Raw genomic sequence first — 72,089 nt, forward strand, 5'->3', positions numbered from 1 at the left:
TCGGTCGGGGTGTGAAAAGAAATATCCAGGCCTGACCGACAAAAGTTTTACCGAGCGCCCGTGTGAACAGCGCTATGTCGGCGGGAGACGCTCTCCTGCCGACGAAGCTGCCGCCGCTTGCTCGGGTGGTTTTATTTCGCCGGCAGAAGAGCGGCTGCGCGGGAGACCTTGCTGCGGCACAGCTGTAGCAGCACGGGGCTGTGCCGCTGTGAGGTCCGTAGCGCAGACCCAGCCTCCGTACATTTCCCAGCCATCAAGAGCAGCTCCGTGGACGCTCAGAAGCTTGTCTCTCTTGCCACAGAAGTTGGTCCAATAAAAAATATTACCTCACCCACCTTGACTCTCTCATATCCTGGGACTGACATGGCTTCAACAAACACGGCATCCATCCATCCATCTATCTATGATTTGAGGACTTCAATAGCTCAGACACGGGTGAGAGGTTTTTCGCAGGAGTGGGGGGTGAGATTCTGTGGCCTGCGTTGTGCAGGAGGTCGGACAAGATGATCATAATGGTCCCTTCTGATCTTGGTATCTATGAATCATTTTCATAGAGACCCACTAAAACTGTACTTAGCAGCCAAGATCCTGATTACATTTTTTTCAGGCACAGAACTCTTAGTTCAGGGGGTTGGGTGGGTAACTCCCTTAGGTTCCACTGGAAATTCCAGCTATAAATTATAATTCTTTGTATTATTCCTTAGTATAACAAAATGGTAAGGGGAGAGGAATAACACACCAGCAGCTGACTCCCTGCTCCCTTGTACCATGTGTAGTATTTATACCGATGCAAGGTGAGTGCAAAATGACTCCATATCAGAATGACCCACTTGTACTGGCAGGAGTGTTTCCATACCCAGTCAGCACTCACATTGTTCACATGGAAATGACTACGCAAAGGTACAAAGCAGAGGAGAAAAAGGACCAAGCTAAAGATATGCACCGATGTGCTTGGTTAAAAAGCAATAACGTGTAGAAAAAACATTGACTTTAAAAAATATTTTAATCTAATATCATGTGCTTTAAAACTTGTGAGCAGCGTGTTGAGCAACTCTGAAGAAGCCACACATTGAGGAGTCTGAGTATTTAAGTTCTTTTATGCCTTCATTGAGACAGGTTCCCTGGTGCATTGAATCCTTGCAACGTAAGAGACTCATAGATGAGACAAAGACTCTTTTTTTCTCTCTTTGGGGTGGAGAATATACAGCTTGATAGTCAGGGTCAAAGTTTCCAGGGACAGCTCTTTTGAACAAGGGATGGTGGAAAATTTTCCATCAAAACTTTTTTCACTAAAAAACTGGGTTTCCAATGGAAGACAGAAGTGTCTGCTTTGGAAGACCGGAATCCCCAAACCTTTTTGAAAATGGGACTAAAGTCCTTAAATCACTGATTTGGAACTTATTACCCATGAGGAACCTCATTATTTCGCTCTCTCTGAGGTACTTCTATGGCCTACATTGGAGTAAGTGCCTCACACAATTTCTTTAGCCTCACAGCTCCCCTGTGATGTAGGCAGCGCTGTGATCCCCATATTGCAAACAGGGAGCAGACACACCCAGAGACAGGGGGCAGCTTTTCAAAGGAATTTCAGAGATTAAAGATGCAGAGAGGCCCCATGGGGGATTTTCAAAATCGCCTAAACAGGGAAGGGCCAAAATCCAAAAGGCCCAGATTCACAAAGGAACTTGGGTAACCTAACTACCACTTTAGGCCCCTGAAGATCCCAGAGTCAGGCCCCCTCTGGGATTCACAAAACTGCTGCTGAGCTGCTGTCAAACGCTGTCGGTGCCTAAACTCCCTGGGCTCCTGCTTTTTTGCAGTAAAAGTTCCCAAGGCGCCTCTGGGCATGTGCTCCGCAGCCCAATGCCAACCAGACAGACACCTGAGCCCCAGAGTGATGTACGAGCTGGGAGGAGATAACCAGTCCTCTGCCTCGTTTGTCTGTGGGGCCCAATTTGGTAAACATGGTCAGAGCTCACCTACCAGATTGGGCCCTTTTAGGAGGTCCTATGCAAAGCAAGGATGGCTGGAGTTGGGGGAAGAGAAGGACCTCCCTCATAACTTTTAACCCAGTGGTTAGGCTATGTAGTTGGGGTGTGGGATAACACTGGTTCAAGTCCCCCTTCTGGCTCAGGGAGAGAGAGGATTTGAACAAAGATCTGCCACCTCTCAGGTTTCATAGATTCCAAGGTCAGAAGGGACCATGGGGATCATCTAGTCTGACCTCCTGTATAACACAGGCCGGAGAACTTCCCCCAAAATAATTCCTAGAGCAGAACTTTTAGAAAAATATTGAATCTTGATTTATAAATTGTCAGTGAGGGAGAATCCACCATGACCCTTGGTAAATTGTTCTATGGGTAATCACCCTCACTGTTACAAATGTATGCCTTATTTCCAGTCTGAATTTGTCTAGCTTCAACTTCCAGCCATTGGACCATGTTGTACCTTTCTCTGCCAGATTGAAGAGCCCATTATTAAATATTGGTTCCCCATATAGGTACTCAGACTGTATGGAAGTCACCCCTTCACCTTCTCTTTAAGATAAATCGACTGAGCTCCTTGAGTCTATCACTCTAAGGCAGGTTTTCTAATCCTTTAATCATTCTTGTGGCTCTTCTCTGAACCTCTTCAATTTATCAACTACTTGTCCACAAGGCATAACATGTTCCACTGCTCCATGAAGCTACTGTCTGTTGTAAAGAAATATAAAAGACAAAAATAAAATCATAATTAAAAACATTTCCCAAAGCTCACCAACCACAGCAGCAATCTTGCCCCTAATTCCCCTGCCTTGACCTGTGATCTTGAAGTTCTGTCTAGGACTTTGACTTCTTTTCTGTTTCCCATACACAAAGAGTAAGCATATACTTTCCAGCTGAGCCTTTTAAAGCTGTCTAGGGGATTTGAACACACAGTTCCCACTAGTTTTATTGTGAATTGGATGACTGAATTCCTTAGACAGCTTTGAAAATCTCAGCCTCAATGACTTTTTTTATTTTATATTAAAGGCAAACAGCAACAGAAGGAATAAAAATAAAGTATCCACGACAGAGAGCACAGTGTGTGTATCGCCTCAGTAATTTTGTTTTAGAAGTGAGCACAAAATGGTAGTTGCCCCCAGGAGACTGCTAGCAATTTAGACCCCAATTCCCCACAATACTTGAGCACATGCTTAACTTGCAGGGCAATCTAGGGTGGCGGAGGATGGGGATGGGGATTGGGATTGTAATGTCCCAAACTGTGCATGAAAAGATGGCGGAGAAGAGAGGTTTATACTGGTTTTATTTCATGCCTAGGATTTCAATATTTCTTAGGATTTAGGCTGGAGTGCATGGTTCTATGATTATGATTTTATCTGAAGTAGAATCTAATCCACTTTCCAAAATATCAAATCCAGTTTGAAGCCCTGGTCTGGATTCTCCAGCTAGTCCTTACACTGCTGGCCAAAAGGAGGAGGCAGGTTTTAGAACAAGTCTAGAATTAAGTGGTGCCAATGTATTAACATTTAATTCTGTGTTCTCCTCATTATATGGCAGAGTTTGTTTGGTTCCACTAGATACAAGCCATGGCAGATGCAGAATAGGGAAATCAAATGTCCATCAGAGAATTCATCCTCCTGGGATCCAGGAATACCCAAAAACTGAAGGTTCTTCTCTTCTTGCAGCTTCTAGCGATCTACATTGTGACCACGGCTGGGAACATCCTCGTTGTTGTGCTACTTGTGGGTGATCACACCCCCATGTACTTCTTTCTGCTTCACTTTGCCCATCTTGACCAGAATGCTGGCCAGTCTCCTGACTGGGGACAGACCCGTTTCTGTTAGCAGCTGCATCATGCAATTTATGCTTTTGATTCTCTGGCAGGTGCTGAATTCTATCTCCTAGCTACAATGTCTCATGATCGGTATTTAGTGATATGTAACCCCTTGCATTATGCAGCCCTTATGAATGGCAGATTCTGCCTCCAGCTAGCAGCTGGTCTTGGATGAGCAGATTTCTGGCTACTTCCATATTAATGGGTATGATGTTACAACTGGTTTTCTCTAGACAAATTAAATTATGCTTGGTGATTAAATCCCCATGACAAACCTTTCCTGCAGTGACACCCACACACTGGACCTTATAACTTTCACCATAGCTTTTATATTCACCCTACCCCCATTTCTTCTGACAATGAGGTCCTATGTCTTCTGGGCATGCCCAATGCTCTGAATTCAGAGTCTCTTTCCATGAAACTCTGTGCGAGTTGCTTCAAGTTCACTGTTTTCCAGACACGGCTAGTGGCAAGCCCATTTGCTGGGCCATTCAAAAAAAAAAAAAAAACACAAATGGGAGTGAACTCACAAGAAGGACTTTATCCTGAATCTGCATAACGGGCAGTGCAGACACTGCCCCAGGAGCAGACCAGGAGATGGATTTTGTCCCCGAGAGTCCCTGGCTCTTCCCTTGCCCCAAAGAAGAAGTAACATGAACCAGTTCTAGGCCCCACTGCAATTCACAATCCTCCCCCCTGCTCAGCTGCCGTCGAACCCTGTAGGTTTCACTTGGAGTTGGCACCTAAATTTTGGAAGTGACCGTTCCCTATGTACCGATGTTTGTGTCTTTGAGGGTGTGCCCTGCTGCTCCATTCTAGGTGTCTGGATGCCTAAGCCTGAGCGCAATGCTTGAAGATGTACCACTTTAACTGTGGACTCAGTTATACTGGGATAAATGTGGAGAAGCCAATGACTGAAATTCTTGAAGCTGCCTAAGGAATTTGGAAGCCCAGTTCTGAAAACTGATGGGAATTGAAGCATCCAAATTTTCTAGGGACCTCTGAAAAATCTCAGCCTTCTGGGTACAAAGGATCAGATAATAGAAATTTTTTTGGAATATCATATATGAAACTTTGGAAATACAGAACAATCACCCACTATCAACCTTGCATTCCTCACCATGTCACAACAGGTTTTGACAAACAAATCATCTATCCAGCTGGTCAGAACATGTTTTTGTTTTTTCCCCCAGGGAAAATTTTGACTTTTTTTGGACAAAAAAATAGATACCCCTCCCAAACCCATTATTTTGTTTTCAACAACCAAATTTTGAAAAATTTCCCCTGAAAACTGAACAATTTTTGGCCCCAAACTGCTGAAAACAAACTTTTCAGACAAAACTGCCACCTTCCAAAAGTTTGGGGGATTTTGGCAGCAGGTTCAGTTTTCTGATGAAAAATAAATAATTTGCAAGGGAAGCATATACTTTCCATTTAAAAAAAACATTTAATCACACTCCCAATTCTCTGAAAAAAAGTTGACGACAATTTTTTGACCAGCCCTAATAATCTGGTTTGTCTGACTCAGCAGTGTCTAGAATGTTCTTCATAGTCACACCTTTGTATTACACTAAAGTGTAACAGAGATGGTTGGACAATACTGGTCAAATGAGGTTTGGATTAAAAACAGGGTGGGGTGGAAATCATGAACATTTTAGTGATTTCCCACCCTCATTTTCTGACCAGATCCACAGAATATTAGGGTTGGAAGAGACCTCAAGAGGTCTTCTAGTCCAATCCCCTGCTCAAAGCAGGACCAACATCCACTAAGTCATCCCAGCCAGGGCTTTGTCAAGCCGGGCCTTAAAAACCCCTGAGGATGGAGATTCCACCACCTCCCTAGGTAACCCAGTCCAGTGCTTCACCACCTTCCTAGTGAAAAAGTTTTTCCCAGTATCCAACCTAAACTTTAGGAGGTTCAACACTCTAATTTGTCTAGGTCCCGCTGTATCCTATCTACCACTCCTCCCAGTTTAGTGTCATCTGAAAATTTGCTGAGGGTGCAATCCACACCATCATCCAGGCCATGACCATCTAGCCCATCATTGCCAAGAGGAAAACCTCCATCCCTGCTAGAGCCACCAGGAAGTAGAGCTGCAACATGCAGCCAGTGAAGGAAATTGTGTTGCTCTCTGACAAGAGGTTTTCCAGCATCTTGGGCACTGTAGCAGTGGGGCAGCAAATATCTAACAAGGAGAGGCTGCTGAGGGAGAAGTACATGGGGTTGTGCAGCTTAGCCTCAGTCCCTATGGCTATGAAGATGAGGCCATTGGCAGCAAGGGTTATCAAGTAGACCAACAAAAAGGGATAAGCGAATGGCTGGGCAATTGAAAAGTCCTGTAAGGATGAATTCAGTCACCATCATCCCATTGTCCATTTCTCTGCTTGAAGAGGAGCTCTCCTGCATGGGGTTAAATAAAAGCAATTTTCATTATGTGAAATTCTATGCATGGGAATGATGGATGGTCTTAGTGTTAAGGAAAAGGAGTGGGAGACAGAAGATCTAGGTTCTCCTCCACAGGCATGTGCCTACCTGTTTTCCCTTAATGATGAACATTCTCAGATCGATACATTTTGGTTTTTGTTTTTAACCAAACTGAAACATTTCATTTGGGGTAGGTTAGACGTTAAACTCTCTCCCCCTGAGCTGCTTCAGCCATCCATGGGCGTTGCAGTGTGGGTGCTTCATGGTCCTGTTTTCCTCTCTGAGCTGGACTCCCTGGCTGCATTACATCTCATCTGATGGACTGTAATGGAGGCATAAACAGGGCAATATCGACTAGGCGTAGAGAGGTTATTTTACCTCTACATTTGGAACTGGTGCATCAGCTGCTGGAATCCTGGGTCCAGTTCTGGTGACCACAATTCATGAAGCATGTTGATAAATTGGAGAGGGCTCAGAGAAGAGACACAAGAATGACCAAAGGATTAGAAAACACGTCTTATAGTTATAGACTCAAAGAGCTCAATCTATTTAGCTTAACAACGAAGGTTAATGGGTGACTTGATTACAGTCTATGAGTACCTACATTGGGAACACATATTTGATAATGGACTCTTCAGCCTAGCAGAGAAAGGTATAACGAGATCCAATGGCTGAAAACTGAAGCTGAAGGAATTCAGACTGGAAATAATGCATACATTTTTAACAGTGAGGGTAATTAACCATTGGAACAAGTAATCAAGCATCATGCTGGATTCTCCATCACTGACATTTTTAAATCAAGATTGGTATTTTTATTAAAAGATCTGCTCTAATTCAAATAGGAATTATTTCAGGGAAGTTTTATGGCCTGTGTTATACAAGAGGTCAGACTAGAGGATTAGTGGTCCCTTCTGGCCTTCAAATCTATGAATTTTTGAATGGTTCAAGCAGAAAGGAGTCCTCAGTGCATCAAGGGAGATGTAGTCCAGCCCACAGCTCCCACGAAGTATCATGGCTGCTCAGTTGGGTGCATCCAACTGCCCTGAAATTGAATATTTTGACTGGATTTGACAAGCTGATATTTTCATTTCAAATCATCCTGATCCAGGACAAAATATTTCATTCCAATTTTCCATCAGGAAATGTTTGGCTGAAACCCCTGTGAAAAACTGATTCTGACAAAACTGCATTTTCTGTCAAAAAACATGTTGATGGAAAATTCCCAAGCAGCTGTCTCTATTTGCTCCTCTCCAGTCATATAGTGCAATATAGACTATATATTTTGTTAGCAGCTCAGCCACTTATCAGCTATCTTCACCCTTTCTAACATGTCATTGATTGACTTCTCTCCCTGCCAGCTTTCTCTCCATTTCTAATTTAAATAATACCCCTACAGATTTTTTTTTTTAACCTACTAAACTCGCAATCTGATCCACCTCTGTTTATGGTAGGGGATTAGCCGGAACAGTTTGATCAGAGCTGTTGCTGTGATAGAAGGATAGGTGCAGCTGCACTTTAAGAGATCAAGGACACCGCATTTCAGCACCGAGTCCTGTCGGTGGTGTCAGTGGAAGTGTGCGGACCAGGCTCATGCATGGGGGGAGGGCAGAAAAACCCACAGAGGAGCAAGGTCCCCCAGATCCTGACTGGGGCTGGGGTTGCTGACACCCCCTTCCCGCCTTTGTCTGAGGTGTGTCCCTCTGTCTCCCAGCCATTGCCCTGAACAATGGGGCTGTGAATAAGAGGCAACTCTCCTTCTCCCCCCGCCCCCCCACCACCCAGGCTAGACAGGAGTAGGGGAGGGGAAGGGAAAGGGGTGGTGGCTTCAAACGAGATAGGGGAATATGGAGCTGACAATCCCCACCTCCTTAGCCCCCACTCCCCCTTCCATCCATACCCATGATCCCCTTCCACTGTTTCTCCCCTCCCCCTGGCCTGACACGCCCCCACCCCCCGGAACACACTCCCCACCCTCAATCCTCTCCCCTACCACCCATCCCCATTTATCAGCAATTCATAGAGTTTAAGGACAGAAGAGACCATCAGGTCCTCCAGTCTGACTCCTGCGTAGCCCTTACATTTCACCCGGTTACCTGTGTTTTGAACCCAATCACTCATGTCTGGCTAATACAGCTTTCAGAATGGCAGCCAGGCTGGGTCTGAAGACATCAAGAGATGGAGAATCCCACACTCCTGGGGATTTTGTTCTAATGGGAAATTACCCCCCACTGTTAAAAACATGTGAGCCTTATTTCTACTTTGAACTTCTCTGGCTTCAACTTCCAGCTATTGGTTCTTGGTCTGCCATTCTCGGCAGCCTTCTCTGATATTGACTAGCGTTCTTTTTGGTTTAATCAGAATGTCACTCGGTACTAAATCAAACGCCTTGCACAAGTCTAAGTAGATCACGTCTATGCAGTTACCTTTACCCACCAAACTTGTAATCTCAAGGAATGAAATCAGGTTAGTTTGACAGGATCTGTTTTCCATAAAACCAGGTTGACCGGCATTAATTATATTCCTATCCTTTCATTCTTTAGCAGCTGAACCCCGTAACAACTTTTCTAGTGTTTTGCCCGGGATTGATGTCAGGACAACCGGCCTATAGTTACTCAGTCACCCTGCTTGCCTTTTTAGACTATTGGCATCACATTCTCTCCCTCATTCCCCCTCCCCTTGCCACAGCCCCAAACCCATCTCCTATTCCCCCTCCCACCACATATTCACCCTCATTCTTCGCCCTCCCATACTTCCTAGCTCTGCACCCAAAATAAGGATCTGGAAATGCAAAGAGCAGCTCACCTTAGAGGCAGGGTACGTCAGAAACCCCTTCACCAAATGACCCTGCAACTGGTTTGTCAGTTTACACTTGGTTCCATTGCTCAGCATGGTTGAATTACTAACTGGTTAATAAAGTTATTCAATTTCCATCTGTTTAATCAAGGCTAACATACTTGACAATGCTGCTAAAGTAAAATCAGAGGCTGCATGTGGATTCTAGAGCTCTTTGAAATAATGCTGTAAAACCAGAAATTTTGGTTTCAGGGCAGAACTTCCTGAAGGAACCCTTCAGAATGCAGGGACCTTGCCCAGGGCCCATTCTCCGAGAACTGCCAAGGACAACAGGGCTCAAACTCAGTGTGTAGGTGTAACTTCGGTTCAACGACCATCATGTGTCACCTTCAGCCATCGACTTCCTGGGACAGCAGACTGCTCACAAACATCTGGCTGTCAACAGACCCTTAGTCTTGCTGCCCATGCATATTTCACTCTTGGGCCAGCTTTACTGCTGCACTGACCTGGAGTTCCTAACTTAACCCTCAATAGCAGTGATGCTTCCCGGGGGTACCCAGGGCAGTGCAGCACCCCGTTACCACCTGCCTTGAGTGTAAGGAAGTCTCGTCTGTGTCTACTGGGGGTCAGCTTCCCAACTCCGCCGGCCATGGTTAATATAAGCACTCCTTCTAGGCCTATGCAGGCCCTGCTCTCAATCTACTGGTTAGCGATAGGCACACTCCAACCCTTGAGCCCTCCGAGCATCTCCATGGAGAGTCCAGCACCTGTTCCACTGGGCACTCAGCATTTCACAGGAAACGCCCAGCACCCTGTAGGAGTGGACACTATATGCTTTCTCTGCTTTCTATAATTGAGAAATCAGACTTCAGAGTGCTGGTATTTGGAAATCTGCAAAACAAGGGTACCCCAAGCAATAGGGAATCAAAGCAGCCATTCACACAGGGGTCCCAAGAAACTCCATTGTACAAATGAGGAAACGGATCCAGAGAGGTGAAGTCGGCCAGAAACAAAACAGGGAATAGAAGTCCAGTGTCTCTGTGCCACTATCACAGTACTGACCTTTCTTCTTCACTGTCCCACCTCAGGGCTCCCGTTCTTACAGAGTTATGGGGCCCTGAGACCTGATTCACATCTTACATTACCATTGCACATTGAAGGAGTTAGACTAAAAGAAATATTGAGTATCTGGTGCAATCCACGATAAAGGGGCCTGGTACAAAACACAGCGTGTGCTCATGTAATTACAGACTATCGTAATGGAGACACAGAGACTGGCATGTCTCGGCCTTGGTGCCTCATTGAGGAGGTGTTTTAGAGCAACCCACAACAGCAGTGATAAATATCAGACTAATCAAACCACAAAGACCTGCATCCCTAAGCCAAAACAGCAGAAGTATCTGTCCCAATATTGTGCGCAAGCTATAGCAGCCGCTCCCCTCACCTAAAAAGCCAGATGGCCAGTGAGAGGTGACTCAGACTCATTACAGCAAACCAGCTTATTTCCATTTCACGGGCACTGAACAAACTATGGTAGGACGGTCTGAACCCTTTTGACAGCAGAGAATTTAGTGACAACTTTTCCCAGGATCTCTGACCTCTCTGTTCCTCAGGCTGTATATGAGGGGGTTGACCGTGGGAGTCAGGACTGTGTAGAAAACAGATCACTTTGTTCAGGTCTCTCAGTGTATCATTATGGTCCCATAGAAAATTGACACCACAATAAGGTGAGAGGAGCAGATGGAAAAGGCCTTTTGCCACCTAGTGGTGGAAGGCATTCGCAGGATGGTGGTGAGGATACAGATGTGTGTTGCCAGCCTTCATAGAAATGGCGAGAGAGTGCATATAGCAGCCAGCATGGTAGTGACAAGCTCCATCATACGTGTGTCACTGCAGGAGAGTTTTATTACTGGGATGAAGTCACAGAAGAAATGGTCAATTTCATTAGGGCCGCATAAAGTTCATGTCAGCAGCCAGAGAATGACTTATCCAAGTGTAAACTGCTAGCTGGAGGCAGGACCTGCCATTCATAAGGGCTTCATAATACCGTGGTTTGCATATCGCTAAATACCAATCGTAGGACATCACTGCCAGGAGAGAACACTCTGCAACTGCCAGGAAACCAGAGAAATAATATTGTGTGAGGCAGCCGCTAACAGAAATGGTCCTGTCCCCAGTCAGGAGACTGGCCAGCATCTCAACCCTCCTGCTCAGGATGTAGCAGGTCTCCAAGCAGGACAATTCGCCAGGGAGAAGTACATGGGGGCGTGAAGTTGCTGATCAGCCACACCTAGCGGAACGATGAGGATGTTCCCAGCCACGGTCACAGTGTAGATGAGAAGCAGGAGGAAGAGAAAAAACAATGAGGAGTTCTTGTGGCACCTTGGAGACTAACACATTTATTTGGACATAAACTTTTGTGGGCTAAAACCCCCTTCATCAGATGCATGGAGTGGAAAATACAGTAGGAAGAAATATATAGAGAGTACATAAAAAGATGGGGGTTGCCTTACAAATTCGAATGGGACAATTCAATTAAAGTGGGCTATTATCAGCAGGAGGAAAAATCACTTTTGCAGGGGTAATCAGGGTGGCCAATTTCAAACAGTTGGCAAGAAGGTGTGAGTAACAGTGGCGGGGGGGGGGGGGGGGACAGAAGAACCCCGTCCGTCGCTGTAGTAAGTGTCTACACGACAGCAGCACAGCTACAGCGGAGCAATTCCAGTGTAGACGTGGCCTTAGAACGATTCTGCAGCCTGGTAGTTCAGCATCAACCTCCACTGGATGAAAGCCACTGCCCCAGCTTGTGTTCTCGAGCCAGTGCCTGGGCTGGTAGCCAGAAGGCGATGGGGGCATTTGAATATAAATTCTTTTAAATTCATAGTTATTAAAGTTTAACAAATGCTGTATTCTCATGATCTTGGAGAGTTTGTTTTATCTCCCCCAGATACAGACCATGGCAGACACAGAAGGGGGAAATCAAACATCCACCACAGGATTCATCCTCCTGGGACTCAGGAATCTCCCAGAGCTGCAGATCCTTCTCTTCCTGCTATTTCTAGCAATCTACATAGTGACTGTGGCTGGGAACATCTTCATTGTTGTGCTAGCTGTGGCTGATCAGCATCTTCACACACCCCCATGTACTTCTTCCTGGGGAACTGGTCCTGCTTGGAGACCTGCTACACTTCTGCACTCCTGCCGAGGATGCTGCCCAGTCTCCTGGCTGGGGACAGAACCATTTCTGTCAGAGGCTGTATGACAATTTTATTTTGTTAGTTTCTTTGGGGCTACAGAATCTTCTCTTAGCTGCTATGTCTTATGATCGGTATTTAGCAATATGCAAACCAATGCACTATGCAGCCCGTAAGAACGGCAGTTTATGCCAACAGCTAGCAAGTGGGTCTTGGATAAGTGGGCTTCTGGCTGGCACCACACCAATGTCCTTCACATCACAATTATCTTTGTGGCCCCAATAAAAAATAATATTTTTTTTCTGTGAATCTACAAAAATAATAAATCTCTGCTGCAGTGACACCTACCAGCTAGAGCTTGTAACCACCATCCTGGCTGCTTTACTCACTTTGCCCCCAATTGCATTAACCCTGGCATCCTACGTGTGTATCATCTCCACCATCCTGAGAATCCCTTCCACCACTGGGAGGCAAAAGGCTGCTCTACCTGCTCCACTCACCTCATCGTGAGACCATAATCACTGTATCTGCTACCAAAAACCAACACACTGAGAGACCTGAACAAAGTGTTCTCTGTCTGCTACACAATTCAGACTCCCATGGCCAATCCCTTCATGTACAGCCTGAGAAACAAAGATGAAGGAAACCCTGAGAAAAATTGTCAGTAAGCGTGTAGATCAGTGGTTCTCAACCTTTTTGGGCTCCAGACCCGTTTGTAAATGTTTATGGCCTGTCGCGACCCAGTAAACAGGCTGCGGGGGGAGGCCCTGGGGTGGTTTTGGCTGGGTCCTGCCCCCCAGGGGAGTTGGGGCGAGTACTGGGCAGGGCCCAAAGTGGCAGCTCCTGCGCTGCAGGGCTGGCTGGGCTGGGCTTGGCTCTCCGCTCTGGGTATTGCCACCTCCGGGGTTGCAGCGCCGCTCAGGTTTGGCCCCGCCCCCTGACTGGACCAAATTTGTGTGTGGAGGTGTGACCTGGCTCATGGGGGTGCAGTGCCACTCACTCAGATTTGGCCTACCTGGACTCCCGCCATCATGATGGCTGGGCCAAACCTGAGTGGTGCTGGGACCCCAGAGCAGAGCTGATACTAGGTGTTAGCAGACTAAGCAATCGCTTAGGGCCCCGAGCAGCTCAAGGGGGCCCCCTATTAGTTATTAGTACGTGTGCTGTGGGGGGTCCCCCCAAATATTCCTGCTTAGGGCCCCCAATGGGCTGGCACCACCTCTGCCCCAGAGCTTGCAGTGCCTGGAGCAGGGAGATGAGCCCAGCCAGCCCTGTGGGACAGGAGCTGCCACCCCACCTTTGAAACATCCTGGTGACAATTTTTGGTCTTGGCCCACAGGTTGAGAAACCCTGGTCTAGATTGTCTGAGAATTCAGAAATCTCACTTTAAAAAAAAAAAGACGAAATGGTGACGAGCGCAGCTGCTTTGCTGTTTGATACTCAGATGCTGTGTTGCCCTTACTTCTCGCTCAGTCTTTGGTCGCGTGCGCTTACAACATTTGTGGATGTGCAAAGATTTAAACAGGTAAGAGGAGTCCGTACTGGGATCATTACAGTCAGAATAAACTTGCACTGTAGTTTACCTGCTGAATTTGGATAGATAATGATATTTTGGTGAATTGTAGCCAGAGCTATACTGGTATAAGGAATCTTTGCATTGCTGTAACTGCCAGGTATAAGGGCTTGGGCCAGTATAATTATATTGGTTAAAAAAAAAATCACACCCCTAATAGACAAAGTTATCCTGCTATGAAATCTAGCACAAACTAGAAGAAGGTTGGTGGGCAGAGCTATCCCTGAAAGTCTTCCTACCTCAGACATGGCTTTTACCAGCCAAAAAGTGATTTTGCTTGTAGAGCTTATACAGATGGGTTCCCTGAAAGAAATAAGCTATATTAGTAAGAGCACATTTTTTGGTCGGTACACCCAGGTCTACGCTAGGGATTTTGCTGGGGAAGAAGTGTCATTAAAAAACCTAACCAACATTACTGTACTGGGAAACATTTCTGTTTAGACCTGGCCAGAGATACAATGTATTATACAATGGCTACTGGGCAGCAGCAGAGGGTAATGAAAGGAGAAAGGACCATTTTACTCTGGGAATACCCCTAGATGACAGAAGATAAGGAAGAGGGAACAGGCTGTTATACTGTGTAATGACTGCTAGAGGAGAGTGGAAGATAAGGACAATGGAAAGGGGCAGCTGCACTCTACATTTGCTGCCACTGGGTGGCAGCAGAGAATAAGGACCCCCCCTCCCCCGTGTTGTGTTACTGGCACCCATTGAGAGCCAAGAGAAAAGGACACCTACAGAAAAGCGTTCTCAGCCGTGGTGCTGTGGCTGCTAGATAGCCAGGCAGCACCAACGATAAAGACAATGTACTGTGCACTAGGTGACGGCACAGGGTAAGGGATACATATGGGGGAGTCTATTGTGGAAAATATAGATCGTGAGCGAGACATAAGACGCCATCAGTGAGAGCCGGGAGGATTCTCTAGAGGGTAAAGAGGATTATACTATACTTCAGCTTGGAAGAATTAGATTTTTCTTGGTAAATGTTGATTGCACCCAACACAAACTGATGAAAAAAATTTCCATTGATGACCATTGAAATTTACAGATCTGCAAAGAACAAAAAATGCTGCTTGAGAACTTAGAGTTTGATTTAAGGATATTTACTTGGTATATTTTGACACGGGATGTTAAAAATTTGTGTTTTAACAGTTTAAAGCTTTAACGTTTTGAATCTCAACAACTGCTGTAAATAAATAACTATTGACTGACCCACCCACGGTCTGATCCCCCATAATTTTCTGCAACTGAAAATGTATTTAAGTGGTTTTTATTTTTATGGATTAAATCAATATTATCCATTGAAACAAATAAAAACCGACTTCTGCCAAGCCTAGCGATAGGTTCCCTTTTTTCTTGCATTACTCTCAGCTCTCACCTTGTCCCAGTAGCAGAGATGCCCCACTCCTTTGGGACACTGCTTTGCCATCTAAGGTCCATTAGACGCTGTAGCAGCATAAATAGTACAAAAGTTGCAATGTTGCTACCTAGTGACTGTTACACAATGCAGCCACTTAGCGAAGGGATGTCAATCCGGAGCCCTCTTAGGGGGTCATTATTCAACATATCAACATTTTCATTGCTTTCCCAACACCATCAGCCTGTGCCATGCCATTGAAACCTGGGCCCTGAGCTATATAGCACCTGGGACAAGGAGCACGCAGCATCCTTACCCCTCTGAGCATTCCTCCACCCAGGATCCTCATCTCTCAAGTGGTTCCCAAGTTCACAATCTGGGAGTTCCCACAAATATCCCACTGTGCAGCACTACACTCAGCCTGTATCCAACACAATCTACGAGAGTGGGGAGCAAATGTTCTGTGCATCCCCTCTCCCACAGAGCTCAGGTAGACAATCACCCAGATAGAGTCACTCGTGGCCCACAGATAGAGCATGGAGACATTTCTTCAGTGAATGGTAAATTTGCCAAAAAAAGAAAAATGCATTTTTCAGGGCAGTGAAACTATTCAGGAATTCAGGTTGAATTTGGTGAAGAGTTTTGGGGGGAAAAAATTGGGAATGTCTTGAAATGTTTTAAATTCATATTGAAAAAATTTCATTCAACTTGAATAGAATTTTTTCAGCCGTTCATTTCAGTGAGACTCATTTTGGTTAAAAACAAAAAAACTCACTAATTTGATCAGTTTTGCTGTGACGCTTCCTGTAATACCCAGTGCTGTGAAGCACCTTGCCACCGCCTGCCCTCAGCGTGAGGAAGACTTGTTTGTACCTACCAGGGGGTCAGCTCCCCAACTCCACCAGCCATGGGCGACACAAGCACTCCTCTCTAGGCCTCTGCAGGCCCTGCTGTTACTTTACAGTTCGCATTGGGCACATACCAATGCTCAAGGCCTCAGAGCATCCCCCTGGAGTGACCAGCCCCTGGTCCACTGGACACTTGCCATATTCACAGATCTGCTGCTTCCAAAGAACCAGAAAACCTTAGCTTAACCATTCCATCTCGGATCACTGCTCTGCTTAACACACAGCACTTACATATGTTTCTAGTGAAAACAAATAGAAGTTTATTTAACAAAGCTTAGAGATTCCAGTAGTAGCAAGTACTAGAAACAAATGGTTACCTAGAATAAAAGAAAATCATAACATGTATTCTAGAGCCCAAACTTAGTTAACAAGATACATGTGTCTTGTAGAGTATTGCTCCCCCAAAATCCTTGCTGTGCTTTATAGCCAGGCTAGTGGTTACCCTCCTTTCATAAGACAAACACTGTTAACTTGTCTCCTAGGTGAAGGACTCTCAACACCCCCTGCTGTTTTGTTTTTCTCCGATTTTGCAATCTCTTAACTTGCACCAGGCTCATTCTGTAAAGAGGCCTCCATGGTGAGGCCTACAATATACAAATGGCCAGACAGGGAGAAAAGCATCCTGTTATCTCAGAGGTATAAAACTATAGGGTTAGAAGGGACCACAAGGGTCATCTAGTCTAACCCCCTGCCAAGATGCAGGATTTGTTTTGTCTAAACCATTCAAGACAGCTGGCTATCCAGCCTCCTTTTGAAAACCTCCAGTAAAGGAGCTTCCACAACTGACTGAAGAGAGTGGTCACTTTGGATGGGCGATTATCAGCAGGAGAGTGAGTTTGTGTGTGTGTGTGGGGGGGGCGGAGGGTGAGAAAACCTGGATTTGTGCTGGAAATGGCCCAACTTGATGGTCACTTTAGATAAGCTGTTACCAGCAGGAGAGTGGGGTGGGAGGAGGTATTGTTTCATGGTCTCTGTGTATATAATGTCTTCTGAAGTTTCCACAGTATGCATTCGATGAAGTGAGCTGTAGCTCACGAAAGCTCATGCTCAAATAAATTGGTTAGTCTCTAAGGTGCCACAAGTACTCCTTTTCTTTTTGCGAATACAGACTAACACGGCTGTTACTCTGAAACCTAGTGAAAAAGTTTTCCCTAATATCCAACCTAAACCTCTAAACCCACTGCAACTTGAGACCTTACTCCTTGTTCTGTCTTCTGCTACCACTGAGAACAGTCTAGGTCCATCCTCCTTGGAACCCCCTTTCAGGTAGTTGAAAGCAGCTATAAAATCCCACCTCATTCTTCTCTTCCGTAGACTAAACAATCCCAGTTCCCTCAGCCTCTCCTCATAACTCATGTGTTCCAGTCCCCTAATCATTTTTGTTGCCCTCTGCTGGACTCTTTCCAATTTTTCCACATCCTTCTTGTAGCGTGGGGCCCAAATCTGGACACACTACTCCAGATGAGGCCTCACCAATGTTGAATAGAGGGGAACGATCACGTCCCTCGATCTGCTGGCAATACCCCTACTTATACATTCCAAAATGCCATTGGCCTTCTTGGCAACAAGCGCACACTGTGGACTCATATCCAGCTTCTCGTTCACCGTAACCCCTAGGTCCTTTTCTGCAGAACTGCTGCCGAGCCATTTGGTCCCTAGTCTGTAGCGGTGCATGGGATTCTTCCGTCCTAAGTGCAGGACTCTGCACTTGTCCTTGTTGAACCTCATCAGATTTCTTTTGGCCCAATCCTCCAATTTGTCTAGGTCCCTCTGTATCCTATCCCTACCTGCCACCGTATCTACCACTCCTCCTAGTTTAGTACATCCGCAAATTTGCTGAGAGTGCAATCCACACAATCCTCCAGATCATTTATGAAGATATTGAACAAAAAAGGCCCCAGGACCAACCCTTGGGGCACTCCACTTGATACCGCCTGCCAACTAGACATGGAGCCTTTGATCACTACCCATTGAGCCTGACAATCTAGCCAACTTTCTACCCACCTTATTGTCCATTCATCCAGCCCATACTTCTTTAACTTGCTGGCAAGAATACTGTGGGAGACAGTGTCAAAAACTTTGCTAAAGTCAAGGAACAACACGTCCACTGCTTTCCCCTCATCCACAGAACCAGTTATCTCATCATAGAAGGCAATTAGATTAGTCAGGCATGACTTGCCCTTGGTGAATCCATGCTGACTGTTCCTGATCACTTTCCTCTCCTCTAAGTGCTTCACAATTGATTCCTTGAGGACCTGCTCCATGATTTTTCCAGGGACTGAGGTGAGGCTGACCGGCCTGTAGTTCCCCGGATCCTCCTCCTTCCCTTTTTTAAAGACGGGCACTACATTAGCCTTTTTCCAGTCGTCTGGGACTTCCCCCGATCGCCATGAGTTTTCAAAGATAATGGCCAATGGCTGTGCAATCACATCCGCCAACTCCTTTAGCACTCTCGGATGCAAAGCATCCAGCCCCATGGACTTGTGCACGTCCAGCTTTTCTAAATAGTCCCGAACCACTTCTTTCTCCACAGAGGGCTGGTCACCTCTTCTCCATGCTGTGCTGCCCAGTGCAGTAGTCTGGGAGCTGACCTTGTTCGTGAAGACAGAGGCAAAAAAAGCATTGAGTACATTAGCTTTTTCCACATCCTCTGTCACTAGGTTGCCTCCCTCATTCAGTAAGGGGCCTACACTTTCCTTGACTTTCTTCTTCTTGCTAACATACCTGAAGAAACCCTTCTTGTTACTCTTAACATCTCTTGCTAGCTGCAACTCCAGGTGTCATTTTGCCTTCCTGATTTCACTCCTACATGCCCGAGCAATATTTTTATAATCTTCCCTGGTCATTTGTCCAATCTTCCACTTCTTGTAAGCTTTTTTTGTGCTTAAGATCAGCAAGGATTTCACTGATACATTTTAAAATGTATTTAGATGCCAATAGGACTTTCAGCAGCAACTTGGGGCCTAAACCCATTTTTGGCATGTTCTGCACCTGGATGCTTTTGAAAATCCCACTAGGCACCTCAATAACTTTAAGTACATCTGGCCTCAAGCGACCTTGGCGACACAGGAACACAAATCTCACTGAGAGGCCATGGGCCTAAGAGCATCCGTCACTTCGGAAGTTGGGTTTTCAGAGCTAGGTCCACAAAGGGACTCAGGTGCCTAGGACCAGCATTTAGGCACCACTGAGAGCCTCAAAACCCTGGCTCAGCTGACACCTGATGTCATAGGTGGTTAAATCTCGGCCACTAAAGGCCTGTAGGAGCCAGTCTCTGCCAGTGAACATATGCACAGCCACCTCAGTCTAGGCACTCGTCTCAGACCTCACCCCCACAGGAGCCTCAAGCTAGACGTGGCCCTGCCTGTCTCACCCGCAGGGCTCCATCCGGTAGGCATGCTCCCAGCACTTTGGCTGGGGGGCATGAAGCCTCCATTATGACCCTGATCCCAGTGGCTAGGGCATTCAGCCAGGATGTGGGGGAGACAGGTCCAATTCCCTCCTCCCCCCCCCAAAGAGGAGCCATTTAAACTTGAGTTTCCCTCTTCTCGGGTGAGTTCCCCGTGCACTGGCATGGAGGGCAATCAGGTGTGGGGCTCCCTCAGAGTCTCCTGAGGACATTGTTCCACTGTGTAAAACTAATTAAACATGCATTGGGCCAGAGGAGGACTCTGCCGTCCAGTGGCTAGGACACTCGCCTGGGGTGGGGGAACCCACAGTCATATCCCTGCTCTGTATTAGTCGGGGGGACTGAACCTGGGTCTCCAACAGCCTGGTGAGTTCACCCCTCCCCCCTTGGGGTTCCCAGCTGAAAATCCCAAGCAGAGGCAGTGTCGAACTCCATGGGAGAGATGGGGCTTAGGCAACACTCTAACTGATTTTTCCTCTTGGCTAGGTGAGGCAGCTCCTTGCTCCACATGCTGATCTCTGGGGATCCCTTTCTTAGCTGCCTACTTCTCCCCATGCACCGTATAGGGAGCCTGGCTGCAAACTCAGGGCTGAGGTTCCCACTGGCTGGCATGGCACTAAAACTTACTCGTTGCAACACCAAAGTCCCTTCGTAGATCTAGCCCTAAGTTATTCTAGTGTATGGAATTAATCGAGATATCTACCCACATTCAGCAAGTAAAATACAGCTCAGTTTTATTCCAACCGTCCTGGTATTGATTCCTCTTACACTTTCAAAACTTTGCACATCCTCAAAATGTTATAAGCGCATATCACCAAAAATGGAGTGAGAAATAAGGTCCACATAGCATGAGTATTACACCATTTTGCCTTAAGGGATTAAAGTTTCTGAATTCTCATAAAATCTAGACACTTACTGACAGTTTTTTCAGGGCTTCCTTGACCTCGTGGTTTCTCAGGCTGTATATGAAGGGATTGGCCACAGGAGTCAGAATTGTGTGGCAGACAAAGAACACTTCGTTCAGGTCTCTCAGTGTGTTGGTTTTTGGTAGCAGATACACAGTGATTAGGGTCCCATAGAAAATGGTCACCATGATGAAGTGAGAGGAGCAGGTAGAAAATGCCTTTTGCCTCCCAGTGGTGGAAGGGATTCACAGGGTGGTGGAGATGATGATGCACATGTAGGATGTCAGGGTTAATGCAAAGGGGGGCAGAGTGAATAAAGCTGCCAGGATGGTAACAACAAGCTCCGTCTCGTAGGTGTCATTGCAGCAGGGATTTATTATTTGTGTAGATTCACAGAAAAAGTTATCAATTTCATTGGGACCACAGAAAGTAAATTCTAACACAAGAAATACCATTATGGGAATAGTCAAAAATCCACACATCCAAGAACCAGCTGCTAGCCGGAGGCATAAACTGCCATTCATAAGGGCTGCATAATGCAGTGGTTTGCATATTACTAAATACCGATCATAAGAGAGAACATTCTGTCGCTCCAAAGAAACCAAACAAATAATATTGTGAGGCAACCACTGACAGAAATGGTTCTGTCCCCAGTCAGGAAACGGGCCAGCATCCGGGGCAGGATGGTGGAGGACAGATTCCCCAGGAAAAAGTACATGGGGGTGTGAAGGTGCTGATCAGCCACAACCAGCACAATGAGGAGGATGTTCCCGGCCATGATCAGAAAGTAGATTGCTAGAAACAGCAGGAAGACAAAAACCCGCAGTTTGGGGATATTCCCAAATCCCATGAGGATGAATTCTGTGATGGACGTTTGATTTCCCTGTTCCATGGCTGCCATAGGATGTATCTGGGGGAAGCGATAAACTCTACAGTACAATGAGAATGACGTTTGTTAATCGTCTTTAATCTATTGATTCAAATGCTTCCTCTCCTTGAGGTCACAGCCCAAAGGCTGCGTTGAGGACCCAGGCTGAGGTGGTGGGATTCATACAATGTAGGCTAATGATGAAGTAGGAGGCCGTAGAGTTATTCTCACCCAGTTTCCCTAGTCCCATGAGTATTCATTGTCATCATGACTGACTATGAATCGCCATTATGAACGGCAACAGATAGTCATTGGGCCGGGAATGGAGTATGAACGTGACTCTATAGCCTCCCTAGGATGTGGGAGAGCCATGTTGAAGTCAGACTCCAAGGCCAGAAGGGACAAACAGCTGAACATTGGTTTGTTTTGGACTCGTCCCCAGCAGAAACCAGCCTCCTTGACTGTTTTTTCCAGTCCAAAACTGGAACGCCAAAGCCTTTTTAGGCAGGCATTTGTTCGATTTCATTTGTGCTGTACCATGCAGATCAGTTTTTATGCTGTTATGTGAGCATCATGGTGACACTTTGGGGATCCCGCAGACCAGTCAGGGCTTCTGTCCCTGCCTGCCCTGCAACCTTGGGTGCCTTAATGCTTTGCCAGCTCGGGCAGACCCCTGACCCCAGTAGCCAGCCCATAAGAATAAAGCTCTTGCCCTGGCTACCATCAGCCTTGCGGGGTGAGCCCCCTCAAATGACACCCGCAAACCCAGAGATTAAGGGGCACCTTTCCCCCTTCTTAACAGCTAAGTTTTCCTCAATTCGCACAACAGAGACCCCTGCTGGGGTAAAAATAAACAGGAGATTTATTTAATAGAGAAAGTGTGGATTCATATGTAACCCTTCTGCCCGCCAGAGTTGGCAGCAACAAGGGCCGGGTTCAGTATCTAGGGGATCCATTCCAATAGCACAATGCAAAACCGGCTCGAGCCCCCACCCAGTGACCTGGGACAAATATATACCACCCCCGCTGGGCGCCTCCAAGAGGCAATACTTCCCCTCTCGCAAGCACAGAGTCTGAGTGTAGCAAAAAGCCTTTTAATAAACAGAGAAAAACAATGTGACATTATGTTGGGGAAACACCACCAACAGGATTCATAACACAACCCATGAGCAAAAAACCCACCCCAAGCAAATTGGGGTGTGTCCTTTCCCTTTGGTTCTTGAGTCCAGCAACCCCAAATCACCCAAAGTCCAAAAAGTCCAATGACCCAGAAGTCTCTGTCCCTGGTCAGGGCAGCCCCAGAGTTCGAAAGTTTATCTGCAGAATTTTACCTCCCAACCTGGGTGGAGTTGGGGGGGGTGGGGGGGAAGAGGTAAGGGGCACCTTACATGATCTGAAGCTGACTGCCCCGCAGCTCCATATGGCTTAACTCTGCTCCACTCCACCAGCCGCCCCACGAACTGCTCTACTCCGCTTCCCACAAGCAGCTCCTGCCGTCCCATGAACTGCTCCACAAGCCACTCCAGCCATCCTATAAACTGCTCTACAATGTATCTTCAGGCTCCCCTACTACTTAACACAACACTCCGTGATTTCAGCTCTTAGTCAGTTCAGCTCTTTTATGATTTCAGCCTGTAGTAGGGGAGCCTCAGTGCTGGTGCACCATTAGCCCAAAGTGAATTCAGCTCAGCAGCTTGTAACTAGACTCCTAATGAAATCAACATTAGCTCAGATATTCCACAGTGGAGAAAGAAAGCAGTACAATTAGCATGTAAGGCCCTCACCAGGGGGGGGCCATACTACCAAGTATTAATACCTGTCCCCAGCCTCTTGCTATTCACTGGGTTTTGGAACCCATGACCCTTGCCTAGCGAGTGCTGCTTAGTTGATGGTGAGTCCCCCCATCATGACAAAAGGCCGAGTACAGTTCCACTCTCCTTGATTCCCATAATCAGGGTAATAACAATTTATTCTTCCTGCCCCAATAACAGAGAAACTGGGGATCCCACAGCAGCCAAAGTGACCATTTGGGCAGCTATGGCCTCATTCTAGGAGGGGTGGGTGTCCCTATGCAAAGGAGATCAGCCCCTGAAGTTCTTCTCCACAACTTGCCACATCTCACCACCAGATGTCAGGGTGGAGCTCATCCTGACTCTGCTTACACATAGATGAAATAGCAAGGGAAACAAACCCATACAAGTCATGCAGAAAAAACAGAGATGCAACATTAACCTTTAAAATTTCAAATTAGATAAAAATCCCTTTTCTAATAAAAGCCTTTCCCAGCATATTCCCTAACTGTAGGGGGATTCAGCATGTCACAGACAGCACCCACCAAGTGACTGTCCCTCAGTTACTGGAGAGATTTCACTTGAAACCCCTTCAACAAGATTTTCAGATTGTTCCCCCCACGGCTTGGTCTCAGACTAGGGTGGTTCATGGTTAGTCAGAGCAGGGGAAATGCCCTCTACTTGATCACCAGGATGTCTCAGTGTTTTCCCTTTAAGTGTAAGGGTTCACCATTTGTCTTTTTCTGGGTTGTACAATGCCAGGTGCTTTGAGCTAGTCACATCTGGGGAGGGGCAGGCAGCCCCTCTCTACCAGAATGGCCACTGCTAGGTGGAGCTGAAATTGTAATAACCTGTGCTCAGAACCTATATGCATACTCATAACCACAGTCTGTATACATATCTCAGTGATTAAGTTTAGAGCATTACAAGATTTTATCAACAACCTTACTCAACATATTTTTATGTGCAACACCACAATATGCAATCAGTTGGTGTAACTGCTTGTTTTGAAACTTTCTATTCTCCCCTTGAGGTGTCTGAACCCTGGTTGCTACAATCAGGGATTAACTTTTCAAATTCTCTACCAATAGATATTGTTGATTCAAACTGCTTAGTGAGATTCTGAAACGGCATGATAAAAATATCCATTAAAATCTCCACTAGCAAACTTATACATTTACAAGGGATAGAAGCTTACAGGATTCAGAAAACGTGCCAACTATCATGTCTAAAGTTTGTTCACAATTCCTTGTTCTTCCTCCCATAATTTTGAAAGAGTTACAGAGAGAAAAGGAAAAATGAAAGCCTGTTACTTTGCCACATGATAATTTTTCAAAGTTTGAGGAAGTTTTGGAAAGTGTCATAAATATAAAGGGAAGGGTAAACACCTTTAAAATCCCTCCTGGCCAGAGGAAAAATCCTTTCACCTGTAAAGGGTTAAGAAACTAAAGGTAACCTCGCTGGGCACCTGACCAAAATGACCAATGAGGAGACAAGATGCTTTCAAAAGCTGGGAGGAGGGAGAAACACAAAGGGTCTGTGTCTGTCTGTATGATGTTTTTGCTGGGGACAGAACAGGAATGGAGTCTTAGAACTTAGTAAGTAATCTAGCTAGGTATGTGTTAGATTATGATTTCTTTAAATGGCTGAGAAAATAGCTGTGCTGAATAGAATGGATATTCTTGTCTGTGTGTTTTTTTGTAACTTAAGGTTTTGCCTAGAGGGATTCTCTACGTTTTGAATCTAATTACCCTGTAAGGTATTCACCATCCTGATTTTACAGAGGTGATTCTTTTTATTGTTACTTCTATTAAAATTCTTCTTTTCAAGAACTGAATGCTTTTTTTTCATTGTTCTAAGATCCAAGGGTTTGGGTCTGTGGTCACCTATGCAAATTGGTGAGGATTTTTAGCAAACCTTGCCCAGGAAGTGGGGTGCAAAGGTTGGGAGGCTTTTGGGGGAGAAAGATGTTTGCAAACAATGCTTTCCTAGTAAAATAAACCCAGATAAATGTTTGGTGGTGGAAGTCCAAGGGCAAAGGGTAAAATAGTTTGTACCTTGGGAAAGTCTTAACCTAAGCTGGTAAAAGTAAGCTTAGGACGTTTTCATGCAGGTCCCCACATCTGTACCCTAGAGTTCAGAGTGGGGGAGGAACCTTGACAGCAAGTTACCAAGTGGCAAAAAGAAAAAGGAGTAAAAGATGGAAAAGAGCAAGGGGAAGTGACACTATTTATTTTCTAGCACACCGCAGTTTAAAAACAAAATCACCAAAAGTTTAAAAAATGCTAACTTCTTCCTGATTAATGGAAGTAACTTTCAAATGTCAACATTTTTAATGAAACTGGTTTTCCATTTTCCAATCAATACTAGTGATCATTTAGCAGAGAGAGAGAGAGCAACTTGATTGCTTAGGTAGCTTCTTGCCAATCTGTTGCTGAAGCAACGGGGACTCCTCTCAGCAATCCTTCAGTCTCTCTAGCAGCTAACTTACCTAGTGGCTGAGCAACCCTTTTATCTCTGCGGCTGTTGGGGGGCCACTGATCAGTCCCAGCTGAGCAGGCAGGCAGTACCCCTATTAACTCTTTAGTGGTATCCCCTGACAGACAGGTTCATTCTCGGTGCCTGGCAGCAGCAGCAGGATGAGGGATAGCGCTCACCTGAGACCACAGGATATTCAGCCTCCAGTAGATGAGCTTGGATCTCAGTGTTGATGACCAGGACTCAGGTTCTTCTCTCTCACTTCTCTCCAGAAATTGGGTTCTCTCAGTAAAGAGACCCACATGGCCCTGAAGAGACAAGCAGTTGCTGAGATCTCCCTTGGAGAATGGTCTCCTCTCTCTATTGACAGAGCACACTCGCCTCCTCAGATTTGTATCCTCTGAGGGAGAAGGTTGTGTCTCCCCTGATGCTACTTTTGAGGGGCATTTCCCTCCACTGAGTGCGGGGAGCTGCAGCTGGGTTTGCGACACAGATGGCACAAACACCAGTGCTGGTGAAATCGGCCTGCTTGGCCCAAAGTTCTCTCCTCTCGGGGAGAGTCTTCTAGCCCAAATGGTAATCGCAGCCTGGGCCTCCCAGTGCATTCACTCCCAGGGCCGCCCAGTCATCTAGTCCACCAGTGATTTACTGGGACAAGACCAGGTGCACGGAGCAAGGATCTTCCACCATAAGCTAGCTTCAGCTGGGGATCCTACAGGCTTGTCTACACAGGGAATAATGCCAGTACAAATACACCACTATCGCAATACTGGCAAAACTCCCCATGTGGAAACACTTATTCTGGACTCAGAGCGCCATTTTCTGGTTCAGCTTATTTTGCTTTTAAAATGACGCCAGCTACACTGGGGAAAAGCCAGCTACATCCAGAATAAGGGTGTCCCGATGGGGCGTTACACTGGTGTAACTGTCGCTGTATCAGGATGCTAGTCACATTCCCCATATAGACAAGTCCTACAGCATCAACTTAAGTCGCAAAAGATCTGCGTTTAGGTCAGGCTCAGCTAAATCTGATCACTTTCCCCACCTCCGCCATCAATGCTGAGTGAGACCTGAGCAGGCAGGGTCGGGCTCTCATTAGTCATTGCGAGACGGCCCCTCCCTGAGTGTCTCTCTTCATCTCCATCACTGGGGCATTCCATCACTCTCCTTTCTGCTCCACTTCCACCTAGTGGTCAGTTCAGTAATAGCCTATTTAGAGGCATGAGTCCAGTATCAGAGACTAGCTGTGTGGGTGACTAATCTCACCTCCTCTGGGTGTGTTCAGGATCCCGTTCATGAGACAGCCCTGCCTCTCCCAAAGGTACTTTTCTGGCCCCCTTTGCAATAGTAGCTGGGTGACCCACAGTCTATAAAGTATAGATCCTCACAACACGCCTGTGAGGTACGGAATGCCTGTTTTCTCCATTGTACAGCTGGGGAACTGAAGCACAGAAATGTCCATGGTCAAACGGGATCTCTGGTGGAGCCGGGACTGGAACACAGGTACCCCAAGTAGAACTGAACAAACAGCTGATTTTTGGATTCAGTGGCAGTTCCAAAAAATCAGAAAAGACAATTGCTGCAGGTTGAACCAAATCTGGAATTTTCAACAAACCAAAATGCAACAGAAAATCCACTTTGGGTTAAAAATACCACATCACTCAACTGGAAACAGTTGACTTCCAGGCATTTTTAAAAGGGTCGATTCACAAGGATCTTTAGGGTCCATTCATAAAATGGGCAGTGGAGAATGGGGCCCAGCTTGCCTTCATGACCTTTGGCCCAGTGGTTTGAGTTCTAGCCTGTGATGTGCGAGACCCAGATACTAATCCCAGTCCTGGTGAGTGCCCTAACCCTAGCGACAGGCTGCTCGGGGGGGTGTCTCTCAGACTCTTCTGTTGAAGCTGTCCCACTTTGTATCACTAATGACATGTTCATTGTTGCAGGGACTTGAGTCAAGGTCTTCTATCTCCCAGCTGCATGCTCCGACCACTGGGCTCTACAGTCATTCTCATGCTTGCTCCCTGAGTTAATGACTATTGAGGTATTTTATGCAAAGTGGAACAGCTTCAACAGCGAGGCTGAAAGAGATCCACCACTGAACACTCTATGGCCCAGGGTTTAGGGCACTCCCCTCAGAGACGGGAGGCTTGCATTGAAATTCCTGCTCCAGCACAGGAACTTGAAGCTGGGTCTCCAGCATTGCAGGTGAGCGTTGCAACCATTGTCTAAAACACAGACCTCTGCTGCTTTCTTCTCCTCCAGCCATTTTGTGAATAAGCTCTAAGTCTCTTTGTCAATCCAGCCCCCTCAGTCCCGAAAGTATTAGGCAAATTCATGTCAGATAGTTTCAGTCAACAAAAACTGTATTTTTTTTAGGTGAATAAACTGTTAAAATGAAACATTTTATCCAGTTCTAATCCCAAATGCTAGACTGATGCCCTAACCAGTAGAACATCCTTCATATCTTCCTTCTTCATGGCTTCCACCTCTTTCCCTTCTCTGTGCCCCCAATCCTCTCTCCTCAGCATATCTGCCCTCACTTCTTTTCATTTAGCCAAATCCTTCCTAACTAAACCCCATCCCAAAGCAGTAATCAGAATTAAAAACAAAAAGGTCTGGCTCTTCCGTGACATTGTGAGGCTTTGACTCTCTTCTGTTTCTGTGTTGTCTCTAGGCTTGGTAGAACTGGATAATATTGACGTTTATTTTTAAACATTTTTTATTATTTGTATTGATTTAAATTTTCACAGTTGTAGGAAATTATGAGGAGGGTCAGACAGTTTTTTTTAATGACAGTAGCTGCTGAGATTCAAACTGTTAAAGCTTTGTAACCACGAAAACTCAAAGTCAGCATCACATCACAATGTACAGAGTAAATAGCCCTAAATCAAACTCTAATTAGTTCTCAAACAGCATTTGTCTTACTTAGCCCAACTGTAAATTTTTCACACCCCTGACTGACAAAAGTGCTAGTGTAGACAAGGCCTGAGACTCTCTGACTCTGCGTCTGTACATTGCCCAGCAAAATGGGGCCAGGGCCAGGTTTCTGGATGGTCCTGTTACAGCCTGGCCATAATACAAAGGAATAATGACAATAATTTTGCTTTGTCAATAGTCATAAAAGCTGCAATTTTAGAGAATTACTGCTGCCCCGTAGTGCCCATAGTACAGAATAGCTGCTCCTTTCCCATTCCTCACCCTCTACGGGGGTAGCCATTAAACAGTACAGCATCCCCTTTGTCAGCAGTTGCCTTGTTTGCCATCCAATGGCTCTTACAGTGAATAAATGCCTGTTTCTCAATCCTCACCCTCTGCTTGTGAGGTCAGTAGTTCATAGCCTGTAGAAAGCACAGGAGGTTAACTAATGAGAACGGGGAGGCGTTACCCTCTCTGGTGCCGAAGGATGGTGTAGTGATAGGACCTGGAGCATGATGCGGGACATCTGCATTCAATTCCCTGCTCAACCACAGACTTTCTGTGTGGATTTGGGCATGCCCCGTAATCTACCCTGTGCCTCTGTAATACGGGGATGTGAATTCCCTCCCTTCCGGCAGTGATTGTGAGGGGTCCTGTCATTTTATTTTTGTGATTCATTCTTTTAAAATGTTCATGAAGAAACAAACAAGAACAATTGTTACAGCTCGTACATGTCGCCCGACACTGCACATTTCACAGGCTAGCTAAAAAAAATATGCAATTATGCAACTTTGCAACTTGTCAAAACTATAAGACTAGGCAATAGAAAATCAGACGAACCTTGCCTGCGAGGGAGGGGGGAACAACAATTTTTAAAAAAGACACAAATGGGCAAAAAAAATGAAGTTGGGGAATGGGGGCAGGAAGTGGGAGGGAGAAAGCAGAGAGGTCCGGTGGAATGGAAGTCAGGCATTATTTCAGCATTTTTTATCCAAAAGTATCTGGAAACAGGGCCCAAATTTCTTCAAATTCATATAATTTCTTTCCATATAGACAAGCTCTTCGTTCTCGAGGTGTCCCATTGTTAATGTTGGTGAGGGCCACCTCGCATACCTAGATAGAATGACTTGAACGGATCATTTCCCACCATTGAACACACAACAGGTTATGAAAATTCTATGTGCTCTGAAAAATCTTGGTGTCTCAAGTGGGGGTCCCCAGTAGCTGAGGCACCCAAAATCAATGTATCCTTTCAAGTATTTTGTCATTCAGCCGGGATTGTCAAGGGACCTAATGGAGTTAAGTAACACAACCCCATTGAAGTTTAGATCCCTAACCCCCTTAGGATCCTTTGATAATCCCAGTGTAAATTGTTCTTTTATTTTATATTCTTACTTGGGCTTAGTGTATGGAATTGCCCAACTCGAACCAAGTTTAATACAGTTCAATTTTATTCTGAATGTAAAGATCCTGGTATTGACTGATCTCACATTTCATATATTTGCACATCCTCAAATATTATAGCAGCACATTCCCAAAGGCCTAGCCAGAACTAGGGACCACCCAGAATCTGGTTCTATAAAACAATAAGCCAGCTCTGCATCTCACCATTTTCCCTTAATACAGTAAGAAATAAAAACCTTGTGATTTCTAATTTCTTGTAAAATCTACACATTTACTGACAATTTTTCTCAGGGCCTCTTTCACCTCTTTGTTTCTCAGGCTGTATATGAAGGGATTGGCCATAGGTGTCAGAATTGTGTAGCAAACAGAGAACACTTTGTTTAGGTCTCTTAGTGTGTTGGTTTTTGGGAGCAGATACACAATGATCAGGGTCCCACAGAAAATGGTCACCACAATGAGGTGACAGGAGCAGGTAGAAAATGCCTTTTGCCTCCCGGCGGTGGAAGGGATTCTCAGGATGGTGAAGATGATACACACGTAGGACATCATGGTTAATACAACTGGAGGCAGAGTGAATATAGCAGCCAGGATGGTAATGACAAGCTCTATCTGGTTGGTGCCATTGCAGTAGAGATTTAACATTTCTGTGGATTCACAGTAGAGATGATCCATTTTATTGGGGCCACAGAAAGTTAATTGTAACATAAGAACTATGACTATGATAACAGCCAAAAATCCATTTATCCAAGACCCAGCTGCTAACGGCAGGCAGAACCTGGTATTCATGAGGGCTGCATAATGGAGCGGTTTGCATATCACCGAGTACCGATCATATGACATCACTGCTAGCAGATAGCATTCTGCATCAGCAAAGAAACTAATAAAATAAAATTGTGTCATACAACCACTAACAGAAATGGTATTGTCCCCTGTCAGGAAACTGGCCAGAACCCTGGGCAGGAGGGTGGAGGTATAGCAGGTCTCCAAGCAGGACAAGTTCCCCAGGAAGAAGTACATGGGGATGTGAAAGTGCCGATCAGCCACAACTAGCGCAACAATGAGGATGTTCCTGGCCAAGGTTACAACGTAGATCACTAGAAACAGCAGGAAGAGTAGGGCCAGCAGTTCAGGAAGATCCCTGAATCCCAGGAGGACGAATTCTGTGATGGACGTTTGATTCCTCCCTTCTGTGTTTGCCATGGGGTGTATCTAGGAAGGATAAAAAGTGAGGAAGAGAAAAATACGTCTTGGAGATGATTGGCAAAAACATACTTAAGCTTTAACCCAGCAAAGAAGAAGTTGGGGGGGAAGGAAGCCCCCTGGTTTGATAATGGAGTTGCAGGAACAGAGCTGGCTGGCATGTTGACTCTTTGGATATATTATCGTAAGTTTGATGCAGCAGATTTAACAAAATATCAACATCTCTCGAATCGGACCAGGAACCCAGTTGCTATGTTGAAGGGTCTGAGAGCCCACCATAATGGGCAGCCATTTAGACACACATAGTTTGATTCACATCATCTCATATCTCTTCTCATGACAAAGTTTGTCCAAATGTGGGATACCATTACTGAGAAAGTCTTCATATTTTTGTAGAAGCCAAATCAATCAATCAATCAATAAATCTAGTGTTGGACGTCAGACTAGAGGATCTAATGGTCTTCTGTGGCTTTCCAATCTATAAATCTATGAATGTACCTCTGTGATTCTTTCATACTGTTACACAGTTCCAAAATATCAAAAATTCCCAACAGGTAGAGCCAGATTTACCACCTTTAGCAAATATTAATAAGTGTTGAAAACCCTTTCCATTATATAAGTTGTGAAACCTGTTTTTTAACCTGTTGTTAAATTGTGCTGGGAATTCTCTCCCTGTAACATGAATTCTTGGACTATTAAGGCTGAGACTTTGATAGTACTCTATAGGAGTTAGGCGCCCGCTCCTCTTGACGAGTTCGGCACCTAAATCCATTAAGGCACTTAGAAAATTCCAACCAATATTGGTAGGAAAGTTAAAACTTTTATTTCACTGATTTTTCTATTCTCTCTCTCTCTCCCCTTAAGTATTCAGCTGTATATCCATCTCTCTGTCTCCCATGTATATAGAATGGGTGCTCTGTGTCTGCAGGCTACAGCGTCCCTGTTTCACCATCCGTATTTATCTCCACCAGCTACAACTGGCTTTGTCCCCTGCTATGGAATCCTCTCTGGGACCTTGTGACTAGTGTGAACCTCTAGTGACTCAGGATGGCCTCTTCAAAAACAGGTGGGATCGACTGGTTCACAGAAACATACCTAGCAGAGGGAAACAGGGTTAAAACAACAAAATCCTATGCACATATTGTCTGATTTCATGCACCATTTCAGTCTCTTGCTGAAGTTCTCAAAATCCTCAGCGCAGCCGTCCAGGAGGCTCCAGTCTTCCCTGGAAATGTTTTCCTTCAGGGTTGCCTCGTCAAAAGCTACCGGTTGGTGCCTTCTGTTCGCCATACACAGTGCCTTTTTCTCCACCTTCACAGTGAACGTGAGTCTGGCTCTCAGCAGGCAATGGTCGCTACTGGTGTTGAACGATGGCACTACTGAAATATCCTGCACGATGCGTCGTCTATCGATCAGGAAGTAATCGATTTCATTCTTTGTCTGTGCATTTGGTGCGATCCGGGTCCATCTTCTGTTGGCCTCCTTTCGGAACCAGGTGTTACCAATGAACATTCTCCTCGTCTCTGCCAATATATCTAGTCGTTCTCGCACGTTTCATTCTCCGATACCGATGAACTTTTCGCCCTCACTCCCTCTTCCAACCTTGGCGTTAAAATCTCCCATCGCAATCCTTTATGTGGAACTCTGAGCGAGGGTTTCCTCCAGCTCCTGATAGAATCCTTCCATATCATCATCTTTGCATGCACTTGTGGGAGCGTAGATCTGGACAATTTTGAAGGTACTGTTTCGGTTCAGTAGGAGGTAAAGCACCCCGATACGTGATGACTTCAAATGGCATGAGACGATTTGTCTATCTAAACACTGCCTTTCCTTGCCAGTTTAAGCAGGTTCCACTTAACCCAGGTACCCCCAAAAAACAATGAGGCAGGTTGCCCCCTGCAACCCCGGCCTCTCGGATAGTCTGGCACCCCAATCAGAATCTCTCCCCACTTATTCATAGATTCCAAGGCCAGAAGGGTCCCTAGGATCATCTAGACTGCATCACTGTGAAACACAGGCCTGAATTAATTCCTGTTTGAACTAGAGCAGATCCTTCAGAAAAAACATCCAATCCTGATTTTAAAATTTCCACTGATGGGAAATCCACCATGACTCTTTGTAAATTGTTCCAGTGGTTAATTACCCTCACTGATAAAAACTGTGCCTTATTTTCTCGTATGAATTTGTCTAGCTTCAACTTCCAGCTCTTAACCCTTGTTATACCTTTCTCGGCTAGATTGATGAGCCCACCCTTATCACATTTCTGATCCCCACATGGTTACTTACAGACTGTGATCAGTTTGCCCCTTAACCTGCTCCTTGTTAAACTGAACTGATTGAACTCCTTGAGTCTTCCAATCCTTTAATCGTCCTCATGGCTCTTCGCTGAACCCTTCGTGAATTGTGGGCACCACAACTGGACGCAGGATTCCAGCAGTGGGCGCACCAGTGCCAAATACAGAGGTAAAATAGACTCTCTGCTCCAGATTACCCCGTTTATACATCCAAGCATCACATTAACCCTTTGAGCCACAGGCTGTTTTTTTATCCACTCCGAAGTCCCTTAGTTCAGGGTTCCTGCCCAAAGGTCCCCTGGGGGTTCGAGAAGGGCGTCTGAACCTGACTACACTGGTTCATGCAGTGTCGTAGCTGAAAGCTTGTCTCTCTCACCAACAGAAGTTGGTCCAATAAGAGATATTACCTCACCCACCCTGTATCTCTAATACACTGCTTCATGCATTTCTCCCACGGGGCTTTTCCTTTTGAGCATCAGACCACTGAGGTCTGTCTACAGCTACCATGCGGGAGTGCTTGCAGAATTTAACCCTTATCTACCCATACCACAGCCACCCAAAGTAACTGTGTGTATCAGCAGGACTTGGACCTGGCCCTGTAAGGTTAACGGGTAAGTAATATCCCCATACTGCAAACTGGCAGTCCCTGCAGCTGACTCATTGCCTGTGGCCCATAATCTGCAGTGGTTGTATGCCACGGTAAATTCCATCCTGCATGATTGGACTGAAAGTGCTCTTGGCTCCTTGACCCTTGGCTCCTTGACCCTATATTCGCCCATGGGGCGCACCAAGAAGTGTCCAGGCAACAATGTGGATCCTAGCCAGCTGCCATGACCAGCCTGCTTCTCTGTGTCTGAAGTCCTGGTACTGACCTTGACTCTGACTTGGATTCTGACTCCTGATCGACCCCTGGAAACACAACTGGGATGCTGATACCTGGTTTTGACCCTCGTCCCAATTCCTGATTCTGTCTCTGGCTCTGACCCTCGGCTTGACTCTTGACCCTGATACTGACTCTGACCCCTGTCTTCAGTTCCGGGATCTACAGCTCCTACCACTTGTCCTACCTACCTTTGCCCAGCATCCTGACACAGACGATGTATCGTAAAGATGAATACAGACACTTCCCACATTCTTCACAGAAGGCGAATGTTAAATTGCTCATGCTTAATTGCTGAAGCACTTTAATACCCCGGTTCGGAAGGTGATATATAAATGCAAAGCAGCAGCAGTTTGGAATTGGGTGCTCACCTCTATTCGTAGGACAACTCTCACTGGAGTCGATGAACTCATTTCTCAGGGTTTGAGACCAGATGGGTGAGGTAATACCTTTTATTGGACCAACTTCTGCTGGCGAGAGACATGTTTTTGACACACAGAGCTCTTCAGGGTTTGGCAGACAGGACTCTGGTTCTACTGAGGTTCTTGTCTTTCATCATTCTGCAGAAATGGGACTTTCTCAGTAAAGAGACCTGCAGTTATCTGAAGGGATGAGCTGGTGCCTGTGATCTACCTTTGGAAAATGGGCTTCCCCTTCGATTTAATAAGTGTAAATGCTCTCTCATAGTTGTATTCTTTCTTCATGCTTTCCAATACAGTCCCACTTCAACGTTTCTCCTACTTGGTTCGTTTTGTGTCTCCAAAGCTTTGTAGCTAACAATGCCCACTGTGAGTTGCAATTATACAAGTCCCATTCTACATCATGTTTTAGTCTAATGATCCTTTGTGGAAAATATTTTAGAACACGGACAAACACCAGCTTACATTTTTGGGAGATGCCTGTCCAAGGTGATGGCCAGTTATCATGTACTTGCACCGCCCCGAATTAGTATTCAAGAGATGCTGCCATCTAATGGGCATTTTTGAAAATAGCAGCCCATATCTCACTCTTACAACATGCTGCCACCTAGTGGCCATTTTACAGTATAACTTTCCCATTATTGACAGGTTTCAGAGTAGCAGCCGTGTTAGTCTGTATCCGCAAAAAGAACAGGAGGACTTGCGGCACCTTAGAGACTAACAAATTTATTAGAGCTTAAGCTTTCGTGAGCTACAGCTCACTTCATCGTATGCATAGAATGGAACATATAGTAAGAGTAAGAGAGAGAGAGAGAGAGAGAGAGAGAGAGAGATTAGTTGGAAGTTACCATACAAACTGTGAGAGGCTAATTAGTTAAGATGAGCTATTACCAGCAGGAGAAAAAAACTTTTGTCGTGATAATCAAGATGGCCCATTTAGACAGTTGACAAGAAGGTGTGAGGCTACTTAACATGGGGAAATAGATTCAATATGTGTAATGACCCAGCCACTCCCAGTCTCTTTTCAAACCCAAGTTAATGGTATCTAGTTTGCATATTAATTCAAGCTCAGCAGTCTCTCCTTGGAGTCTGTTTTTGAAGCTTTTCTGTTGCAAAATTGCCACCCTTAGATCTTTTACTGAGTGGCCACAGAGGTTGAAGTGTTCTCCTACTGGTTTCTGAATGTTATGATTCCTGATGTCAGATTTGTGTCCATTTATTCTTTTGCGTAGAGACTGTCCGGTTTGGCCAATGTACAAGGCAGAGGGGCATTGCTGGCACATGATGGCATATATCACATTGGCAGATGTGCAGGTGAACGAGCCCCTGATGCCGTGGCTAATGGGATTAGGTCCTATGATGGTGTCACTTGAATAAATATGTGGACAGAGTTGGCATCGGGCTTTGTTGCAAAGGTTCCTGGGTTAGTGTTTTTGGTTTGTGGTGTGTGGTTGCTGGCTTCAGGTTGGAGGGCTGTCTGTAAGCGGGGACTGGTCTGTCTCCCAAAATCTGTGTGAGAGTGAGGGATCATTTTTCAGGATAGGTTGTAAATCTTTGATGATGCGCTGGAGAGGTTTTAGTTGGGGGCTGAAGGTGATGGCTAGTGGCGTTCTGTTATTTTCTTTGTTGGGCCTGTCCTGTAGTAGGGGACTTCTGGGTACTCTTCTGGCTCTGTCAATCTGTTTTTTTCAATTCAGCAGGTGGGTAATGTAGTTTTAAGAATGCTTGATGGAGATCTTGTAGGTGTTTGTCTCTGTCTGAGGGATTGGAGCAAATGCAGTTGTATCTTAGAGCTTGGCTGTAGATAATGGATCGTGTGGTGAGCCATCAAGGGCTCGTTCACCTGCACATCTACCAATGTGATATATGCCATCATATCAGATTTATTGATTGATTGATTTGGCTGAAGACTTTCTCAGTAATGGTATCCCACATTTGGACAAACTTTGTCATGAGAATTTGTCATGATTCACATCATCTGTGAATCATGATGTGATGATGAGATGATGAGATGATGTGAATCAAACTATGTGTGTCTTTGCAACAAAGCCCGATGCCAACTCTGTCCACATACTTATTTAAGTGACACCATCATAGGACCTAATCCCATCAGCCACGCCATCAGGGGCTCGTTCACCTGCACATCTGCCAATGTGATATATGCCATAATTTGCCAGCAGTGCCCTCTGCCATGTACATTGGTCAAACTGGACAGTCTCTACGCAAAAGAATAAATGGACACAAATCTGACATCAGGAATCATAACATTCAGAAACCAGTAGGAGAACACTTCAACCTCTGTGGCCACTCAGTAAAAGATCTAAGGGTGGCAATTTTGCAACAGAAAAGCTTCAAAAACAAACTCCAAAGAGAGACTGCTGAGCTTGAATTAATATGCAAACTAGATACCATTAACTTGGGTTTGAAAAGAGACTGGGAGTGGCTGGGTCATTACACATATTGAATCTATTTCCCCACGTTAAGTAGCCTCACACCTTCTTGTCAACTGTCTAAATGGGCCATCTTGATTATCACGACAAAAGTTTTTTTCTCCTGCTGGTAATAGCTCATCTTAACTAATTAGCCTCTCACAGTTTCTATGGTAACTTCCAACTTATCTATATGTATATATATCTCTTACTATATGTTCCATTCTATGCATCTGATGAAGTGAGCTGTAGCCCACGAAAGCTTATGCTCTAATAAATTTGTTAGTCTCTAAGGTGCCACAAGTCCTCCTGTTCTTTTCCCCATTATTGTATTGGCTACTGAACTGTGTTGGGCACTAGTCAGTATTTCTGACACTCCCACCCGCCTCATTTCCTCTACTCTGCTGCCATCTAGTGTCGATTTCCCAGCATGACAGCCTGTTGCTCTTCTCTCCTCTAGTGGATTCTTCTCTCTATAGCTGCCTCTTTCCCGTTCTTGACTCTCATGTCACCTGGTGGCCCTTATTTAAAATAACAGCCCATAACTCACTCCATAACATCTGCTACTATCCACCTTCCACTATGCAGCACAGAGGTCCTCGTCTCTTCAGTGCTCTCTACTCAGCACTTACACACCGTTATACAGCTTCACCTCCCTTTCCATTGGTCATTTGGCAACATAACTTCTCCTTTCTTGCCTTCCACTTTGGCTGCTGTTCATTGGGCAGCACAGCTACACCTGTCCTCTCTGCCCTCTTGTGGCCCTAGACAGCATAACTGCACCTCTCCTCATTTCTTACCTACTGCTAGGTGGGTGCTGTTTCAAACTATAGCCACTGGGAACAAAATCGCACAAAAAATGATTGCAACATTAGTGGCTACAAGAGCGCATACAGTGGCAGCAGCTCTCAAAGGCTTAGCAGGGGTTTCCCATCCATCCAGTGCCTTTCTGTTGATGTGGGCTCTGTGTCCAATGGAAATGCATAGATTGAAGCTACCATGACAGAATCCCAGTGGCTCTCCAGGCTGAGATTCTCAGAGGCGTGTAAGGTGATGTGCGTCCATCTCCCATTTCAAAGGGATTTGGGTGACTAACTCTGTTATGTCCCTTGTGAAATCCCTTCCACAGAGTTGGAGCCCTACAATTCTCACTGGTGCCCAGCTCCCCTACCTCTGGCCAAGCCCTGACGTGCTCCCAGTGACTGAGCCAGCACTGCCGTGTTTGGCATCACAGGAGTTCTGCCCGTTGGTAGGTGGTCGCTGCCTCCTCTCACCATCAGTTGCATCACCCCCTGAGGAAAGGGCCCTGTGTGGAGCAGAGCTGCCTGGGGTACCTGGGGCTGACTAGACACTGTGCCCTCAGAACTAGCCCCGTCGGACATTGGGCTTGTTGCAGTTAGTTTTGGGGACGCTCATTGTAACAGGTCCCCTCCCTTTGAACTGCTCTGTGCAGCTGGTGGAAGCAGAGCAGCTGGTGCCCTGCAGGGCCATGAGCAGAGTCCCTCGTCAGTGACCGTTTGACAGACCCGACCCCCGGAAGAGCCTCAGTTCTACGGGTGCCCTGGCAAACCCCCAGCTGGGCCTGGACAGTCCCAGTGGACCTGGCGTGTGAGCCTACCTCTTTGTTTGCCCAACCTCCCTGCCTCCAAGGGCCCGGTGAGCCTGGAGCTGTTGCTTTCCCGGAGCTGGTCACAGCCGGGTGTAGCCCAGATAAGAGCGATAACGCTGTTCCTGGTGAAGTGTCCAGAGGTCACTGCTGGGGCCTGGTTGTTTGCCTCCGGCCTCTGTGAGTTCAGTGAAGATGGTTGGTTTGCAGAGGGTTATGACGGTAATATGCACAATTTCAGGGGTGGCAGATTTCCCAGGCTTATGTTCCCATCTCTGCTGCACAAGGAGTTACTATTTTTATTGTCCAAACATTTATTTTGATCAAGAATGGCTTTTTTAAAGATCTAAACAATTGGTTACAATTTTGTCTCCATTCTGCCTAGTGCCCATAACTCCATGATGGGAACATGGTTATGGCCACCTCCCACCCTGGTCCTTTCACTGAGAAGGACAACACTGAGTGCTGAGATTTTCACTAGGACTTTTCAACTTAATTTTAATGGGGGATGATTGCTGAAATCATCCAGACAGCCTGAGGTTTTCAAAGCTAAGTTATCTCAGAGTCTCTGCACATTTTTGCGAAAGCCACATTTACTGACTGCTTTCCTCAAAGCTTCCTTGACCTCTCTGTTTCTCAGGCTGTAGATGAGGGGGTTTACCAGGGGAGTCAGGACCGTGTAGCAAAGAGAGAGCACTTTGTTTAGGTCTCTCAGTGTATCACGTTTCGGTAGCATGTAGACAATCATTATGGTTCCATAGAAAATTGTCACAACAATGAGGTGAGAGGAGCAGGTGGAAAAGGCCTTTTGCCTCCCGGTGGTGGAAGGGATTCTCAGGATGGTGGCAATGATGCACATGTAGGATGTCAGGGTTAGTAGGAATGGAGGCAGGGTGAATACACAGGCTAGTATGAAATCCATCAATGTGACCTGGTGGGTGTCACTGCAGGAGAGCTCTATCAGTGGAATGGCATCACAATAGAAATGGTCAATTTCATTTGGGCCACAGAATATTAACTGTGATAGGAATAAGACCAAGATGGTAAGAGCCAAAAAACCATTTAACCAGGAGCCAGCAGCCAACTGGAAGGAAAAACTGATATTCATAAGAGTTGAATAGTGCAGGGGTTTACATATCGCTAAATACCTATCATAAGACATCGCTGCTAGGAGACAGCATTCCGTACCTGCCAGAGACCCAAGGAAATACAGTTGTGTGATGCAGCCACTGACTGAGATGGTTTTGTCCTCAGTCAGGAGACTGGCCAGCATCCGGGGCATGATGGCTGAGGTGTAGCAGGTCTCTACGCAGGACAAATTCCCCAGGAAGAAGTACATGGGGCTGTGAAGATGCTGGTCAGCCACAACGAGCACCACAATGAGGGTGTTCCCAACCACGGTTGCCATGTAGATCACTAGGAACATCAGGAAGAGAAGAATTTGCAGGTCAGGGAGATCCCTGAATCCCAGGAGGAAGAATTCAGTGATGGCTGTTTGGTTTCTGCAGTCTGCCATTGGTTGAGTCTAGGAACAATAAATCTGTGCGACTGAATTGGAAGGACACAGAGTTAAAAGTTAATCAAATCTCGTGAATTAATTCCATAAATATTCAGAAACTCCCCTTCCTCTCCTGGTTACAGGCTGAAATTTTAAGGCTAAGTTTAGATTTCAGAGCAAAGTGCCAGGAAACTGAGTCCAAGAACAAAACATTGCTCTGATGGGGCAGAGGGTGTTCGACACGGATATCAGTGATTACTATAACAGCCCATTTGTCTGGTAGCCACATACTGATATGACAGATCAGATCCTTTCTCTGTCTATCTGACATACCAGAGCTTAACAATGATGCTTAAATGCTGTATTTCACTTCTGGGAATGGCCAGAATCATGCCATGTCTTAGGAGTCAAAATCAAACATCAGCTAAAATCTTGGACTGAGATTTGTCAATGTGGTCTAGAGTTCTTAGGCACCGTCCTGCTGTTAGATTTCTTTCCATGAATTCTAACACTATATCCTGGTATATTCAGCATTTCAGTGCCCTGTAGGAGAAGGAATAATTTTCACCCCCTCACAAGAGATCCAGTTCATGCCATAAATTATGAAGTGGAGTAAATTCTCCCTTAGTGCCTGTGGTGGTGATGGGAACGTGGTGAGGGACTGGCAGTGCCTTTTCTGTTTCCCAACAGTAGCTATGTAGCAGTCATAAAATACAGCTCTTTGGAGGGTGGATCTTAGGAAGGTGCAAAACCAGGCTAATGTGCAACCCTAACTGGGGAATGACCCTCCCCACTCCATAATGAGTGTGAGATGATAAGACAGGAAAGGCACTGGGTGAAAAAAAATGCTTTCCCTAAACTCAGAGTCTAGAAACAATCTGGCATGTGTGATCCGGGCTAGTAAGGCTCTATCACCACTCGCCACCCCATTGAAAATGCATGGAATACCGGAGACATTCCAGAAGAGTGGAAAAGGGCAAATATAGTACCCATCTATAAAAAGGGAAATAAGGATAACCCAGGGAATTAAAGACCAGTCAGCTTAACTTCTGTACCTGGAAAGGTAATGGAGCAAATAATTAAGCAATCAGTTTGCAAACACCTAGAAGATAATGAGGTGATAAGTAACAGTTAGCATGGATTTGTCAAGAACAAAGCATGTCAAACCAACCTGATAGCTTTCTTTGACAGGGTAACAAGCCTTGTGGATGGCGGGAAGCGGTAGATGTGGTATATCTTGACTTTAGTAAGGCTTTTGATACTGTCTCTCATGACCTTCTCATAAACAAACTAGGGAAATACAACCTAGATGGAGCTACTATAAGGTGGGTGCATAACTGGTTGGAAAACCATTCCCAGAGAGTAGTTATCAGTGGTTCACAGTCATGCTGGAAGGGCATAATGAGTGGGGTCCCACAGGGATGGGTTTTGGGTCGGGTTCTGTTCAATATCTTCATCAAGGATTTAGATAATGGCATAGAGAGTACACTTATAAAGTCTGCGGACAATACAAAGCTGGGAGGGGTTGTGAGTGTTTTGGAGGATAGGATTAAAATTCAAAATGATCTGGACAAACTGCAGAAATGGTCTGAAGTAAATAGGATGAAATTCAATAAGGACAAATGCAACGTACTCCACTTAGGAAGGAACAATCAGTTGCACACATACAAAATGGGAAATTACTGCAGAAGGAAGAAGTACTGTGGAAAGGGATCTGGGGGTCATTGTGGATCACAAGCTAAATATGAGTCAACAGTGTAACACTGTTGCAAAAAAACCAAATATAATTCTGGGATGTTTTAGCAGGTGTGTTGGGCAAGACACGAGAAGTAATTCTTCCACTCCTGGGCACCACATTTCAGGAAAGATGTGGACAAATTGGAGAAAGTCCAGAGAAGAGTAACAAATACGATTAAAGGTCAAAACCTGGGTTTGACCCACATCCCAATCCTGACTCTGTCTTTGCCTCTGACCTTCGGCTTAACTCTGACTCTGATTTTTGCTTGACCCTCAGCTTGACCCTGACACTGGCTCTGACTCCTGGCTTCAGTTCTGGGATCCCAAGCTCCTGCCACTAGTCCTGCCTACCTTTGCCAAGGATTCTGGAAGTTTTCCTGGACCACCCCTCACACTTGTACAAGGCCAGCCCTGTGGGACATGGAGGCAGTGGGTCACCCCCTACCCAGCATGTTCCAAGGGGCACTAAACACGCCTGAACAGGTTGACAGCCCTCGGGGAGAACTTCCCATGGTGCGAACACAAATGGGCAGCTTTGACCAACACTCCGTGAAGTAGTTGGGTTACATCCTGTCTCCGAGGGCCTCAAAATGGACCCCAGGAAGGTGAACGCTGTTCAGACCTGGGCGGCACCCCTGGAACATCAAGGAGCTGCAGTGCTTCCTTGGGTTTGCTAATTTTTATAGGCACTTCATGCCTGGGTTTTCAGACCAGATAGCCCCATTGACAGTGCTCCTCTGCAAACACGCCTCTTTCACCTACTCTCTGGAGGCTCAACAGGTGTTCGACCAGCTCAAGATGGCCTTCACCAGTGCTCCAGTCTTGAGCCATCCTGACCCAATGCGGGCCTTTGTCAGTGAGACTGATGCATCTAATGTTGCAACTGGGACCATACTTCCCCAAGAATCAGCTCCCCAACAGCGCCTCTTCCCTTGTGCTTATTATTCTCGGAAACTCACATCCAGCAGAAAAAAATTATGAGATTTTAGATATGGAGCTTCTAGCAATCAAAGCCACCTTCGGGAAATGGCACCACCACCTTGAAGGTGCCCAACACCCAATACAGGTATACACAGATCATAAAGTCTTGGACTATCTCTGTAGGGCAAAGGCGCTGAACCAAAGACAGCTTCAGTGGGCCCTGTTGTTCACACACTTTTATTTTACCATCACCTATCACCAGAACAAGGCAGCCAATGCCCTGTCCTGAAAAGGGGAATACCTCCCTGACCATACCCAGCTGATGTGCATCCTCAAGCCCTATATTTTCCTGGATGCTCTATTCCCCAAGACCACTTCCTCCTTTAGTTAGTAAGAAGGCGCCCCTCAGCACCTTCAGACACCCTATCCAGACTCTAGGTGGTTATTACTGTGGATTTGATAGTCAAGCTTCCCTTATCTGCCAAGCATACCATCATCCTCCTAGAAGAGCCTGTCTGGGCAGCACCCCTAGAAGAGATGGTGTAAGGCCTAGTGGGTCTATAGGACTACCAGGCAACAAACATCCCCACATTGCTACCTGTAATTTGATTATTCCTTGCAACACACAATCTGCAGTGGTTTAACACCAGGGGAAGTTCCGCCTCATGTGATCTGACTGACAGTGGTCTTAGCGATCCCTGATTGGCTCCTTGACCCTATATAAAGTGATGGGGTGTAAAAGGAAGTGTCCAGGGTCTGGCTGAAGAAAGGCTGTTTCAGTGGTGACTGTGGGGTGTTGGCTCGGTGGCTGGCTGGGCAGAGTGAGATGGATGAGAGAAATGAAACTGAAACCAGGCTAGACCATGAGTACAGGGAAAGCATTGACGAAGACTGGATGCCAGCAAGGAAAAAGAAAAGGGGAGATTCTCTGCACCCAGAAGAAGGACCAGCAAATAGGAGGGCAGGAAAGGGAAACGGGGGGAAATGACCTAACAGTAAAATCCGTAGATAAGGACATAAAGATAGGGGATATCAACCCCCTGAGAATGGCAGAGGGGATCAAAAAAGTGCTGGAGATAGAGCAAGAGCTAAGATGGTACCTGCTGGAGACTCATTAGTGGAATGTAAAAACAAAGACCAAGTAGGGACACTCCTTAAGACAAAGGTGCTAGGTAAAATAAAAATAAGTTGTCAGCTACCCAAATTCCTCACAGAAACAAGATGGGTAGTATCTGGGTGCCAAATGAAACTTCAGGAAAGAAAGCAAGGAACAGGTGGAGATAAGGTGATAAGTGCTAAGAGGCTAATTAGCAGAAGAGGCAGTGATAGCAAGTGCTTGACAGCTGTGCTGGTCACATTTTAAGGGAGGGATGTGACCAGATAGTCCTCTTTCTGTGAGATGCTACAGCAGGCAGAGGTTTGGTCATGTTGCAAATAATTCCAATGGGAAAATACAGTGCAGTAAGTGTGGAGGTGACCATTCATAGGATGACTGTGAGGAAGGGACAGAACAAAAATGTTGCAACTGTGGAGGAAAACACAACTCAGAATATGCAAGCTGTACTGAGGGGAGCAAGCTAGAGAACTACAAAAAACTCAAGTTGCTAATAACATGTCCTGTGCAGAAGCTGTTAGGAGATACCTAAAAGAGAACCTGATGTGAGGAAAGGCAATAGCCTGCAACAAATTAATGGGAGGGAATGAGTAACGCTGGGATGAAAAGAGATTCATTGCGTTAATGGTTGATGTAATCAATTGTAGTTCTCAAACAGGAAAGAAAACAGAAAATGAGAATTATAATTAAAGCTGCAGGCTAGCAACCTGTCAGTGGAACAACTTCAGACTTTCCTAAGTGAAACTACTATGGACGGTTAGAAACAGGGGTTACTATTTTCAGCTTGAATGCCCACAGCTTACTAGCACATGGGCAGGAATTAAAGACCAATATTTTTGATATGAAAACAAAGCCTGATCTAATATGCATACAAGACTTGGCTAATAGAAAAATGAGACTATAAAATCCCAGGATATGGTCTATATGGACAGGATAGAGAAATGGAAAAGGTGGGGACGCATACCCTTTCACTAAGGAGAACCTGAAGTACCTTGAAGTAGAGATTAGAAAGCTAAATATCAAGGATAATGCTATTGAGATACCAATACAAAACAATTCTGCATCTCTAAGACTTTATCATGTTTATAACCCATGCAAGAAGCTAGAGGCTATGGTACTGAAAGAACTCATTGCAAGTGTCACATGCCCACTCATTGTCTGTGGTGATCTGAATAGTCACAACCGATTGCGGGGAAGAAAGAAAAACATGGAAAATGTTCAGAGCAAATCTTTGAAGAGAATAATTTAGCAATAAATGATGGAGCACCTACCAGGTTCAATACAGCTGATGGAAGCTTCTCATTTCTGGATCTGGGACCATAGGGAGTGAATGCAGCTGTGAAATTGACAGAGGGGTGGGAATGGCTAGTGGCCATGTCCTGACATTAATTACATCTCAAGGAAAAGGATATCCCCGCTTGGAATCTTAAAAAAGCAAACTGGAAAAATCTTTGGAAAGAGAAGTGAGCAATATGTGAATAAGTAATGTATCTGTGAAGATATTGAGGAATTCTGTAGTAATATTAATAAAGGAATCATAAAGACAGCCAGCCTAGCTATTCCTAGGATACCAACACTGCCTGAAGATAGGAGAAGTGTACCATGGTGGAACAGGGAATATGAAATGGTAATTAGGGAAAGGAATAAGGCATATTAGACAGCAAAAAATCCTTAAATAATGGACTTAATGAAATATAAAAAAGTAAGGTAGTTTCACAAAGGGCTATAAAAAGGGCAAAAAGAGAGAGCTGGACACCATAACATGGGAAAGTAAGTAAAAATACCAATACAGCAAAGATTATATATCAACAAACTAGGAAAATGAATGGAATAAAGAGTAAGAATCACGTAACACCAAGTCTTCCAGTTGCGGGGCATGGAGTAATAAGCTCTAACAAAAGAAAAGCAGAAACTCTGGCCACCATGCTTCAAAAAGTTAGTAATGATGAATATCAGAGGATACAAATTAGGGAGAAGAAAAGAACATTAAGGATAATTATGAGATGAAGAGGTGGGATGGGAGAAGGATGTGGATATTTTAAATGTAAACTTTAGTGTGGCTTAGGTAAAACCATGGAAAGTATAGTAAGGGAGAGAACAGTAGCACACCTAGAAAGAAGAAGGTTTATAGATAAAACACAAAGTGGGCTCCAGTAAGGTGGGAGTGTGATTGACCACGTTGTCAGGATAGAGACAGAAGCACAAAAAAGCATGAGAATCATAGAATTAATTATACTAATATTCCTGGGCCTAGAAAAAGCCTACGATGTGTTCTGGAGAGAGGAACTACTTCATAAAGTGGCCTCAATGGGTAACATAGGAAGAATGTACAGATGGATAAGGAACTTCTTAGGCAAAAGAACAAGTCCAATTAGGGAAAGCTTTCTCCAACATATAGTAAATTGCAAGTGAAACTCCACAGAGCAGTGTAGTTATGCCAGCCCTCTTTAACATCATGATAAATGATCGCCCTGAAGAGATGAGTATAGGAATAGGGATCATGTTTGCTGACTGTGCCATATGGATCAAAAGCAGAAACCTTGAAAGTGCCACCAAAAGAATGATGATGCACTTAAGAGAAGTGCAGAATGGGGAAAGAGGTGGGGCTTCAAATTCTCATAGACAAAACTAAGGGAATGATCCTCACAACATGGAAAAGCCAAAAAGATGTAAAGTTATAGCTATATGACCAATAGATAAATATACTGACATTACAAATTCTTCGGTGTGATATTTGATAACAAGCTCACTTGGAGGGACCATATTGAAAATATTAGATAAGTGCAAAAGTCAAATACCTTTGGAACATCCTGGGGAGTGGATATGAAAACGGTGGCAATGCTATACAGAGCACTAATTAGACCAGTTATTGAGTATGGATGCCCGGCCTTTGGGTCAGCAATGAATACAAATCTGAACTAGATTATATCCACACACACGCATTGCATATCAGGTGGTAACTTCATTACTGTATCTCTGTACTACAGATATACGCATTTCCATCAGCTGCTGCTAACTCTTAGAACGAAGCTCCCAGACTTAACCTTTTTGGGCCAAAGTACGAGATAATAGTGACGATAGCACTAAGCTAACCGCTTAGGACAAAAACTCAACATTCCCCATGTATATAGGGTACAGAAGTGGATAGCTGATCTTCATGAAAAGAAGGGATTGAAAGAGACCAAAATGTATAGCTATGGGACAATACTCTATCATTAGAAAATCACCCCCGGTCGGGAAAGACATGGAATTATATAATGAAATCAATAAAAGAATGATAGACAAGATGTCACAATTATATTGATTTGCTATAAGTGGGGACACTATTGACAAATACATACAGAGGGTTCCAAAGAGGAAGAACAGAGTGGGAACAGCTTCCTGTGTGCCCTCACTCGGACTCAAGAAAGCTGTATGGCTAACTTTGTATCCGTCTTTATGGCTGAGATACACAGGGATTATGCTAGCACTAAATCATGCTTTAGATGTGTGGCCAGCTGCTGTGGCCATCCTGTCTGACTCCTTATCAGGGCTGCAGCAGGCAACTCACAGTGGTGAGTGTGACGGCAGAAATGATTTTCTTAATGATATATTACTGCTAACAGCCAGACTGGTGGAACTGGATATAACCAACGTAATCGCATGGATCCTGGTGCAGACAGGGATAGCAGGCAACGAATTGGCTGGCAAAAAGTGTTATTAATCACAAACAAGTTGACCTCGGGATCCCCTTAAGCAAACTGGCATTTAAACACCTAATCAAAAGTGAGCTAAGGAAGGAATGGCAAGAAGTGTAGGCAAATGAAATGAAGGGGAAAAAAATTCCTGATTCTGCCTCCGGCTCTGACCCTCAGCTTGACTCTTGACCCTGAATCTGACTCTGAGCCCTGGCTTCAGTTCCGAGATCTCCAGCTCCTAACACTTGTCCTACCTACCTCCGCCCAGCATCCTGACACAGACTATGTATCGTAAAAATGAATACAGACACTTCCCACATTCTTCACAGAAGGTGAATCTTAAATTGCTCATGCTTAATTACTCAAGCACTTTAATACCCCAGTTTGGAAGGTGATATATAAATGCAAAGCAGCAGCAGTTTGGAATTGGGTGCTCACCTCTATTCATAGGACAGCTCACACTTCAGTCGATGAACTCATTTCTCAGGGTTTGAGACAAGGTGGGTGAGGTAATACCTTTTATTGGACCAACTTCTGCTGGTGAGAGACATGTTTTCGACACACAGAGCTCTTCAGGGTTTGGCAGACAGGACTCCAGTTCCACTGAGGTTCTTGTGTTTCATCATTCTGCAGAAATGGGACTTTCTCAGTAGAGACCTGCAGTTACCTGAAGGGACATAAAATGGGCTTCCCCTTCGATTTAATAAGTGTAAATGCTCTCTCATATTTGTATTCTCTCTTCGTGCTTTTCAAAATGGTCCCACTTCGACCTTTTTCCCACTTGTTTCATTTTGTGTCTCCAAAGCGTTGTAGCTAACAATGCCCACTGTGAGTTGCAATTATACAAGTCCCATTCTACATCATGTTTTAGTCTAATGATCCTTTGTGGAAATGTCCAAGGTGATGGCCAGTTATCATGTACTTGCACTGCCCCTGAATTAGTATTCAAGATATGCTGCCATCTAATGGGCATTTTTGAAAATAGTGGCCCATGTCTCACTCTTACAACATGCTGCCACCTAGCAGCCATTTTACAGTATAACTTTCCCATTATTGTATTGGCTACTGAACTCTATTGGTCACTAGTCAGTAGGCACCTTAGAGACTAACAAATTGTTTCATGTTCTCTGTGTATATAAAATCTCCCCACTATATTGTCCACAGTATGCATCCGATGAAGTGAGGTGTAGCCCACGAAAGCTTATGCTCTAATAAATTTGTTAGTCTCTAAGGTGCCACAAGTACTCCTGTTCTTTTTACCATACAGACTGTAACAAGACTGATCAGGTAAGGTGAGCTATTACCAGCAGGAGAGCCGGGGCGAAGGGAGGGGGGGAACCTATTGTAGTGATAATCAAGGTGCGCCATTTCCAGCACTTTACAAGAACAGTAGGAGGGGAAATAAACATGGGGAAATAGTTTTACTTTGTGTAAGGACGCATCCACTCCCAGTCTTTATTCAAGCCGAAGTTAATTGTATCCAGTTTGCAAATGAATTCCAATTCAGCAGTCTCTCGTTGGAGTCTGTTTATGAAGTTTTTTTGTTGAAGAATTGCCACTTTTAGGTCTGTAATCGAGTGGCCAGGGAGATTGAAGTGTTCTCCAACTGGTTTTTAAATGTTATAATTCTTGATGTCTGATTTGTGTCCATTTATTCTTTTACGTAGAGACTGTCCATTTTGGCCAATGTACATGGCAGAGGGGCATTGCTGGCACATGATGGCATATATCACATTGGTAGATGTGCAGGTGAACGAGCCTCTGATAGTGTGGCTGATTTGATTAGGCCCTATGATGGTGTCCCCTGAATAGATATGTGGGCACAGTTGGCAACAGGCATGTGAAGTAGTTATGGGTGAGGACAAAGTCACAAAGTTCAGCCACCAGGTTTGCCGTGACATTATCAGGGATACTGTTCCTGACGGCTTGTAGTCTATCTTTGTGTGGAATGTTGGTGTAGAGGGCTTCTGCATCCATAGTGGCTAGGATGGTGTTTTCAGGAAGATCACCGATGGATTGTAGTTTCCTCAGGAAGTCAGTGGTGTCTCGAAGATAGCTGGGAGTGCTGGTAGCGTAGGGCCTGAGGAGGGAGTGTTTGGGGACAATGTATACCTTCAAAACAGCGTCACGGCTACGGGTACCCACATGGCCCCACAGTATGCCAACATTTTCATGGCTGACTTAGAACAAAGCTTCCTCAGCTCTCGTCCCCTAACGCCCCTACTCTACTTGCGCTACACTGATGACATCTTCATCATCTGGTCCCATGGAAAAGAAGCCCTTGAGGAAGTCCACCATGATTTCAACAATTTCCATCCCACCATCAACCTCAGCCTGGACCAGTCCACACAAGAGATCCACTTCCTGGACACTACAGTGCTAATAAGCAATGGTCACATAAACACCACCCTATACCAGAAACCTACTGACCACTATGCTTACCTACATGCCTCCAGCTTTCACCCAGACCACACGATCCATTGTCTACAGCCAAGCTCTACGATACAACTGCATTTGCTCCAAGCCCTCAGACAGAGACAAACACCTACAAGATCTCTATCAAGCGTTCTTAGAACTACAATATCCACCTGCTGAAGTGAAGAAACAGATTGACCGAGCCAGAAAAGTACTCAGAAGTCACCTACTACAGGACAGGCCTAACAAAGAAAATAACAGAACACCACTAGCCATCACCTTCAGCCCCAACTAAAACCTCTCCAGCACATCATCAAGGATCTACAACCTACCCTGAAGGACGACCCATCACTGTCACAGATCTTGGGAGACAGGCCAGTCCTTGCCTACAGACAGCCCCCCAACCTGAAGCAAATACTCACCAGCAACCACACACCACACCAAAGAACCACTAACCCAGGAACCTATCCTTGCAACAAAGCCCATTGCCAACTGTGTCCACATATCTATTCAGGGGACACCATCATAGGGCCTAATCACATTAGCCACACTATCAGAGGCTCGTTCACCTGCACATCTACCAATGTGATATATGCCATCATGTGCCAGCAATGCCCCTCTGCCATGTAGCGTGGTTTAGCAGGGGTTTCCCATCCATCCAGTGTCTTTCTATAGGTGTGGGTTCTGTTTCCAATGGAAATGCATAGATTGAAGCTACCATGGCAGAATCCCAGTGGCTCTCCAGGCTGAGATTCTCAGAGACGTTTAAGGGAGATAGGCATCCATCTCCCATTTAAAAGAGATTTGGGTGACTAGCTCCATCAGGTCCCTTGGGAAATCCTTTCCGCAGAGTCGGAGCCCTACAATTCTCACTGGTGCCCAGCTCCCCGACCTCTGGCCAAGCCCTGACGTGCTCCCTGTGACTGAGCCAGCACTGCCGTGTTTGGCATCACAGGAGTTCTGCCCGTTGGTAGGTGGTTGCCGCTTCCTGTCACCATAAGTTGCCTCACCCCCTGAGGAACGGGCCCTGTGTGGAGCAGAGCTGCCTGGGGCACCTGGGGCTGACTAGACACTATGCCCTCAGAACTAGCCCTGTCGGACATTGGGCTTGTTGCAGTTAGTTTTGGGGACGCTCATTGTAACAGGTTCCCTCCCTTTGAACTGCTCTGTGCAGCTGGTGGAAGCAGAGCAGCTGGTGCCCTGCAGGGCCATGAGCAGAGTCCCTCGTCAGTGACCGTTTGACAGACCCGACCCCCGGAACGGCCTCAGTTCTACGGGTGCCCTGGCAAACCCCCAGCTGGGCCTGGACAGTCCCAGGGGACCTGGCGTGTGAGTCTACCTCTTTGTTTGCCCAACCTCCCTGCCTCCAAGGGCCCGGTGAGCCTGGAGCTGTTGCTTTCCCGGAGCTGGTCACAGCCGGGTGTAGCCCAGATAAGACCTATAACGCTGTTCTTGGTGAAGTGTCCAGAGGTCACTGCTGGGGCCTGGTTGTTTGCCTCCGGCCTCTGTGAGTTCAGTGAAGATGGTTGGTTTGCAGAGGGTTATGACGGTAATATGCACAATTTCAGGGGTGGCAGATTTCCCAGCCTTACGTTCCCATCTCTGCTGCACAAGGAGTTACTATTTTTATTGTCCAAACATTTATTTTGATCAAGAATGGCTTTTTTAAAGATCTAAAGAATTGGTTACAATTTTGTCTCCATTCTGCCTAGTGCCCATAATTCCATGATGGGAACATGGTTATGGCCACCTCCCTCCCTGGTCCTTCCACTGAGATGGACAACACTGAGTGCTGAGATTTTCACTAGGACTTTTCAACTTAATTTTAATGGGGAATGATTGCTTAAATCACCCAGACAGCCTGAGGTTTTCAAAGCTAAGTTATTATCTCAGAGTCTCTGCACGTTTTTGCGAAAGCCACATTTACTGAATGCTTTCCTCAAAGCTTCCTTGACCTCTCTGTTTCTCAGGCTGTAGATGGGGGGGTTTACCAGGGGAGTCAGGACCGTGTAGCAAAGAGGGAGCACTTTGTTTAGGTCTCTCAGTGTATCACGTTTCGGTAGCATGTAGACAATCATTATGGTTCCATAGAAAATTGTCACCACAATGAGGTGAGAGGAGCAGGTGGAAAAGGCCTTTTGCCCCCCGGTGGTGGAAGGGATTCTGGATGCTGGCAATGATACACACGTAGGATGTCAGGGTTAGTAGGAATGGAGGCAGGGTGAATACACAGGATACTAACCAGTGTGTGTCACTGCAGGAGAGCTCTATAGGTGGGATGACATCACAATAGAAATGGTCAATGTCATTCGGGCCACAGAATGTTAACTGTGATAGGAATAAAACAAAGATTGTACTAGCCAAACAAGCTTTAACCAGGACCCAGCAGCCAACTGAAGGAAAAACCCGGTATTCATAAGAGTTGAATAGTGCAGGGGTTTACATATCGCTAAATACCGATCATAAGACATCGCAGCTAGGAGACAGCATTCCGTACCTGCCAGAGACCCAAAGAAATACAGTAGTGTGATGCAGCCACTGACTGAGATGGTTCTGTCCCCAGTCAGGAGACTGGACAGCATCCGGGGCAGGATGGTCAAGGTGTAGCAGATCTCCAGGCAGGACAAATTCCCCAGGAAGAAGTACATGGGGCTGTGAAGGTGCTGATCAGCCACAACGAGCACCATGATTGCCCTGTAGATCATTAGGAACATTAGGAAGAGAAGAATTTGCAGGTCAGGGAGATCCCCGAATCCCAGGAGGATGAATTCCATGATAGTCATTAGGTTTCTGCAGTCTGCAATGGGTTGAGTTGAGGAACAATAAATCTGTGAGGAAGAGTTAAAAGTTAAACAAATCTCATGAATTAATTCCATAAATATTCAGAAACTCCCCTTCCTCTCCTGGTTACAGGCTGAAATTTTAACACTAAATTTAGATTTCAGAGCAAAGTGCCAGGAAACTGAGTCTGAGGACAGAACGTTGCTCTGATGGGGAAGAGGGTGTTCGACACGGATACCAGTGACTCCTATAACAGCCCATTTGTCTGGTAGCCACATACTGATATGACAGATCAGATCATTTCTCTGTCTATCTGACATACCAGAGCTTAACAATGATGCTTAAATGCTGAATTTCATTTCTGGCAATGGCCAGAATCATGCCATGTCTTAGGAGTCAAAATCAAACATCAACTAAAATCTTGGACTGAGATTTTTCAATGTGGTCTAGAGTTCTTAGGCACCGTCCTGCTGTTAGATTTCTTTCCATGAATTCTAACAATATATCCTGGTATATTCAGCATTTCAGTGCCCTGTAGGAGAAGGAATAATTTTCACCCCCTCACAAGAGATCAGTTCATGCCATCAATTATGAAGTGGAGTAAATTCTCCCTTAGTGCCTGTGGTGGTGATGGGAACGTGGTGAGGGACTGGCAGTGCCTTTTCTGTTTCCCATCAGTAGCTATGTAGCAGTCATAAAATACAGCTCTTTGGAGGGTGGATCTTAGGAAGGGGTAAAACCAGGCTGTTGTGCAACCCTCACTGGGGAGTGACCCTCCCCACTCCATCATGAGTGTGGGATGATGATACAGGAACAGGAAAGGCACTGGGGCGGGGCGGGGGAGGGGGGAAAAGATGCTGTCCCTAAACTCGGAGTCTAGAAACAATCTGGCATGTGTGATCTGGGTTAGTAAGACTCTATCACCACTCACCACCCATTGGGGCACACACTGAGCCAGATCCTCAGCTGGTGTAAATCAAGGTAGCTCCATTTCTGTCATTGGAACAGTTCCCCAACTGAGGACCTGTCACAAGACATGAATCTCATGCTCCATCTCTGTGAAAAGGTGCTGTGAACACTGACTGGAGCTGCAGTGGGAAGGAGAGGCTAAAACTCTTAATATTCACCTGAGGAAGAGCTCTGTGTAGCTCAAAAGCTTGTCTCGTTCACCAACAGGAGTTGGTCCGATAAAAGATATTACCTCACCCACCTTGTCCCTCTAATATTCACAAAGCACATTCATGCCCTGTGTCAAGGTTCCTTCCCGATTCTGAACTCTAGGGTACAGGTGTGGGGACCTGCATGATAAACCCCCTAAGCTTATTTTTACCAGCTTAGGTTAAAACTTCCCCAAGGTACAAACTATTTTACCTTTTGCCCTTGGACTTTATTGCTGCCACCACCAAGCGTCTAATAAATATATAACAGAGAAAGAGCCTGCTTGGAAACGTCTTTCCCCCCCAAAAATCCTCCCAAACCCTACAGCCCCTTTCCTGGGGAAGCCTTGATAAAAATCCTCACCAATTTGCATAGGTGAACACAGACCCAAACCCTTGGATCTTAAGAACAATGAAAAACCAATCAGGTTCTTAAAAGAAGAATTTTAATGGAAGAAAAAGTAAAAATCACCTCTGTAAAATCAGGATGGTAAATACCTTACAGGGTAATCAGATTCAAAACAGAGAATCCCTCTCAGCAAAACCTTGAGTTACAAAAAGACACAAAAACAGGAATATTGATTGACTGGGGATTGGTCCTGCTTTGAGCAGGGGGTTGGACTAGATGACCTCCTGAGGTCCCTTGCAACACTGATATTCTATGATTCTATGAATATACATTCCATTCAGCACAGCTTATTTTATCAGCCATTTAAACAAAACAGAATCTAATGCATTTCTAGCTAGATTACTTACTAAGTTCTAAGACTCCATTCCTTTTCTGTTCCCGGCAAAAACATCACACAGATGGAGAGAACCTTTGTTTCTCCCCCGCTCCAGCTTTGAAAGTATCTTGTCTCCTATTGGTCATTTTGGTCAGGTGCCAGCGAGGTTACCTTTAGCTTCTTAACCCTTTACAGGTGAAAGGGTTTTTCCTCTGGCCAGGAGGGATTTTAAAGGTGTTTACCCTTCCCTTTATATTTATGACATGCCCCCCAAATCACAGATAGGGTGAAACGCTGGCTGTGATTTCTTCCTGGAGCTCTAGGAAAAAACAGAGTTAATAAGACACATGCACCTCTAAATGTACTACCAAGTATGAAAAGACTAACAATATTTTCCACATCTCAAGGACGATTTTAACCAGTTGATTCTGGGAAACTTTCACGGGAGAGTGCATCAGCCACTTTGTTAGAAGCTCCTGAGATGTGTTGGATGTCGAAATCAAAATCTTGGAGAGCTAAACTCCACCGAATATGTTTTTGTTATTTCCCGTGGTGGTATGAAGCCACTGTAGTGCAGCATGGTCGGTTTGCAGGTGGAAACGCCGTCCCCAAACATATGGGCATAGCTTTTCCAGAACGTAGACAATGGCGTAACATACTTTTTCACTGACTGACCAGTTGCTTTCCCTCTCAGACAGCTTCTTGCTGAGAAACACTACAGGATGGAATTCTTGATCCGGTCCTTCCTGCATTAAAACTGCTCCCACATCACGCTCGGACGCATCTGTGGTTACTAGGAACAGTTTGTCAAAGTCTGGGGCCCTTAGTACAGGGTCAGACATGAGTGTCGCTTTAAGCTGGTTAAAGGCCTTCTGACACTCTTTGGTCCACTGAACGGCATTTGGCTGTTCCTTTTTGGTTAGGTCTGTCAGTGGGGCGGCGATTTGGCTGTATTGTGGTACAAATCGCCTGTAATATCCGGCCAAACCTAAGAAGGATTGGACCTGTTTCTTTGACTTTGGGACAGGCCATTTTTGGATAGCATCCACTTTGGCCTGTAGGGGGTTGATAGTTCCTTGACCCACCTGGTGTCCAAGGTGAGTCACTCTGTTTAGGCCTATTTGACACTTCTTAGCCTTAACAGTTAGTCCTGCCTCCCTTATGTGCTCGAAGACTTTTTGTAGATATTCCAGGTGTTCTGCCCACGAATCCGAAAATATGGCCACATCGTCAAGGTAGGCGACTGCATATTCTCCTAATCCCGCTAGGAGACCATCTACAAGTCTTTGGAAGGTGGCAGATGCATTCTGCAGCCCGAAAGGGAGTACATTAAATTCATACAGCCCGACATGTGTGGTGAAGGCTGACCTTTCCTTGGCAGATTCATCTGGCGGGTACCTGCTAGTACCCCTTGGTTAAGTCCATGGTAGAGATGAACTGGGCCTGTCCCAGTTTCTCTAATAGTTCATCTGTGCGTGGCATTGGATAGTTGTCTGGGCGAGTTACAGCATTTAGCTTACGGTAGTCCATGCAAAAATGTATCTCCCCATCTGGTTTGGGAACTAGAACCACTGGAGATGCCCAGGCACTGCCAGAGGGGCGGATTACCCCCATCTGTAGCATATCCTGGATCTCCCGTTCTATAGCAGTTTTAGCTTGAGGAGACACCCGGTAAGGCTGGACTTTAATTGGGTGAGCATTACCTGTGTCAATGGAGTGGTATGCCCGTTCAGTCAGTCCTGGGGTGGCTGAAAACGTTGACGTGTAGCTAGTGCACAGCTCCTGGATCTGCTGTCGCTGCATATGCCCAAGGGTCATGGAGAGGTTCACCTCTTCCATGCCACCAGCACTTTTCCCTTGGTAGCAGACACCTTCAGGCCACTCAGCATCGTCTCCTCCCTGGGCTGTAAACGGACAAACCTTTAATTCTCTGGAATAAAAGGGCTTTAGAGAATTAATATGGTACACCTTAGGCTTTCAGTTGGAGATGGGGAATTCTATGAAATAATCAACAGCTCCCAGGTGCTCCTGGACCGTGAATGGCCCTTCCCATGACGCTTCCATTTTATGGGCCTGGAGAGCCTTTAAGACCATGACCTGGTCTCCTACTTTGAAGGAACACTCTCTGGCATGTTTATCGTACCAGGCTTTTTGCTCTTTTTGAGCATCCTGTAGGTTTTCTTTAGCAAGGGCTAAAGAGGTTCGGAGGGTGTTTTGTAGGTTGGTTACAAAGTCCTGAATGTTAGTTCCTGGAGAAGGTGTAAACCCCTTCCATTGCTGCTTCACCAGCTGTAATGGCCCCTTAGCCTCACAGCCATATACAAGTTCAAATGGTGAAAACCCTAAACTGGGATGTGATACAGCTCTGTAGGCAAAGAGCAACTGCTGCAACACTAGGTCCCAATCATTGGAGTGCTCATTTACGAATTTACGTGTCATGGCCCCCAAAGTCCCATTAAATTTCTCCACCAGGCCATTTGTTTGATGGTGGTAAGGGGTGGGAACCAAGTGATTCACCCCATGAGCTTCCCAAAGGCTTTCCATAGTTCCTGCCAGGAAATTAATCCCTGCATCTGTGAGGATGTCGGAGGGCCAACCTACCCTGGCAAAAATGTCTGCTCGTGCCTGGCACACACTTTTAGCCCTGGTGTTGCTGAGAGCTACTGCTTCTGGCCATCGGGTGGCAAAATCCATGAAAATCAGTATGTACTGCTTTCCTCTGGGTGTCTTTTAAAGAAAAGGACCCAGAATATCCACAGCTACTCGCTGAAATGGAACTTCAGTGATGGGGAGTGATTGGAGAGGGGCTTTGGCCTGGTCTTGAGGTTTTCCCACTCTTTGGCATACCTCACAAGACTGGACATAGGTAGAAACATTTTTGCCATTCCCTCCCAGTGGAATGACCCCCCCCAAACGGTCTTTGGTCCTGTTCACCCCAGCATGGCCACTAGGATGATCGTGGGCCAAGTTCAAGAGCTTTACCCGGTACTTAGTTGGAACTACCAACTGTCTCTGAGGATGCCAGTCTTCCTGGTGTCCACCAGAAAGTGTTTCCTTGTAGAAAAGTCCTCTTTCTACAACAAACCTGGATCAATTAGAAGAGCTGAGAGGTGGTGGGGGTTGCTCCGTGCCGCCGTCCAAGCTCTCTGGAGGCTTTCTTCTGCTTCCTGTTCGGTCTGGAACTGTTCCCTTGATGCTGGAGACATCAGGTCCTCATTGGATTGTGGACCTAGGCTTGGTCCCTCTGAAAGTGATGTAGGGGATGGGGCTGTTTCCGTTGACTGTGAACCGCTCTCCGCTGGTGCACTATGTTGGGGTTCAGGCTCCGGCTGAGCCTCTGGTGGGTTATCGGCTGCTGCCGGTTCAGGTTTGGTGGGGCCCTCTGGTGTTGGGGTTGCAAGTACTGGATTCAGAGCTGGCAATGGGTCTGGTGCTGGTTGTTCCGCCGGTTCTGGTTCTGGCTCTGTCTGGGTCTGTGGGACTGGATCCACCACTGCTGTTGCAGACATTGGCCTGGGGTCCGGGTCCATCACCTCTGACCGGGTCCTGATAGAAGTTTCCGGAACAGAGCTAGGCATCACGGCTTGTTTAGCCTGGCTGCGGGTGACCATTCCCACCCTCTTGGCTAGCTTCACATGGTTGGCCAAGTCTTCCCCCAACAGCATGGGGATGGGATAATCATCATAGACTGCAAAAGTCCATGTTCCTGACCAGCCCTTGTACTGGACAGGCAACTTGGCCACAGGCAAATTGAAAGAGTTGGACTTGAAGGGTTGAATTGTCACTTGGATCTCTGGGTCGATTAAATTGGGGTCCACTAAGGAAGCATGGATAGCTGACACTTGTGCTCCAGTGTCCCTCCACGCAGTGACCTTCTTCCCACCCACACTCACAGTTTCCCTCCACTCCAAGGGTATCTGGGAGGTATCTGGGCCTGAGGACCTCTGGGGTGATTCCAGTGCAATGAACTGTAATCTCTTGGCCTTCACATGCCCCGGCTCGTTACATTAAAACATTGTCCAGCTGACTGATCACTGGGGCGAGGTGGGTTGCTGGAGAACGGTGTGGCGGGACAATAAGGTGTCTGGAGGGTTCTTTGGGGGGTAGTTGGGGCCTTGGGCTGCCCCCGATAGTAGGGTGTGGTCTGAGGTTGTCCTTTTTGGTCTCCGCTCCAACTGCAACCAGTTTTTTTCTTTTCTGCCACCTCCACCCATTTGGCTCCAATCTCCCCAGCCTTGATTACAGTTTTGGGCTTCCCATCCAGGATGTATCTTTCTATTTCCTCAGGAACACCCTCTGAGAACTTCTCCATTTGCATTAGGAAGGGCAAATCTTCTGGAGATTTAACACTTGCTCCTGATATCCAGGCATCCCAATGTTTCACAATGTGGTAGGCATGTTGGGTAAATGACACGCTGGTTTCCACCTTAGGGCTCTGAACCGCTGATGGGAATGCTTGGCTGTTAGCCGCATTCTGACTCTCGCCTTGGTTTTAAACAGTTCATACTGGTTCATGTGTTCCTTAGGCATTTCAGCCGCCACCTCAGCTAAGGGTCCACTGAGCTGCGGACTCAGCTCTACCATGTATTGGTCTGTAGAGATGCTGTACCCAAGGCAGGCCCTTTCAAAGTTTTCTAAGAAGGCCTCGGTATCATCGCCTGCCTTGTAGATGGGGAACTTCCTGGGATGGGAAGTGGTACCTGGAGAAGGATTGCTATTCTGCTGAGCCTTTGCCTTCTCCATCTCCAGTGTATGCTTCCTCTCTTTTTCCTTTTCCTCCATTTCTTTTTCCCTTGCCTCCATAGCTCTCCTGTGGGCAGCTCCCTTTCCTCCTCAGCATGCTTCCTTTCTTTTTCCTTTGCCTCCATAGCTCTCCTGTGGGCAGCCTCTTTGGCTGTTTGTTTTGGGCTTTGTCATGTTTGCCTCTCTGTTTTTAACTAACTTTACACCCAAGAGTTAGAAATAAAACAAACAAAAAACTTGGCTTGTAAAATTTTGCTGTGCTGTAACCGGATACCTATGTTCTCTGATAGTGATTGTCAGCCTACAGAAAAATCCTTAAAAAAAAAACCCTAACACCTTTGTTTCCAGGCAAAAAGACAGAAAACCCCTCTAGTTGCTCTTAGGTAAAAAAAAAAAAAAACTTCCTCATCAGGTCTGTTAAGACTTGTGAATTTCCCTGCAGGAGGTTAACTACCCTGCCTTTAGGTAGAGAAAACTCCAGCTCACAAAAGACAATTCCCTTTTGTCTCTGCTCTGGCCCCCAAACAGAGACAAAAAATCCTCTAATTGCTTTCAGCTTAAAACCTGCTTTCCAGGAGCCTGAAGGAAAATTTCCTTTTTAAAATCTGTGCTTCTTGTTCAAAAAAATTTCAAATTGATCTCAAAATGCTTTCAAGTTAATTCCACTGCTCTGCCACCATGTAAAGGTTCCTTCCCCACTCTGAACTCTAGGGTACAGATGTGGGGACTTGCACAAAGAAAAACCCTAAGCTTATTTTTACCAGCCTAGGTTAAAACTTCCCCAAGGTACAAACTATTTTACCTTTTGCCCTTGGACTTTATTGCTGCCACCACCAAGCATCTAATAAATATATAACAGGGAAAGAGCCCGCTTGGAAACTTTTTTCCCCCCGCAAAATCCTCCCAAACCCTACTCTCCCTTTCCTGGGGAAGCCTTGATAAAAATCCTCACCAATTTGCATAGGTGAACACAGACCCAATGGTCTCACCCTTACAACATGTTGCCACCTAGACCATTTTTTGTCTTTTTGTAACTTAAGGTTTGCCTAGAGGGATTCTTACAGCAGCCAAAGTGGAAGGGCAAGAAAACTGTTCCTGGTGAAGTGTCCAGAGGTCACTGCTGGGGCCTGGTTGTTTGCATCTGGCCTGTGTGAGCACAGTAAAGGTGGTTGGTTTGCAGAGGGCTATGCTGGCAATAAGCACAATTTCAGAGGTGGCAGATTTCCCAGGTTTATGTCCCCACATATGCTGCACCAGGAGTTAGTATTTTTATTCTCCAAACATTTATTTTGATCAAAATTGTTTTTTTACAGATATAAAAATCGGTTAAAATTTTGTCTCCACTCTGCCTAGTACCCAGTTAAAAACTCCATGATCGAAACATAGTTTTCCCTCCCTGGTCCTTCCACTAAAATGGACAACACTGAGTGCTGAGATTTTAACTGGGACTTTTCAACCTAATTTTAATGGGGGCTGATTGCTGAAATCACCCAGGCAGCTTTGAAAACCTCAGGCTATGTTATTATCTAGGTGTATCTGCACAATTCTGTGAAAGCCACATTTACTGACTGCTTTGCTCAAGGCTTCCTTGACCTCTCTGTTTCTCAGGCTGTAGATGAGGGGGTTTACCAGGGGAGTCAGGACCGTGTAGGAAAGAGAGACCACTTTGTTCAGGTCTCTCAGTGTATCATGTTTCGGTAGCAGGTACACAATCATTAGGGTTCCATAGAAAATTGTCACCACAAGGAGGTGAGAGGAGCAGGTGGAAAAGGCCTTTTGCCTCCCAGTGGTGGAAGGGATTCTCAGGATGGTGGCAATGATGCACATGTAGGATGTCAGGGTTAGTAGGAATGGAGGCAGGGTGAATACACAGGCTAGTATGAAATCCAGCAATATGACCTGGTGGGTGTCACTGCAGGAGAGCTCTATCAGTGGAATGGCATCACAATAGAAATGGTCAATTTCATTTGGGCCACAGAATATTAACTGTGATAGGAATAAGACCAAGATGGTAAGAGCCAAAAAACCATTTAACCAGGAGCCAGCAGCCAAATGGAGGCAAACCCTGGTATTCATCAGAGTTGAATAATGCAGGGGTTTACATATCGCTAAATACTGATCATAAGACATCGCTGCTAGGAGACAGCATTCTGTACCTGCCAGAGACCCAAAGAAATACAGTTGTGTGATGCAGCCACTGACTGAGATGGTTCTGTCCCCAGTCAGGAGACTGGCCAGCATCCAGGGCAGGATGGTTATGGTGTAGCAGGTCTCCAGGCAGGACAAATTCCCCAGGAAGAAGTACATGGGGGTGTGAAGGTGCTGATCAGCCACAATGAGCACCACGATGAGGGTGTTCCCAGTCACGGTTGCCATGTACATCACTAGGAATATCAGGAAGAGAAGAATTTGTAGGTCAGGGAGCTCCCCAAATCCCAGGAGTAAGAATTCTGTGATGGCTGTTTGGTTTCTCCAGTCTGCCATGGGTTGAGTCTAGGAACAATAAATCTGTGTGATTGAATCAGAAGGACATGGAGTTCAAAGTTAATCAAATCTCATGAATTAATTCCATAAATATTCAGAAACTCCCCTTCCTCTCCTGGTTAAAGGCTGAAATCTTAAGACTAAATGTAGATTTCAGAGAAAAGTGCCAGAAGTGGAAACAGGGTGGAAACGGGTTTCAGAGTAGCAGCTGTGTTAGCCTGTATTCACAAAAAGAAAAGGAGTACTTGTGGCACCTTAGAAACTAACAAATTTGTTTGAGCATAAGCTTTCATGAGCTACAGCTCACTTCATCACTATTCCTTTTGCAGGGGGAAGGATAGCTCAGTGGTTTGAGCATTGGCCTGCTAAACCCTGGGCTGTGAGTGCAATCCTTGAGGGGGCCATTTAGAGATCTGGGGCAAAAATTTAAAAAAAAGTAGATGATTTAGTTGGGGATTAGTCCTGCTTTGAGTAGGGGGTTGGCCTAGGTGACCTCCTGAGGTCCCTTCCAACCCCGGTATTCTATGATTCTATGAGTCTCAGTCTGAGGACAGAACTTCGCTCTGTTGGGAAAGAGGGTGGTCTACATGGATACCAATGACTGCTATAACAGCCCGTTTCCATGGTGGCCAATTACTGATAGAGAAATGATCTGTTCTGTCATATCAAATCCCATCTAGTGACATATCAGAGCTTAACAATGATACTTAAATGCTGTATTTCACTTCTGACAATGGCCCAGAATCATGCCATGCCTTAGGAGTCAAAATCAATAAATACATCAACTGAAATCTTGTACTGAGATCTCCAATGCAGTCTAGTGTCCTTAGGCACCAATCTTGTGTTATAATTAATGGAAATAAATCTAACAATATATCCTGGTATATTCAGCCTTTCATTTCCCTGTAGGAAAAGGAACAATTTTCACCCACACACAAGAGATCAGTTTCGCATAATTTATGAAGTGGAGTAAATTCTCCCTTAGTTCCTGTGGTGGTGATGGTGATGTGGTGAGGGACTGGCAGTGCCTTTTCTGTTTCCTGACATTAGCTATGTAGCAGTAAAAAAATACAGCTCTTTGCAGGGTGGATCTTAGGAAGGGGTAAAACCAGGCTGATGTGCAACCCTAACTGGTGGAGTGAACTTCCACATCCATAATGAATGTGGGAAGATAATACAGGAGCAAGAAAGGCACTGGGGTGGTGGGGGTGGGGGAGATGCTGTCCCTGAACTCAGAGTCTAGAAACAATCTGGCATGTGTGTTCTGGGTTAGTAAGACTGTATCACCACTCGCCACCCCATTAAAAGTCATGGAAGACCAGAGACATTCCAGAAGACTGGAAAAGGGAAAATATAGTGCCCATCTTTAAAAAGGGAAATAAGGACAACCTGGGGAATTACAGACCAGTCAGCTTAACTTCTGTACTCGGAAAGGTAATGGAGCAAATAATTAAGCAATCAATTTGCAAACACCTAGAAGATAATGAGGTGATAAGTAACAGTCAGCATGGATTTGTCAAGAACAAATCATGTCAAACCAACCTGATAGCTTTCTTTGACAGGGTAACAAGCCTTGTGGATAGGGGGGAAGCGGTAGCTGTGGTATATCTTGGCTTTAGTAAGGCTTTTGATACTGTCTCTCATGACCTTCTCATAAACAAACTAGGGAAATACAATCTAGATGGAGCTACTATAAGGTGGGTGCATAACTGGTTGGAAAACCATTCGCAGAGAGTAGTTATCAGTGGTTCACAGTCATGCTGGAAGGGCATAACAAGTGGGGTCCTGCAGGGATAGGTCCTGGGTCTGGTTCTGTTCAATATCTTCATCAACGATTTAGATAATGGCATAGAGAGTACACTTATAAAGTTTGCGGATGATACCAAGCTGGGAGGGTTTACAAGTGCTTTGGAAGATAGGATTAAAATTCAAAATGATCTGGACAAACTGGAGAAATGATCTGAAGTAAATTGGATGAAATTCAATGAGGACAAATGCAATGTACTCCACTTAAGAAAGAACAATCAGTTGCACACATACAAAATGGGAAATGACTGCCTAGGAAGGAGCACTACGGAAAGGGATCTGGGGGCTCATAGTGGATCACAAACTAGATATGAGTCAACAGTGTAACACTGTTTCCAAAAAAAACAAACATCATTCTAGGATGTCTTAGCAGAAGTGTTGTAAGCAAGACACGAGAAGTAATTCTTCCACTCTACTCCCAGCTGATTAGACCTCAACTGGAGTATTATGTTCAGTTCTGGGCACCACATTTCAGGAAAGATGTGGACAAATTGGAGAAAGTCCAGAGAAGAGCAAGAAAAATGATCAACGGTCTAGAAAGCATGAACTATGAGGGAAGATTGAAAAAACTGGGTTTGTTTAGTCTGGAGAAGAGAAGACTGAGAGGGGACATAAGAGTTTTCAAGTACATAAAAGGTTGTTAGAAGGAGGAGGGAGAAAAATTGTTCTCCTTAACCTCTGAGGATAGGACAAGAAGCAATGGGCTTAAATTGCAGGAAGAGCGGTTTAGGTTGGACATTAGGAAAAACTTCCTAACTGTCAGGGTGGTTAAGCACTGGAATAAATTGCCTTGGGAGGTTGTGGAATCTCCATCATTGGAGATTTTTAAGAGCAGGTTGGACAAGCACCTGTCAGGGATGGTGTACATAATCCTTAGTCCTGCTTTGAGTGCAGGGGAATGGACTAGATGACCTCTCAAGGTCCCTTCCAGTTCTGTGATTCTATGACTGGGGCTCACACTGAGCTGGATCTTCAGCTGGTGTAAATCAAAGTAGCTTCTTTTGTGTCAGTGGGGCAGATCCTCCACTGAGGACCTGTCACAAGACATGGATCTCATGCTCCATCTTTGTGATATTGTGCTATGAATGCTGACTGGCACTGCAGTGGGAAAGTGAGGTTAAAACTGTTAATATTCACCTGTCGAAGAGCTCTGTGTTGCTCAAAAGCTTCTCTCGTTCACCACCAGAAGTTGGTCCAATAAAAGATATTACCTCACCCACCTTGACCCTCTAATATTCACAAATCACATTCATGCCCCTGTTTGGAAGGTGGCATAGAAATGCAGTCAGGAAGATGGTGCTCACCTGAAACCACAGGACAACCCAAACGGGAAGTGATGAGCTCTTGTTTCTGAGGGTTCAGTGGCCAGGACTCAGGATCCTCAGCTGAGGTTCTTGTCACTCCTCTTTCTGCAGAAACTCGGAGATGGTAGAATGGGGAACTTCTGTTTTCCCTGCCCATTACTCCAAGAACAAGGGGGACATACAACAAAATTTAAAGGCGGGCAACTTAAAATCTAGCAAATGAAATTCTTGTTAACCCATTTTGTAAGTAAACTGTGGCACTCACTGTGATGCTGGCAGACCAAGTGCTAGCTCATGCCAAGGTCCCCCCTGTCTCAGTAGGACACTAACTGGTACACAGCTGGAATCAGTCTGGCTCCCTTCTGGGTTAATATTGATAAAATGGGTAAAACATGGATAAAATGGATGAAACATTTGAGTGGTTGTAGTGAGCTTTTGTGAGTATGAATCACCACACAGGAGAGGGACGATCATGAGTGTGAAGAGTTGCTCTCCCACAGACATTAAGCCTCTCCTGTAAAAGGAGACCCATCAGTACCAGATAGGGTGACCAGATGGCACGTGTGAAAAATCAGGACAGGGGATGTGGGGTGGGGAGGGGTAACAGACACTTATACAAGACAAAACCCCAAATAATGAGACTGTCCCTATAAAATCGGGACATCTGGTCACCCTAATACCGGGTGGGCTATGGGTGCATATTGCAACTGGAAACTCCTGACAACTGGATTGAGAAACCACCAACAAAAGGTCTAGAGACTCTTATTGTTCTGCTCTTCTCCCGATGAAGATGAGTCATGCAAATGGATTGAGTTTGCAACTCAGAGCAGATGGCAGGAGAGGGATAAAAACCTCAAACAAAAGGAACTAGGGATCTCTGTGCTGCTTGCACACTTGGGGCAGGGTGTTTCTAGGCATTAGCAAGAGATCCCCAGCTGCTTAGCCTGGGATAGCCCTAAAGGTCAAATACAGCTTGCTGCTGAGAGAAGCCTGTATCACCTTTTGAAACCTAAGACTGTGACTCATTCATGGGTCTGTTTTCTTGCTTTAACCTTGTAAATAACTCTCATTTCCTTTTCCTATTTAATAAATCTTCCTATACAGTAGTTCACTATAGGATTGGCTACAAGCATCGTCTTTGGTGTGAGACCTAAAGTGCAAATGACCTGGGGGAAGTCCGGAGTAACCTGAATATTGCTGTGATTCTTGGCGTAAGAGGTCATGTACCACAGATACGCTCACCTGGGTGGCAGGACAGACTGGCGCAGCCAAGGCGGGGAGTGTAGGGGACTCTGTCAAGGCTGTTAAAGTGCCTGAGGAGTTTGCACTCGGTGCAGTTGGTTGGTGAAATCTAAGTTTAGAACTGACAAGCAATGAGGGGGTTTGTGCCCTGGTTTGTAACTGTCTGCCCTGAGTTTGGCACTCACACTCTTGCATCCCCATTGGGAGCATCACACTCATTGCCACAGGAAGTCATTGATATGAAGGACTTAACTAGATTCCAGAAGAGATTGGATGTTCCTGGTAGCCATATAAATATCCAGAGTTATCCTCATTAATGGCAACAATAGAGATTGGCTTAACCCCCAAAACATGAGGTTTAATATCCATTCCACAACTATTCTAGACCAACATGACACATGTGAGGGGAGATTATCCCAGAACTGCTATTGCAGTGTTCTTATATTTGCCTCTGAAACATCTAGTACTGCCCGCTCTTGGAGAAGGATACTGGGCAGGATGGCCCTTGGGTCTGATCTAATCTGGCAATTCCTATATTATTACTACGTTCTCCTAAAGTGATACAAAGCCCAAAATTCCAGTTAGTTCAGGAAGCTACTTCTTTGATATTTCAGCTTCTGACAGGCTGTTCCCTGAAAAAGGTTGACCTGGCACAGATAACACTTTTTTGGTGACAATCGATACAAAGAAATCATTTGAGAGGAGGTTGTCAAACTGTCTATAGGATTGGGACATTAATTCTAATAGGAGATTAGGACACCCAATTCCTAGGTGGCTTTAAAAATCTCAACCATAGCACCTGAGCAATGTCCATATCTTGTTTATTCCCTGGGTTCAGTGGACTCGTGGATTCTCTTGCAACCTGCCTGACTCAGATATGGTGAAGCAGTTTTTATTTACTTTTAACTAAAACCATTCGTTCTTCATATACCCTCTCATCCTCTTAATTAAGTTCTTACACTTTATCCACCTAATATGCCATTTTAATGTCCCTTTCTATCAGCTTCACTTAGTTTTAGGGTGACCAGATGTCCCGATTTTATAGGGACAGTCCCAATTTTGGGGGCTTTTTCTCATATAGGCACCTATTACCCCCAAACCCGTCCCGATTTTTACACTTGCTATCTGGTCACCCTATTTAGTTTTGATTTCCGTTATTCTATTCCAGGCTTCACCCTAGTTATCCTGAGCCAGATCCTTAGCTGAGGACCTTTCACAAGACACATATCTCAATTTCCCCATTGTTAAATGGTGCTATTAACATTGACTGGCACTGCTGTGGGAAGGTGAGGCTAAAACTGCTAATATTCACAGAGACAAGGTGAGTGAGGTAATATATTTTATTGGACCAACTTCTGTTGGAGAGAGAAACAGATAAGCTTTTGAGAGCTAGAGAGCTTGTCTCGCTCTCCAACAGAAGTTGATCCAGTAAAAGATATCACCTCACCCACCTTGTCTCTCTAATATCCTGGGACCAAGACGGCTACAACAACATTGCAAACAATATTCGCACAGCACATTCATGCCCCTGTTTGGAAGACGGTCTAAAAACACAATCAGGAAGAGGGTGCTCACCTGTAACCACAGGACAGCTCAAGCTTCGAGTGATGACCTCGTATTTCTCAGGGTTTGGCAGCCAGGACTCGGTTTCCACCACTGAACTACTTGGGTCTCATCATTCAGTAGAAACTGGATCTGCTCAGCAAAGACACCTGCATCTACTTGAATGGACGAGCAGCTGCTGCGATCTGTCTTAGAACATGATCTTCCCCCTCCATTTGCACAGTGCAGAGCCCTCATATTTGTATCCTTCTCCATGGAAGGCTGTGTCTCCCTTGATTCCACCTCTGAAGAGGTTGAGCCTGGGGAATTAGCGCTGTGTTTTCTGTGCAGACAGTACAAACAACTGTCCTGATGCAACCAACCTCCCACTCCCAGAGGAATCGCCTTTCTGCTACCAGCTGTTTGAGGTCATTGCTCTGCATGGCTGAAATGTAATGCAGCGACCCTGGAGTGCAGGGCCATGCAGAGACTGAAACTACTCAGCAATCTTTACTCATGTCACCTGTTCCATTGCCTTCAGTGGAACAATTGCACAAGAAACAATGGCTAAGATGACTCAGGCCTGCCAGATCGGGTGCTGAAGCCACACAGTTTAACAGACACACAGGAAACTGAATGCAAAGTAAATTTAATCCATGGTTTGCAAATGAAAGATTTGGATGGAAGAATCTCTCTTCCATTCACACCCCCAATGGACATATTTCTCCCAAGGAACTTTGATGTTATCAGTAATTACTAATGTTTGTTTATTTAACAATATTCTCACCCTTCTGCTGAGCGGTAGCAGAATTCAGGTCTTGCAGATTGATTTCCCATTGGAAAATTAGTGATGTAGAGTCTGGGTAATTTCTCAGCATAACTTTTTTGTTTTTACACTATATTCACCAGTCCTGGAACAGAGGTGACCACAGACAACATGCCGGAATCCTCCTTTTAGGGATCTCAGCCCACACATCAGAGGCAGGACTAGCAAGCAAGGACTTTCCCCCACACAATACTTTCAGCCCAGGACACTTAGCCCTGGTTTACACTACAAGTTTAGGTCGAATTTAGCAGCCTTAGATTGATTTAACCCTGCACAACGAAGCAATTTTTGTCAACATAAAGGGCTCTTAAAATCAATTTCTGTACTCCTCCCTGACGAGGGGATTAATGCTGAAATCGACATCACAGGGTTGAATTTGGGGTAGCGTGGACACAATTCGATGGTATTAGCTTCCGGGAGCTATCCCAGAGTGCTCCATTGTGACTGCTCTGGACAGCACTCTCAACTCTGATGCACTGGCCAGGTAGACAAGAAAAGCTCCACAAACTTTTGAATTTCATTTCCTGTTTGGCCACTGTGGCAAGCTGATAAGAACAGGTGACCATGCACACCTGATCAGCAAAGGTGACCATGGAATCCCAGAATTGCAAAAGAGCTCCAGCATGGACCGAACGGGAGGTATTGAATCTGATCACTGTATGGGGAGATGAATCCATGCTATCAGAACTCCGTTCCAAAAGAGAAAATGCCAAATATTGCAAAAAATCTCCAAGGGCATGAAGGACAGAGGCTATAACAGGGATCCATAGCAGTGCCGCATGAAACTTAAGGAGCTCAGGCAAGCCTACCAAAAAACCACAGAGGCAAACGGCCGCTTGGGGTCAGAGCCCCAGACATACCGCTTCTATGTTGAGCTTCATGCAATTCCAGGGGGTTCCCCTACAACTACTCCACATCTGTACGTGGACTCCTGCAAGGGAGTCTCATGCAACAGGGATGAGGATTTTGGGGATGAGGAAGATGATAGCGCACACCAGGCAAGCGGAGAAACCGTTCTCCCCGACAGCCAGGAACTGTTTATCACCCTGGAGCCAAAACCCTCCCAACCCGGGCTCCCGGACCTTGAAGGTGGAGAAGGCACCTCTGGTGAGTGTACCTTTGTAAATATAATACACAGTTTAAAAGAAAGCATGTTTAATGATTAATTTGCCCTGAAGACTTGGGATGCATTCACGGCCAGTACAGCTACTGGAAAAGTCTGTTAACGTGTCTGGGGATGGGGCAGAAATCCTCCAGGGACATCTCAATGAAGCTGTCCTGGAAGTACTCCCAAAGCATTTGCAAAAGGTTTCTGGGGAGGGCAGCCTTATTGCGTCCTCCCTGGTAGGACACTTTACCACACCAGGCCAGTAGCATGTAGTCTGGAATCATTGTATAAGAAAGCATGGCAGCGTGTGGTCCCGGTGTTTGCTGGCATTCAAGGAACATCCATTCTTTATCTCTCTGTGTTATCCTCAGGAGAGTGATATCATTCATGGTCACCTGGTTGAAATAAGGGAATTGTATTAAGGGGACATTCAGAGGTGGCCATTCCTGCTGGGCTGTTTGCCTGTGGCTGAACAGAAATCTTCCCCGCTGTTAGCCACACGGTGGGGGAAGGGGTGAAGCCATCATCCCAGAGAATTGGGCGGCGGGGGGGTTAGCTGGGTTTGTGTTGCACATTAACCCAAAAACATCAGCCCCTCCTTTTAAATGGCCAATGCGTCTTTTTCAATTTTACTCTCCCTTTTTTTCCTCCCGCAGCTGCAAATGTTTCAAAGCTGCCACTAGCACCTCCATCCCAGAGGCTAGCACAGATGAGAAGGCAAAAAAAACCGCACTTGATGAAATGTTCTGAGCTCATGCAGTCCTCCTGCACTGAAAGAGCCCAGCAGAATGCATGGAGGCAGACAACGGAGGAGTCCAGGAAAGCACAAAATGAATGCGAGGACCGGAGGGACACACAAGAGGATAGATGGCGGAAACAGGAGAGGTGGCATCAGCATGATGACAGCAGGCAGGAGGCAATGCTGAGGCTATTGGAGGATCAAACTGATATGCTCCGGCATATGTTTGAGGTGCAGGAAAGGCACAGACCGCCACTGAATCCCCTGTGTAATCAACCGCCCTCTTCCCCAAGTTCCATAGCCTCCTCACCCAGACGCCCAAGAACGGGGGTCGGGGGGCCCTCCGTGCACCCAACCACTCCACCCCAGAGGACTGACCAAGCAACAGAAGGCTGGCATTCCATAAGTTTTGAAGTGTAGTGTGGCCTTCTCCTTCCCTCCTCTCCCACCCCTCCCAGGCTACCTTGGCATTTATGTCCCTATTTGTGTGACGAATTGATAAAGAATTCATGAATTTGAAACAACGACTTTATTGCCTCTGCAAGCCGTGATCAAGGCGGGGAGGGGAGGGCGGTTGGCTCACAGGGAAGTAGAGTGAACCAAGGGGGCGGGTTTTCATCAAGGAGAAGCAAACAGAACTGTCACACCATAGCCTGGTCCGCCATGAAACTGGTTTTCAAAGCTTCTCTGATGCACAGCACGCCCTGCTGTGCTATTCAAATCACCCTGGTGTCTGGCTACGCATAATCAGCTGCCAGGCGCTTTGCCTCAGCCTCCCACACCGCCATAAACGTCTCCCCCTTACTCTCACAGAGATTGTGGAGCACACAGCAAGCAGTAATAACAATGGGAATACTGGTTTCGCTGAGTCAGTAAACTGCGCCAGTGCACTTTTAAACATCCAAATGCACATTCTACCACCATTCTGCACTTGCTCAGCCTATAGTTGGACAGCTTCTGACTACTGTCCAGGGGGCCTGTGTACGGCTTCATGAGCCAGGGCATTAAGGAGTTGGCTGGGTCCCCAAGGAGAACTATAGGCATTTCAACATCCCCAAAGGTTATTTTCTGGTCTGGAAAGTAAGTCCCTTGCTGAAGCTGTTCATACAGACCAGAGTTCCTGAAGATGCGAGCGTCATGTACCTTTCCCGGCCATCCCACGCTGATGTTGGTGAAACGTCCCTTGTGATCCACCAGTGCTTGCAACACCACTGAAAAGTGCCCCTTGCGGTTTATGTACTGGCTGCCTTGGTGCGCCGGTGCCAAGACAGGGATATGGGTTCCGTCTATGGCCCCACCACAGTTAGGGAATCCCATTGCAGCAAAGCCATCCACTATGACCTGCACATTTCCCAGAGTCACTACCCTTGACAGCAGCAGCTCAGTGATTGCGTTGGCTATTTGGATCACAGCAGCCCTCACAGTAGATTTGCCCACTCCAAATTGGTTCCTGACTCACCGGCAGCTGTCTGGTGTTGCAAGCTTCCAGAGGACTATCGCCACTCGCTTGTGAACTGTGAGGGCTGCTCTCATCGTGGTATTCTGGCACTTCAGGGCAGGGGAAAGCAAGTCAAAAAGTTCCATGCAAATCCCCTTATGCATG

The 72,089-nt window shown here is 45.7% G+C and overlaps 2 protein-coding genes and 3 pseudogenes across 2 annotated transcripts; all 5 read right to left on the bottom strand.

The window, feature by feature from the left end:
* Positions 1-20,379: 20,379 nt before the first annotated feature.
* On the bottom strand, positions 20,380-21,281 carry LOC141998919 (olfactory receptor 6B1-like; annotated as a pseudogene).
* An 8,804-nt stretch (positions 21,282-30,085) lies between these two features.
* LOC141998519 (olfactory receptor 6B1-like) lies at positions 30,086-31,039 on the bottom strand. The gene has a single exon (XM_074971386.1). The coding sequence runs from the start codon at positions 31,037-31,039 to the stop codon at positions 30,086-30,088; it is 954 nt and encodes a 317-aa protein (XP_074827487.1).
* An 8,187-nt stretch (positions 31,040-39,226) lies between these two features.
* On the bottom strand, positions 39,227-40,183 carry LOC141998514 (olfactory receptor 6N1-like). Its single transcript, XM_074971380.1, has one exon. The coding sequence runs from the start codon at positions 40,181-40,183 to the stop codon at positions 39,227-39,229; it is 957 nt and encodes a 318-aa protein (XP_074827481.1).
* Positions 40,184-51,918: 11,735 nt separating this feature from the next.
* On the bottom strand, positions 51,919-52,803 carry LOC141998534 (olfactory receptor 11A1-like; annotated as a pseudogene).
* Positions 52,804-60,961: 8,158 nt separating this feature from the next.
* LOC141998564 (olfactory receptor 10A4-like) lies at positions 60,962-61,922 on the bottom strand (annotated as a pseudogene).
* Positions 61,923-72,089: the final 10,167 nt, after the last annotated feature.

The sequence above is a fragment of the Natator depressus genome, chromosome 14 (assembly GCF_965152275.1).
Source record: "Natator depressus isolate rNatDep1 chromosome 14, rNatDep2.hap1, whole genome shotgun sequence".
Taxonomy (NCBI): domain Eukaryota; kingdom Metazoa; phylum Chordata; order Testudines; family Cheloniidae; genus Natator; species Natator depressus.

What these genes read in the sequence shown, in the direction of transcription:
- LOC141998519 (XM_074971386.1), bottom strand. Translation starts at nt 31,039, where the DNA reads ATGGCAAACACAGAAGGGAGGAATCAAACGTCCATCACAGAATTCGTC.
- LOC141998514 (XM_074971380.1), bottom strand. Translation starts at nt 40,183, where the DNA reads ATGGCAGACTGCAGAAACCAAACAGCCATCACTGAATTCTTCCTCCTG.